Raw genomic sequence first — 72,089 nt, forward strand, 5'->3', positions numbered from 1 at the left:
TTTTTCTTTTTTTTTTTTTTTTTTTTTTTTTGGAGTTGATACCACACCTTGGAGCTTTTGGGTACGTATGTAAAACCTTGTTAATATCTTCTTGTTGAAGTCAAAATATTTCTAGCTCCTCAGGATTATCTTCGTCCCCTTCTTGCCTAATTGTATTAGTGATTATTTTTTCAATTAAGGCGTGCTCAACTTTTTGCACAACTTAACACAAATGTTTTCACTTAGGTGGCTTTGCATATGACCTTGGGTGACATGACAAATTTGATAGAAGAAAAGAAAAAGTATACGCTTGAACTGGTCGAAGGTTGGATTGTACGTATTTGTCAAATCATCATTAGTGAGTTCTAATGACGAGTTTATGCACAATAATGACATTAGGAATTAATTGTTCGAGAGCGGTCTCCTTGTATAGTTGATGAGGGTCTTCGGCTCCCATCCACGATTGATGTGGGTCTCTAGGAGTTTTATTTTTAGGTTGATGCTTGTCGTGTTGTGATTGGTCTCTTGATTGGAGAAAAACACATGTGCTTCGGCAAGGGTGCCTCCACATGAAGTCTTCAGTGGGTTCTTGAAGGTATAAGGTTGACCAGTGCTTAGTAGTTTCGAGGGTGGTGAACTACGGAACAAACAGTGGTCCCCCAAGTTCACGAGTGAGGAAAGCTTCTCGGTTGGAGACTTGCAAAACCCAAATTGGTGAGTACTCATGAAACTTTCGAGTACTAAAGTGTATTAGCATATATTAGGAGTCCACCAAATCTCCTATGGATGACGATTACTGAAGGAGGTGTCTTATATTTCCCGAGCCAATGAAGAAAATAGACTTTAAAAATTCTTTCCTCTTTTTTTGGATGTAGCCCAAGTACATATATTTTCTTTTCTTAAGCCCAATTCCTTCTTTCTTTTTTTGTTGAGAAAAGAAAATCTTATTGAAGTTTTTTCATTTGCGTATATAACTTGAGTGGTTGAAGCTTTTTCCTTTGGACAAATGGCTTGAAGGGTTGATGTTTTTTCCTTTGGGCACATAGCTTGAGTGGCTGAAACTTTTTCCTTTAGACACATAGCTTTAGTGGCTAAAGATTTTTCTTTTGGGCGCATAGCTTGGCTGAAGTTTTTTCCTTTGGCCACGTTGTTTGAGTGGTTGAAGCTTTTTCCTTTGGGTGCATAGCTTGAGTGGCTGAAGCTTTTTCCTTTGGATACATACCTTGAGTGGTTGACACTTTCCTCCTTTGGACACTTAGCTTGAGTGGTTGAAGCTTTTTCCCTTAAGCACATAGCTTCAGTGGTTGAAGCTTTTTTCTGTGGACACTTAGGTTGAAAGATAGAAGTTTCCATTTACCATTGTTGGCAAGTAATGTTAAGATATAATACTTGCATGTTGTCATGGTGGCTATATAGGTTATTGAAGTTTGCGACTTCGAAGTTCTTGTAAATGTTGGAGTAGAAAATGCCTGAGGTTTTTAGAAAGCCTATAAATGAGTTTCCTTCAAACCATATCCATGGCAACCCAACTAATTTATTGAAGCTACAATGTTTGACCTCCTTGTCTAGTTGAAGGAGATGTTAATAATGCTTCATACTGCATGGTGCAAATTAAGCCACTGAAGAGTTGAAGCCTATGTGTTGCTTGAAGCCTTCTGGAAGCTATACAAATTGATTGACCTCCTAAATGTGTTATTACCCCTACGCAGTGCCTTTATATATAATAAGAAGGTTGGAAAGAAATCATTCTCCTCCAAGGAATATAAGTCACAATAGGAAAGAATAACTAGAATAAAATCTAATTTAAGATTTACACAATCACACTTAAATAACAAGTTTATAACACTCCACCTCGAGTGTGTAAATCCTCAAGTAGATTCGGCATCATGTGTTGTTGAGGAAGTCGACTCGTCGTCACTGATTCTAGGAACACGGTAGTCTCAATATGGTAGGAACTTGCATAGGGAAATAAGTCTCAAAAAAAATCCTAAGCCTATGGTAAAAATCCGAGTAAGGACAAAATAGTTAAAGAAAAATTTGTGAGCAATGCAAAGTCAAATGAAATGTCTACAGGACGTCATTAGGGATATAACCAACCCAAGATGAGAGCCTCGTCAAAACCTTGTCAGGTAGCAAAACTCCAGTGAGAAAAATGCTTCTAATCGTAGGGAAAAATAGTACATTAAGATCAAGCAAGTATACTTCAGGATACTCCCCTGAGTTTGACATAATTCCAAAGGGAACTAACAATGTTACAACTCAGAAAGTTTACGCATACCAATCCTTGAACAAGCTTCTGAAACGTCGCCTTCGGTTGTGATTTGGTGAAGAGGTCAACCAAATGGTCTTATGAACGAATTTGCGTGACTTCAACCTTCTGATGCTCTTGTTGGTGATGTGAGAAGAAAGACTTCGATGCAATGTGCTTTGTGTTGTCTCCTTTGTTGTAACCCTTCTTGAGCATTCGATGCATGCTGCGTTGTCTTCATAGATCATCGTCGGGAAGTCAACGATGGGGAAAAGATCGCAGGGGCTTCAAATATCACCCACAGCCGCTACCATCCAGAAATATTCTTGAGTTGTTCAATGCATGCTGCGTTGTCTTCATAGATCGTGTACGGCGAGAATTTCAGCATTGTTGGGCGAAGTGGCAACTAAGGTCTGTTTAGTTGACCTCTAAGAGATTGCGGTGCCTCTAATGATAAAGACATAACAATTCCAATCAAAGTTTCAACTCCAAATAGATATCCACCATGGCTGACCAGACTTCTTCTGCAATGGAACAGATTGTGCAACCTAATATCCCAAATTTATGCTTTTGGCAAAGACCCATGAATTTAAAATTGCTTTGTGTATGTGATTCACCATATTTCTGTCCAATTTCACTTCACTAAGGTCTCTCTTATTCTGGTTTCGTATGGAGGCTAACCCTGAAAAATGCAAAAGGAAATATGCAGCTTTCTTTTGTTTTTTTTTTCGTTTTTTTCTTTTACTTGTCGGTTCAGTATTGCATAGACTTGTGATCTATGAAATAAACACATGCTGAAGGCTTCTCCAATTCCAACAAGTGACAAGCACTGCACATAAATCAAAAGAAAATGAATGTAGGCCACAAGTATATTATACAGCCAAATACGTAGACACTTAAATCATAACAGACCATTAGGTTTATTTAAAAATAAGGAATTATAACATCATATTTTCCTCCACCTCATTAATATAACTGTAAAAGCACAACACTATGTAATTCCTTTCGTCTAAGTCCAAAATATCACAAGAAAATGTGGCTATCGCGAGAAAATAAATAGTAAAATATGCGTTCATCATTATGCTATTTCTTAATGCTTCCATCCCTCCTTGGTCGTGATTTCGATCTTCCTCTTCATCATCATCAATATCGCTCTCTTCACTATAGTCTTCGGGGTCATCAAAATGCCTATCACGTTCAGAATGCCTCCTTTTGTAGTTATGAAGAGCCATTGTAGCAATGACAATATTCACTTGCTTATTGAACACACAATCAAGCATATCCCTCAAAATTGCCCACCTTTTTTTTCATACTCTAAACGTACGCTCAATTACGCTTCTAAGAGAAAAATGTCTATGGTTGAATACCTCTTTATGCCCCGTTGGTTGGCCACTCCTATAAAAATATGAGAGATGATGTCTTTTACCTTTATGCCCCATGAGGTGGTATTAAATTCCAAATCCATAAGTTTGATAATATATATTGCCATCTAACATACAATATCCAACATAACACCAAAATATCTACTAACGATCTCCGAAGAGTGTTAAAATTGCTCTTAGCTATTCTTTTTTTTTTTTTTTTTTTTCTTCTATACTATGTCCTAACATATGCAAGAACATTCCTAATATCACTTTCTCCTTGAACCTTTCAAACTATAGTTAGCTTGCAATACTTTTATTAACCAAATGTTACCTGTTTGAAAAAAATTCATACATGGAGTTTTATGCACATATTTTAGATAATATGCTTCAATAGCTCGAGTACAAGCACATGCTAATATGTCAAACTCTTCCTCATCATTATCTAGAATGTCCATATTCAAGCGCACCTGCAAGTTAACAAATAATCCTTAACAAAATTCAAGCACCTTGCCAATTAACAGTTGTACCAATATTGAAAACAAAGTATCTAAAAATTAACTCATAATGCAAAATAAGAATCAAGGAAGGTGTCAAACAAATTCTAAGACATAATCCTAAAATCTGACTAAGAGTGTACAAATCCAGAATGTTTTGTAAAACTACAACTCCCTCATTGGTTGATGAACTCATAATTCAGCCAAGTAAGTTGCACACTAGGATCTTTCATGATAGAGAACATCTCTCTCTTCTCTTGATTAAAAAACGAACGAGTTGCAAACAGCCACAACGGGCTAGTACGCTCACAACTGGTAACGGTTCAACAATCTGCACAACTTCAGGAATACTAGTGCCTATGACCAATTGCCTCATAGTGCTCTTACCCTCTACTGCACCAATAAGGCGGTCAATTTGACCATACAATTTTGCAGCACCGCCAACCTTTTTCCTTTTCCTATCAAACTTACTTGTTCTCAATTCACCTTGGTCAGCTCTTTTCTTTTTCCTTTCTTAGCACATTTTCTCATAGATTCGGTAGTGCACTCTCCTCATCATCTGATCCAATAGATTCATTTTGTATATGAAGATTTCTTGTTGAGTCATCCCTACTATTTGGTAGTAGTGCACCAAATGAAGGTGCCCAAGCATTTGCACCAGTAGCAACGCTGTTTGAGAGCATCCTATCCAACTTTTCCTCGAACTCAGGAGTGATGCCTTTCTGCAATCTTCCATATTCAGGATTTATCTACAAATAAAAAAGAATGTTGTTATTATGTAGTTTATGATTACTATAACTAGAATAACATCATAACTGATACAAAGTGAACATACTTGAATCTTATTATTCCACCGTTCATCAAAGGCATCCACTGTTCCCTTGCTTGGATTCCACTCTAGGCCAGTTTCTTTCCCAATTAGTTTTTTGCACAACTACCAATCCTTTTTTAGTCTATCTCACTTATTTTTCAATTGCGCTTTACTATAAGAATTTCCTGTTTCTTTTCTCAAGTTTTCTATCAAATTTGCCGATCTTTCTTTGTTAAGTGAGGGCCAAGACGACGTCCAACCTCAACATCCTTGATGCACAACTCACTGAATACAGATATATTATGATCATTGCAGGTACCATGTGGAGCTCTTGCTGAAGTTCCCACCTTTTTTGCCATCCTTATATATATAATATTCAAGGAAAACTAACGAAACGGGTTTGAAAACTTTGAATTTTAATGATAGAGCAAAACAAGACACAAAGTTCAGTGGAGACCACAACAACATCAGAAGCTATATGGTGTATATAGATCTGCAATGGAGACCACAAAAAGTCACGTAATAAAGCAAAAAAAACCACAACATCTTCAAGACTTACATAGCATAATTGTAATTATGAGCTAGAGATAAGGCTCTGAAATGTTCATTGCCTGCTCAAAATCATATGCTTACTATGATTCTGCAATCTTCCATTTCATGCGACTCATACTATTCTTTTATCTTTTGGTCCAAATAAAAAAACTACTTTTGAAAAGCTCACTATCCACATGCCGGTGTAAATTTATGTTGCAGACATGTTTTGGCTGATACCACGTGAAACAGAGTATCCATGTCTGTGTAAATTTAATTTAACAGCAATCAAATCTTCCAGTATCATCCAAAAACTAATCACCGAACTAAATTACAACTAATCAACTAATTATACGGGAAAAAACGATTCTAACCAAATTAACCAAAGAAATTAATCCACCTCAAGTCCCAGAAATTAATTAAAAATAGAATTTAACCAAATTAATCAGCAAATTTCAATCATTTTGGAACAAAAATCAATTGCAGAAAAATGAAGAAAATGACTTATAGTCGAATCAGTTCAATATTTCAATATTCCAACAATAAATTGTCAAAATAAGCAAATTAGAAATTGAAACGAAAGAAAACTCACCTGTTGTTGGTGAAGAGTGCTTGAACCAGAGGAGATGAAGAGGATAGATGGGTCTGTGCCCGAACCAGATGAGAGGGAGAGGAGAGAGCGCGAGAGAAATAGGGAAAGGTGGAAATTGAACGAAGCATAGGAGAAAAGGATAGTATTGTCAGCATAAATGTTCTTTTAGGTTAATCAAACAAGCAAATTCACAATTTCTAGATAATAAAATTTTGTCATTTCAATTTCCATCATTTTAAAATTCTTTAGTAATATAAATTATTTTCATCCAAACAGATTGTTAGGTTTTATTCTTATGCTATGTGTGTACATCATTTTGTAGTATAACATAAAGAAGATGAATTAATAATCAATAAGAGCATTGTCTCCATTTTTCTAATAATATATGAACACAACTACAAGTTATTTTAACTTAAGATAGTACAATTCAAAAAGAAAATGGTGCAACCTCCACTTCAAAATTCTAGAGTGCACAAAATTTGCCACAAAAACAAAACAAAAAAATCCTTCCAATTTTTTCCTCGTGTTGCACAACGCCAAAATATCATGTGCATTCTCCGCACCTCCAATTTTCCATTTGCGAAAAATCCACAAAAAGAAAGTCTTGCTCAATTTTCATATTGTTTGCCTCATTCGTCTTGTTAAAAGACATTAAAATTTGTTATTGATTCCTGCAAACAGAAAGTTAAGCGGGTAAATATATAATATAATTAGCATTTATGACATCAAGTACACATCTATATTTGTTTTTATGTATTTGTAGTTGTCATATATGACATGTCATCTCGACCAAACTTTTTTCCTTTATTATCAGACTTATTTCTTCTCAATTCGCCCTAGTTAGCTACTCTCTTTTTTCCCTTCTTATCATATTTTCTTCTGTATGGAATAGTCTCATTCTTCTCCTCATCATTTGGTCCAACAGTTTTAGATTGTAAACCATCTTCCGTGGATTCCTCCATAATATCTGGTGGTAGTACACTAGACAAAGGTAAGATCCACTTGTCATATAACTATTGTATTGAAAGATATATCTTTCGATGAAGTGGAAGAAATAGATAAAAGGAAATCTATAAATTAGAGCTGAGGATGCTTAAAGGAAGAATATCTTATATTATAAAAAAAAATACAAATATGTTATATTATGTTATGCCTAAAAAAAAAAAAAAAACGAATGACTTAAAAAAAAAAAAAAAAAAAATATATATATAAACAGATGACATGTTTCACGATATATATAGTAGTGGGGGATTATGGGACAAAAAATAAATCCATTTGGCATGGAGCTAGAACCTTGTTTCGAGATGTTTTTGCTGGTATTGATCCAGATTTAGATGCTCAACTACAATTTGGCGCATTCCAAAAACTTGGAGATCCAACTACAAGAAGACAAGTAGTCTGATACAATATGCATTGTTACTTGTTACTTTTCATTTTTATTTTCTTTTTGTGATTTTTAGATGGGGTACCAGATAAATCTTGATTTGAATCACTGCCTTTTCTTTGACTCTTGTTCTTTATTTATCCGGGAGACGATCCCAAACAAACAGGTATGGAAGCTATAATTGTAAACCACGATCGAATCTATGGAAGCATTGGTTTATACATTCCTTTTAGTCTCAACTCTAGGAATAATATTTTTCGCTATCTTTTTTCGAGAACTGCCTAATGTTACAACTAAAAAGGTGAAATGATTTGTTATCATCTCAATTGAAGTACGAATCCTCCCAATATTGGGAGGATCCATACTTCAACTAGTCCCTTTGTTCCTCGAATGGATCTCTTAGTTGTTGAGAGGGTTGCCCAAAAGCAGTATATAAGGTGTACAATTATTTGGTTGATAAAGGGATCAATTGGTATAATTCTTTTGTTGGTAGATTGGAGGATTACGAACATGAATATTGCTTCCCTATTGGCTGTTTTTGCATTAATTGCTACTTCTTTAATCATACTGATTAGTGTACATGCTGCATTTGCTTCTCCTGAGGGTTGGTCGGGTAACAAAAATGTTCTATTTTCCGGCTCATCATTATGGTTTGGATTAGTCTTTCTGGTGGGTATCCTTAATTCTCTCATATCCTGAACCTATTTGTTCTATATCCAAAAATGAAATGACCCTCCCTCCCAATTCCATCAGGTTGTGAGACACACAAAAATTCAATATAAGTCCCAAAAATTCAAATAAAGAAAAAAATTAGAAAAATTAGAGAGGTGTCAAACTTTTGTGTTTTTGAATTGTAAAAATATATATAAATGAAAAATATTAAATCAAAATAAATAGATGTAAGCTAATAAAAACCAGTCTCTTGAAACACTAATCAATTTCTTGTACTACCAAGAAGAAGCCACCCCAATGGTATCCTTTCACAATCTTTAGGAGCGAAATAGCCAATTTGAGAACCTAGCTATTTCGATGCCTTCTTAATTAGCGTGGAAATACAATTTCACAAAACCATTGGGTTTACTGATTCAATATTAAAACTCTAACAAGCAGAAAAAGATCAAGATTAATTAATTCTTCATCCTTATCGATTCTGTACTTACGTAAAGAATTCTGGTCATAAATTTCTACTTTTTTGTTGGGTCAAATAATTTTCTACTGTTTGAATAAGTCTCTGTAGTTAATCGCCCATATTCAACTTCAAAAGTTTTGCCCATCAACAGTTGGACAGGCATAATATAAACATGCAGATAAATGACTCTTTGTTTCCGAATCCAGAAAACATTTTCTTTCGCTGGAAAACTCAAGAGTATTCAAGGATTGATCATTTCAAATTAAGATGAGATCGATCGAACTGTTGTGTACATTATCTTACTTTTCAACTCAAGGAATAATTTTTTTATAAATAATGTATTTTTGTAGCATAAGTTATTAATTTCTTAATCTTAATTTGAATATCATATATACAAAAAACTATTCCAATTGAAGACCGTTTAGTCATCCAAATGTATCAATAAAATGAATAGTTCGTTATAAATCTTTTATTCAAATAATTCTTTTTGTTTAGATGATGTTCAAATAAAAATTAAGAAACTAAACGATCACAATATAAAATTTGTAGAATGTGTGCATTCCTCATAGGCGGAACGCAAGGATTATCCATTCTTTTACGTACGTAGACAACTATTGGGTACATGAAACGTGCTTTCTTTTAAATTACAGAACATGACTTGGACTTTAAACTAGGACTTTCAAAGCCAATTTTGTTTACAAATTTTAACCCTTTACTATTCTCATTCTTGTACCAGCAAGAAGAATGTATAACTACTATACTTTGAAGGGTGTCCAAACCTTCGAAAAAACCACCCCAATGGCATCCTTTCACAATCTTTCGGAGCAAAATAGCCAACTTGAGAACCTAGCTATTTCGATGCCTTCTTAATTAGAGTGGAAAGACAATTTCAAAAAGCCACTGGGTTTACCAATTCAATACTAAAACTCTAACAAGAAGAAAAAGATCAAGATTAAATTCTTCATCTTTATCGCTTACTACTTACCTAAAGAATTGTGGTCATAAATTTCTGTTTTTTTGTTGGCTCAAGTAATTTTCTACTGTTTGAACAAGTCTCTATTGCTAATCTTCCATATTCAACTTCAAAAGTTATGCCTTCAACATTTGGACATACATCATATAAACATGCAGATAAATGGCTCTTTGTTTCCTAATGCAGTTAACATTTTCTTTTGCCGGAAAACTCAAGGGTAACTCAAGGATTGATCATTGCAAATTAAAATGAGATTGATCGTATAGTTGTCTACATTATCTTACTTTTCAACTCAAGGAATAATTTGTTTTTATAAATAATGTATTTTCATATATATAGTATAAGTTATTGATTTTTTAATCTTAATTTGAATATCATATATGCAAAAAACTGTTCAAATTGAAGACTGTGTAGTTATCCAAATATGTCAATAAAATGAATAGTTCATTATAAATCTTTTACTTAGTATCAACACTATCGATTGGGTTCATATATTTAAATGACTAAAGGATCTCAAATTCAAATAATTATTTTTGTTTAGATGATCTTCAAATAAAGATTAAGGAACTGAAGGATCACAATATAAAATTTGAAGAGTGTGTGCATTCCTCATAGGCGGAACGCAAGGATTGTCCATTCTTTTACGTACGTACGCAACTTTTGGGTACATGAAACGTGCTTTCTTTTAAACGACAGACCATGACTTGGTCTTTAAACTAGGGCTTTCAAAGTCAATTTTGTTTACAATTTTTAACCCTTTACTATTCTCATGAGCTAGTACGTAGACACCATATCCCTTCCTCCCTTTCTCTATATAAACCCCATGCAATATTCCAGGAGGAGATAACTTAATTATCTCGATCGATATCAAAACTCCCAAGTTATGGCAATGAAATATTCACGATCTTTGCTCTTTGGTGTGCTGCTACTCATTGGCTTTGCATTGACAAATAGCAAAGCAACTCATACAGATCCACCTGTTCATTGCGAATTTCTCAATCGCAGCAGTTTTGAACCAGGGTTTATATTTGGCACAGGTTCCGCAGCTTACCAGGTCTGTATATATATGTATTTTACACACACACACATTTATATATTTCTTTCGGGATTATTTACCATATTTTTGGTGTATTTTATACATGCAGTTAGCATCCATGCATGAATTATAATGTTGACATCTTCCTTGCGTGTGTAGTAGTACTCTTACGTATATGCATGTGTGTATATTTCAGTATGAAGGTGCAGTAAAAGAAGATGGAAGAGGCCCGAGCATATGGGATACCTTCACCCACAAACATCCAGGTCTGTGATTTAATCAATTGGTAATATGAAAACTTTAGCTACTTCATTTCAAAAGGAGTATAAATAGCACCTCATTCTTTTCTTCGTGAGGACAAGTAAACTCCAACCTCTCTAATAACCATGCACTTTGTTGGGAGACGAATAGTACGTGGTCATGTGATATGTACAATATATGTATATACTTCATCAGTGCGCACGCATATAAAGTACTTTGCACATGATATGGATTTCACCATTATGTTTTTGAATAACTACAGAAAAAATCGCTGATGGCAGTAACGGAGACGTCGCTATAGATCAATATCACCGCTATAAGGTCTAAAACCTCATAACTTTGTCTCTTGACCCTTTATACTTGAAGGGCACATGTTAACATATTAAATTGGAGCCTTTATAAAAATAAAATAAAAAGGACAATATATAATGAGATCCTCAATATTTAATTTTAAACTTTTGTCATTTTAGGAAGATGTGGGGATTATGAAGGATATGGAGTTGGATGCTTACAGATTATCTATTTCATGGTCCAGATTATTACCAAGTAAGTTGCTCCACATCCTCATATTTGGTTGGGACCAATGTCAATATTGTGCATAAGAATTATTTTTCCTACAAGAAAATTATTCTCTTTATATACTTTTAACTAAAGTAAAGTGATCGAGTTATCTACTGGTTAACCCTTTTTTTTTCTTGTTTTTTTTTTTCAAATTAGATGGAACATTAAGTGGTGGCGTTAACAGAAAAGGAATTGATTATTACAACAATCTCATCAATGAACTCCTACGCAATGGTTAATCATCCTACCTTAAACAATTATTACATGAATTTTTAGAACATCATTCAATTAGACTTTTAATTTGATTTTACTGATCATGTACTGCAGGTTTAAAGCCGTTTGTAACAATCTTTCATTGGGATGTTCCCCAAGCTTTAGAAGATGAATATGGTGGTTTCTTAAGCCCTCGTATTGTGTAAGTGAACAAAATTTATTTTCTCATTGATAATTTGATAAAATACATACTGATATACGTAACATAAATTTGCATCTACAGCGATCATTTTAAAGACTATGCAGAACTTTGTTATAAGGAATTTGGTGATCGAGTCAAGCACTGGTTCACGGTAAATGAGCCATATACTTTTAGTAGCATGGGTTATGCTGTTGGGACTCTAGCACCGGGACGCTGCTCTTCTTGGCAAAATCTAAACTGCACCGGTGGAGATTCAGCCATTGAACCATACTTGGTGACACACCACATTCTTCTTGCTCATGGAGCAGCTGTAGAATTGTACAAGAATAGATATCAGGTTCAATAACAGTTTCTTTTTTTTTATTTTTTTGGGTCAGCATATTGGCTCCTAATTGAGAATTCTATAAGAATCATTATTATTGAGTTGTAATACAAGAGGGAATACTCTCAGTAGTAAGATAATCTAAAGGTTGTATCTTTTTCTATAACTCCTATTTATTCAACCAAAATTCATATTTTTGGGCAGGCATCTCAGAAAGGCTTGATAGGAATAACATTGGTGACATACTGGTTTGAGCCTGCTTCGAAGTCAAAGCAAGATAAAGATGCTGCCTTACGATCTTTGGATTTTATGTTTGGATGGCAAGTGTCTTAATAAATTATATATAAACTCAATTACACGTTTACTTATGACTTGTAACATTGATGCAACCTAGCTAGCATTACTATTTATATATAATGCTATAATTAGGCTAATATTTGGAATTTTCATGTTTTGTAGGTTTTTGGACCCGTTAACAAGTGGTGACTATCCACACACCATGCGATCAATTGTTGGAAAAAGATTGCCAAAATTCACAAAAGAACAATCCAAGTTGCTAAACGGATCGTTTGATTTTCTTGGAATAAATTATTATACTGCTAGATACGCAACTAGTACACCGAAGAACAATTCACTACAGGCAAGCTTCGTAACAGACCCTCAAGCTGATCTTACAAGTGAGTGCGAAAGGAAACTTACTTTCAATAGCTTAAGTTCTTTGTTCTTCTTGACCTAGTTTGACTTCTTAATTACATTAATTATATTCTAATATTTACACCAATTGTATTCTAATGTTTGTAAATATTGTGGCAGCTGAGCTTAATGGAGTACTTATTGGTCCACAGGTATACATCAAATTTATCATTTTGAGCTATTTGCATTTGGAGGATTAGTTTTTTACCCCAACATTAACGTATTATCTTGAAATGGTGTTGCAGACTGCTTCAGATTGGTTATATGTATATCCAAAAGGAATTCACGATCTTGTGCTCTACACAAAGGAAAAATATAATGATCCACTCATTTATATTACTGAGAATGGTATGTCATACATACTTTTAAGCTTTGATTAAATGCAAAAGTTTCACATATTTATAATGGTGTAAAATGAAACTACCCGTTTTTTTGTTTTGTTTTTTTTTTTTTGGAGGAAAAAACTAAATTTAATTTTTTGTGCAATATTATGTACATAGGTGTATCAGAGTTGAATAATCCAGAACTATCAATTGACGAGGCTCTTCATGATACCAATAGAATTGACTACCACTACCGTCACCTGTGTTACCTTCAAGCGGCGATCAAGTAAGTAGTTATTAACAAATTAATTAAGGCTATATACTGCCTAGCCTTCTTAAGTTATTGTTATTTAATCATTATATTGACCTAATCCATTTGAACATTGGTGTATTTGTGTGCAGAAATGGTGCGAAAGTGAAGGGATACTTTCCATGGACATTGTTGGATGACTTTGAATGGGATTCTGGATACACTGTCCGATTTGGTTTAAACTACGTGGATTATAATGACGGGCTAAAAAGACACCCAAAACTCTCAGCACATTGGTTCAAAAATTTGCTTAAGAAGAATTGAAGGAATTAAAAGAAATTTATTGTTGATTATAAACATTTAAGTGGATAATTGTCCTTTTTATGTATTTGTATTTCAATTCCTTCCGCATTTGTATTTCCTTTCAATAATGTAAGTATTCTTTGAGATTCAATAATTCAATAAAAAGCTAAAAGAGCTGTGAATGCTACAATAAGACCTCTCTATACAAAGGAATAACGTATTTATAGCCGTAAACAGTTTTGGCCCTGGTTTGGGTTGAGGAATAAATAGCACATTCTAATAAGTTATTATTTTTCTTGGTCCTATTGTAAAGAAACTCGCCTCGACATGGTAGTAATTGTTAATAAGTACAATAATAAACAAGGCCACAAAAAAAATAAAAAATAAAAAAATAATAAGAAAAGGTTTTAGATGGACTAAAACATTTCTATACTATTGTTTAGGATGGTTTTCTTTTCTTTTTTTTCTTTTTTTTTTTTTTTTTTTTTGGAGTTGATACCACACCTTGGAGCTTTTGGGTACGTATGTAAAACCTTGTTAATATCTTCTTGTTGAAGTCAAAATATTTCTAGCTCCTCAGGATTATCTTCGTCCCCTTCTTGCCTAATTGTATTAGTGATTATTTTTTCAATTAAAGCGTGCTCAACTTTTTGCACAACTTAACACAAATGTTTTCAGTTAGCTGGCTTTGCATATGACCTTGGGTGACATGACAAATTTGATAGAAGAAAAGAAAAAGTATACGCTTGAACTGGTCTAAGGTTGGATTGTACGTATTTGTCAAATTTACTTAGAAGAATTAAAGAGTTTTAAAACTTTTGCAATATATTACAAACATCTGTTTTTTATTCTTTGTTGAACATAAGGATGCTAATAGATATTAATATATTCCGCCTGTTTAACAAAGTTTTAAAATTCACGGCATCGCGCGGGCTTAATTGCTTGTAAGAAACTATTTACAAACGTTGATGCACAAAATCAGTGAGACTTTGGAACGACGTAAAGTGTCGAGTTTGTAACCATCGCAATGTTGCTCCATCACCTAGTGAGGATCATATGTAAAGAGATGGAGGTAGGGAAGCAACAAAGATGTACGTGGTTCACCTTCAATGGGGCTACATCCACGAGAGTGGAGGAGTCCTCATTAATAGTGAAGATTTTACACAAGACATAAGTTTAAGCATAATCATCATTAGTGAGTTCTAATGACGAGTTTATGCACAATAATGACATTAGGAATTAATTGTTCGGGAACGGTCTCCTTGTATAGTTGATGAGGGTCTTCGGCTCCCGTCCACGATTGATGTGGGACTCTAGGAGTTTTATTTTTAGGTTGACGCTTGTCGTGTTGTGATTGGTCTCTTGATTGGAGAAAAACACATGTGCTTCGGCAAGGGTGCCTCCACATGAAGTCTTCAGTGGGTTCTTGAAGGTATAAGGTTGACCGGTGCTTAGTAGTTTCGAGGGTGGTGAACTACGGAACAAACAGTGGTCCCCCAAGTTCACGAGTGAGGAAAGCTTCTCGGTTGGAAACTTGCAAAACCCAAATTGGTGAGTACTCATGAAACTTTCGAGTACTAAAGTGTATTAGCATATATTAGGAGTCCACCAAATCTCCTATCGATGAGGATTACCAAAGGAGGTGTCTTATATTTCCCGAGCCAATGAAGAAAATAGACTTTAAAAATTCTTTCCTCTTTTTTTGGATGTAGCCCAAGTACATTTTTTTTTTCTTAAGCCGAATTCCTTCTTTTTTTTTTTGTTGAGAAAAGAAAATCTTATTGAAGTTTTTTCATTTGTGTATATAACTTGAGTGGTTGAAGCTTTTTCCTTTGGACAAATGGCTTGAAGGGTTGATGTTTTTTCCTTTGGGCACATAGCTTGAGTGGCTGAAACTTTTTCCCTTAGACACGTAGCTTCAGTGGCTAAAGATTTTTCTTCTGGGCGCATAGCTTGGCTGAAGTTTTTTCCTTTGGCCACGTTGTTTGAGTGGTTGAAGCTTTTTCCTTTGGGTGCATAGCTTGAGTGGATGAAGCTTTTTCCTTTGGGTGCATAGCTTGAGTGGTTGAAACTTTTCTCCTTTGGACACTTAGCTTGAGTGGTTGAAGCTTTTTCCCTTAAGCACATAGCTTCAGTGGTTGAAGCTTTTTTCTGTGGACACTTAGGTTGAAAGATAGAAGTTTCCATTTACCATTGTTGGCAAGTAAAGTTAAGATATAATACTTGCAAGTTGTCATGGTGGCTACATAGGTTATTGAAGTTTGCGACTTCGAAGTTCTTGTAAATGTTGGAGTAGAAAATGCCTGAGGTTTTTAGAAAGCCTATAAATGAGTTTCCTTCAAACCATATCCATGGCAACCCAACTAATTTATTGAAGCTACAATGTTTGACCTCCATGTCTAGTTGAAGGAGATGTTAATAATGCTTCATACTGCATGGTGCAAATTAAGCCACTGAAGAGTTGAAGCATATGTGTTGCTTGAAGCCTTCTGGAAGCTATACAAATTGATTGACCTCCTAAATGTGTTATTCCCCCTACGCAGTGCCTTTATATATAATAAGAAGGTTGGAAAGAAATCATTCTCCTCCAAGGAATATAAGTCCCAATAGGAAAGAATAACTAGAATAAAATCTAATTTAAGATTTACACAATCACACTTAAATAACAAGTTTATAACACTCCACCTCGAGTGTGTAAATCCTCAAGTAGATTCGGCATCATGTGTTGTTGAGGAAGTCGACTCGTCGTCACTGATTCTAGGAACACGGTAGTCTCAATATGGTAGGAACTTGCATAAGGAAATAAGTCTCACAAAAAATCCTAAGCCTATGGTAAAAATCCGAGTAAGGACAAAATAGTTAAAGAAAAATTTGTGAGCAATGCAAAGTCAAATGAAATGTCTACAGGACGTCATTAGGGATATAACCAACCCAAGATGAGAGCCTCGTCAAAACCTTGTCAGGTAGCAAAACCCCAGTGGGAAAAATGCTTCTAATCGTAGGGAAAAATAGTACATTAAGATCAAGCAAGTATACTTCAGGATACTCCCCTGAGTTTGACATAATTCCAAAGGGAACTAACAATGTTACAACTCAGAAAGTTTACGCATACCAATCCTTGAACAAGCTTCTGAAACGTCGCCTTTGGTTGTGATTTGGTGAAGAGGTCAACCACAGCTTGGAGCTGATACCACAGCTTGGAGCTTGCAGGTACGTATGTAAAACCTTGTCAATAACTTCTTGTTGAAATCAAAATTTTTCTAGATCCTCGGGATTATCTCCTTCCCCTTCTTGCCTAATTGTATTAGTGATTATTTTTTCAATTAAAGCGTACTCAACTTTTGTACAATTTAATACAAATGTTTTCAGTTAGCTGGCTTTGCATATGACCTTGGGTGACATGATAAATTTGATACAAGAAAAGAAAAAGTATACGCTTGAATTGGTCGAAGATTGGATTGTACGTATTTATCAAATTTACCTAGAAGAATTAAAGAGTTTTAAAACTTTTGCTATATATTACAAACATCTATTTTTTATTCTTTGTTGAACATAAGGATGCTAATAGATTTTAATATATTCCGCCTGTTTCACACAGTTTTAAAACTCACAGCATCACGCAGGCTCACTTGCTTGTAAGAAACTATTTGCAAATGTTGATGCACAAAATCAGTGAGACTTTGGGACGATGTAAAGTGTGAAGTTTGTAACTGTGATATCCCGTCCCTAAAATTATGATTTTATTTTATTCTTGACGTATTTCAAAGATTTGATTGGGACTAGTTCTTTATTTCTCCAAATTTGAGAAAAACAAAGTGAGGGTTACTTTAGTCATTTCCAATTTTCTTGACCTTTTCAGTCAACTCTTGAATTGGTTAGGTAGAGTTCGATTCCATGAGCGCGTAGGCGTAAACAGATCTTATTTCCAAGTCCGAACGGAGAAGTTAGAGTCGTTTAAAGTTGGTGGCATTTTGGTAATATTACCAAAATGCTATAAATGGGAGGAAAACCTCCAGAAAAGGAGGGGTTTTCAGAAAATGGGAGATGGAAACTGCACTAACCCGTTTTAGGGGGAAATTTGACCCATAAACCCACCAAACTTGACCCGCTTGTATCTTTTTCATCCGAGCTCCGTTTTGGATGATTTTGGTGTCCATGGAAAGCTCTTGACGAGCCCTACATCTCTGTGATGTTAGATTTTCCCATTTCTTTTCCATATTTGCAGTTCAAGGTCGCAAAGTCCACGACTTTTCCGGCGGTTTTATCATTTTTCCGGCGATTCCGGCAACGATTTTCTTCGAGTGAGGTATGAAACTTCATCTACTCTTCATAATCTTCAAGTGGGTATGCTTAGTTTGTGCTTTCGTATTTCATTTTAAAGTTGGGTGTTTAGAACCCTAGAAATCCGGTTTTCTCCGGTGAAATTGGACGGTTTCCGATTAGAATTTAGCGTCGGCCTAGTTGTGAAAAGTGTTTCCCTTGTTGAGCTCTAGCTACCACGTAAATTTGAGCTAATCTAGTTAATGTTGAAATTCGGGGTTTGTAAACCCTCCATCTTGACTTCCACAGCGTGTGGCGGTGCGTGGGATCGTTCACAAGTGTTATCTAGGTTTCAAATACCTTCTAGTGACCATGTGAACCTATGTCTAGCTTGGTTTCCAAAGATTCAATTGTTTGGTGTGGTGATCAATTTGGACCGCCACTTGTTTGTGTGATTGTCGACAATTCGACCATTGGATCAAAATGAAACTTTAGTATGTTATCCTCGAAGCATAATGTGGACTTTGGGAAGTTATGGATCGTAAATCTGATTTGCGGATTGTTGTGGACCCCATCGTTGACCGAGAATTGATTTATGGTCAACATGTCTCGGAATGTTCTAAATAATAAAATTAGTACTATGGGAGACTTAAGTGAAGTCTAATGGGCCTACATTGGTTAGAGAGTGACTTGAACATATGTGATATGGTTATTACCTTGATTTCTTATATTGGTATCATCGGTGAATTTGACTTGGTCTTATAATGTGATTCTATTGAAATGTGATTATATATATATTTGTATATATTTAGCCATAGACCTATGTTTATCATGTTGTGTATTGATGATGATCCTGGTATATGAATTGACGTGCATATTCGAAAGGTGTTTGATGTACATAGATGGTATGTTATGATGAAATGTGAGTGACTTTAATATATGTGAACATGAAATGGTTTTATAATCATTTTTCCTATAAATTGTTAATTTTCATATTTAGCCAATGATGTTGTTATATGAAGTGGGATTTGACGTGTATATTGGAAATATGGTTTGTTTTGTTTGATTGGCTTGATTTGATGAAGGTGAGGGCTAGTGGTGGACCGTTAACCCATTGTCATGGGGTTTGTTGCTTTGAAACATGTGTCAATGCTCGTTTCATTATTTCTTTTCTTGTTTCGTGGAGCCTTTATAACTTGAGCAACTTGATTCATGTGTTGTTTCATTAATTGGTGGTTATGCAATGTACTCCACGATTCCGTTGAGTGATGGTCCGGAATCGTATCCTGGTTTGGATTCCGTTGAGTGATGGTCCGGAATCCTTCCTACTCCACTCTGCAATTCCGTTGAGTGATGGTCAGGAATCGTATCTTGGTTTGGGTTCCGTTGAGTGATGGTCCGGAATCCCTCTTACTCCGCGATCCCGTTGAGTGATGGTCCGGGATTGTATCCACATTAGTTCATTGAGTTTAGTTTGAGATGGTTGCAAAGGTGTAGGCTTTGGATGAACAGTGTCACCCTAATTTTACTTTCATTGTGTGTATGTGAATATGGGTGTGAGATGTTATGGTTGTTTGAAATGAACTTTTGGATGTCTGGGTGACTCCCTCAGAGTTTTCAAAAGTAGGGTATTGATTTCTTATGAAAGATTTATATTCAAGGTTTATAAATTATGATTGATGGCTAGTTTTATTATTGTATCACATGCTTATTTTATTGTCCCTCACTCGAGCCTCTCAGCTTGTTTGGGTGCCTAATTTGCCAATGCACCAATTCCATAATATTTGGCATTGACTTTACATATGACAGGTCTGGGTAGATTATGAGAAACCGCTTGATATTTTGGTTCCGTTGAGTGGTCCGGAACCCAATGTTGTTGGATTCCGTTGAGTGGTCCGGAATCCTTGCTCTTGTTCATTCCGTAAGGTGATCTTAGAATCCTAAATTCGAGTAGATGGGAATTACCCACAATAGATATTGTGAAAATAAATTATAATTACCATGTTATTATTCTTAACCCAAATTGGGAATTATGTAGAGTTCTTTAATTAAATTCGTGAAATGATATGTTATCTCACTGATTGATTAACGTAATTAAATATTAATATTGTGCTTCGTAATTCCTTGATATGTTACAAGCTATGGATCGGAATATAATGTTGGAAGCATAGTGATTGGTATGATGAAGTGAAATGTGATTTAACTTGGGTATTGGAAATGGTTATGACACATGATTATAATGCATATTGAATTGCTTGCGAGATGTGAGGTCTAGTAATGGACTGATAAGCCATTGTGATATGGAATTGTTGCTCAAGATTGTTTCATTGATTTTTTTGGGAATTGAGTAACTTGAATCATGTTTTGTTCCTTCGAGCCGTTGTTATGTTTCTTGGACTTCTGTTCAGTTCTGTGTGTGGTCTGGAACTGAGTTCGGCTTGGATTCCGTTGAGTGATGGTCCGAAATCATATCTCGATTTGGATCCCGTTGAGTGATGGTCCGGAATCCCCTTTGATGCCTTGATTTCGTTGGGTGGTTCAAAATTTCCCTTTTTCAAAGATGTAGTCTTTGGTCGAACTGTGTCACTCTAGCCCACGTGTTTCGACGTGTTGTATGTGTTATTGATGATGTGATGGTTGGCATTATTAATTGACGGGATTGTGGAATGACGTTGGATATGAGTGTGGTTATCATGAGGATTTTAGTTGATTAATATTTCTAGAGAATCATGTGTACTTTGTTAATTCTTAACTATGTTACACACTATGAAATGCGATTTTATGTGGAAAACGTGATGAATTACGTGATGGATGAAGTGGAAAGGTTAATCGTCATGTGGGATTGTTATGTTGGATATCATGGTTATTGTTATGATTAGACTTGTTGATAAATGTGGCTAGAGAATGATATTGTGCTTCGTTGGTTCTTTGAAGTGATATATGTTGTGAATTGCGGTATCATGTTGCGACATAATGATTTATATATAGTTGGAAGGGAAATCATGTTTTTCAGATGGGTTTGTTATGTAACCCTGAGTCTAGTATTTTCATGCTTGTCAAGTTCTATTGATTGATTGAGAAATGTTATACCTTTCGACTTAATCGGACTGTGTTATATGTCAATTATTGTGCGTGACGAACTACGAATGGCTTGATCCCTGTTTAGGGTACGTAGGCAGTCTAACAGGGAGGTTAGATGCAGCCATAAAACATATGAAAAATAACTATGCGATTCGATTTTTGGGTTGTGCTTGCCCATATCCCGGAGGTGGGATATGATAGATACGGATTTTTGGTGACGTCACGTGTCAATTCTGGACGTATGTCAGGATTGGGGCGTGAAAGTAACCATCGCAAGGTTGCTCCATCACCTAGTGAGGATAATATGCAAAGAGATGGAGGTAGGTAAGCAACACAAGATGTACATGGTTCACCTTAAATTGGGCTACACCAACGAGGGTGGAGGAGTCCTCATTAATAATGAAGATTTTACACAAGACATAAGTTTAAGCATAATCATCATTACTAAGTTCTAATGATGAGTTTATGCACAATAATGATATTAGGAATTAATTGTTCGAGAACGGTCTCCTTGTATAGTTGATGAGGGTATTCGGCTCCCATCCACGATTGATGTGAGACTCTAGGAGTTTTATTTTTAGGTTGACGCTTGTCGTGTTGTAATTGGTTTCTTGATTGGAGAAAAACTCATGTGCTTCAGCAAGGGTGCCTCCACATCAACTCTTCGGTGGATCCTTGAAGGTATAAGGTTGACCGATTCTTTGTAGTTTCGAGGGTGGTGAACTACAGAACAAACAGTGGTCCCCCAAGTTCACGAGTGAGGAAAGCTTCTGGGTTGGAGACTTGCAAAACCCAAATTGGTGAGTACTCATGAAACTGTCGAGTACTAAAGTGTATTATAATATATTAGGTGTCCCCCAAATCTCCTATTGATGAGGATTACTGAAGAAGGTGTCTTATGTTTCCCGAGCCAATGAAGAAAAAAGACTTTAAAAATTCTTTCCTCTTTTTTTTTTGGATGTAGCCCAAGTACATATTTTTTTTTTTCTTAAGCCCAATTCCTTCTTTCTTTCTTTTTTTGAGAAAAGAAAATCTGATTGAAGTTTTTTCATTTGTGTATATAACTTGAGTGGTTGAAGCTTTTTCCTTTGGACAAATGGCTTGAATGGTTGAAGTTTTTTCCTTTAGGCACATAGCTTGAGTGGCTGAAATTAATTAAAAATAGAATTTAACCAAATTAATCAGCAAATCATTTTGGAACAAAAATCAATTGCAGAAAAATGAAGAAAATGACTTATAGTTGAATCAGTTCAATATTTCAATATTCCAACAAAAAATTGTCAAAATAAGCAAATTAGAAATTGAAACGAAAGAAAACTCACCTTTTGTTGGTGAAGAGTGCTTGAACCAGAGGAGATGAAGAGGATAGATGGGTCTGTGCTCGAACCAGATGAGAGCGAGAGGAGAGAGCGCAAGAGAAATAGGGAAAGGTGGAAATTGAATGAAGCATAGGAGAAAGGATAATATTGTCAGCTTGGGGTGGGCAAAGGGGTAGAGGAACCACAGGTTGGGACGGGTAATGTAGGTTTGGGGCGGGTACGGACCGGTTCCAAATATTGTAGAAACTAAACGGGTCGGGAAGGTACGGGGCGTTGTCAAATACGGGGCAGGCCGGGTCTTAATCCTTAGAAAAATGGGGTCCCAGACCGACCCATTTCTAATAATAATGAACGGTGTAGATTAAATGATACTCTATCATCTAATCTCAAGCGTTAATTCCTACCCTAGTGGATGTCCCGTGTGTCCAGGTTTCCACTTCGAGATTCAGTCACTCACTCTAATCTCCATCGTCTTCTCGAACTCCATCTCTCTCCTCTCCTACTTGAGTGCCAACACTTGCTTATGAACCTGCTAGGTAGCCGATTTGGGTCACTAGAGCTTTGGCAAGGTTGAAGATGTTCTGCTGGACGGCTTCCACTTAGGCCATGAGGTCGTGGATGAGTCAAACTCCGTTTTCCTGCGAGTCAACAATAAGGGCTGGGCGGGTTGATGATGACTCGGCAGTGGCGAGGAGGGCGATTGGTTATTGTGGTTATGGAATGGAGAAGGCGGCTGGGTGGTTGAAGAATAGTTCAGAGGGAGAAGGCCCGAATGAGGATTTGAGACACTTTGGCTTTCGCGACGTAGAATCGAGGCAGGTTTGGGTGAACACGGCGTTTCCGGGGATAGATTTGAAGTCGTAGTAGCTGGAAGAAGAGTGTAGAGGGCGAAGAGGTTGGTAGTGATGACAGAGAAAACCCATAAAGTATGGTGTTTAATCAGAGCTTCTGCTTCTGCTTTTCCATTGTTTTCTTCTTCCTTTTTCTAGGTCTTCATGCTTCTTCTTCCTCTCCAACTTTCATTTCAAGTACTGCCAAATTTAACATCTAAAATTCTATATATGTATTTATATGTTGTATATTGCTGGGTTTTGATTCAAATAAGCTTAGATTCAACAAAGCTGTGAACTTTTTTATTTCTGTTTGTGTGGCTGCAGATGGTGCCTTTGAATCTCAAGCTTTTATCAGCCGGCACTTGTTGCAAACCAAGAAAGGTTATTTCATTCACACCCTTTTCTGGAGGGTTTTGATTTAATTTGGTGAAGGAATAGAGCTGATTCTAACCCTAGACAATTTCTAGATCTTCTTTGCAGAATCCGGTGAAGCTCCAGCGATGTCAAAGATATGGAGGATAAGCGAGCAAGTTCGGGAGGCGATCTAAACCAGCAAAAAAAGGGCAAAAAAAAAAAAAAAAAAAAAAAAAAAAAAAAAAGAAGAGGACCCGTGGACCCGTCCCGAACCGGCCCATTTCCTTTTTTTTCCTCGTGTTGCACAACACCAAAATATCATGTGCATTCTCCACACCTCCAATTCTCCATTTGCAAAAAATCTACAAAAAGAAAGTCTTGATCAATTTTTATGTTGTTTGCCTCATTCGTCTTGTGAAAAGACATTAAAATTTGTTATTGATTCCTGCAAACAGAAAGTTAAGCGAGTAAATATATAATATAATTAGCATTTATGACATCAATTACACATCTATATTTGTTTTTATGTATTTGTAGTTGTCATATATGACATGTCATCTCGTCCAAAATTTCAGAAGTTGAAAATGAAAATTTGGTTCCATTTACTATATCCTATGAGAGGCATAAGGAAAAATGAGAATTGAAATTAATATGTTAGAAAAGGAATAGGAGATAAATAAAGTTGACAAACTAAGAATTCTTTCAAAGTAAGGCAATATATTGGTGTACTAAATCTCTTATATAGCTTGAAAATGTTGTTTTGAATCAATACAAACATTGACATATCTCTACATTTATGTTTAAAAAGTAATTTTGAATTTTCAAGCTCAACTTTAATGAAGTAGACAAGTCATATGTTGTGAAAACCCTCATTTAAATTACTGTTAAATAGTATGATTATTTTTTTTAGTATGTGTAACTTGTTTTAATTGTTAATTCCCCTTACAATCTATTTGTGCATGTTATTATTGAGTTTTATAAGATTATTAATATTAGCTAAAGGCCATTAAAAGCAATAAAACAAAACAAACGGGGAAGCTAAAATGGACAATTAGTTGTCCCATGCCCAACAACCTCAAACCTCAACCATTCCTATATTATATTTTAATATGTTTCCAGCTTACTTTCCCTCTCTCTCAACTATTCTCTATTCCTCTCATCTCTTGTGGACACGAAGGACAAATATAAAAACTAACCTTTTAAGGTATTCTTAAATTCCCATCATTATCAAAACTTTATTTCAGAGCGAGTTAAGCGTGCCATTGGAATTAGAGATATAAAGCAAGAGGTGGTAGTCTATAGCTAGATGTCTTCCAATTTGGATTTTAGCCTAGGATCAGATCCTCTCCTGATCTTAAAAAAACTAAGCTTGCTGAGCACGAAATCGTGATCGTTGAAATTTAATCTAACTGCTACAAACAAGGAAATCTTATAAAGTTATAATAATTATGACCGTTGGATCAAATTTCAACGATCACGATTACCTACTCAGCATGATCAATTTTTAAGAATCAGGAGAGGATCCTGATCCGCCTAGCCTGCTCATTCATCCTCTCTGATTAGTTGAGTAATCTAGCTTATTAGGTATAGCTGGAAGGTCTAGGCTTAGGTGATAATGATTTCTTTCCTTCCTATAAACAGCCACCTTAAAAGCCCCAATTTTAGTTTTCCCTAATTTGAGTTCCTAGGTATTTTGAGAAGAAAGTCTTAGCTCTGTTTTTGTAAGTCTAAAAGCTTTAAGCGTAGATTTTATTACAGCTTTTTGGGTACTTACAAACTGTAAGCTTGCATTCTAATTCTAGTTTTGTTTATTTGTTTGATGGAGTTCGAAATAGGATTCAGCAAAGCTTTCAGAGAAGTTAGTTTGAGTGAACTAGTAAGGGGGTTCTAGAAAACCTTCTATCTATATTGTGAAGCTAAAAATAATCACAATGTGACACGTGGATTTTTGGGTAAAAGAGGATAAAAATATCCTTGAGGCATATCGGGATTCGTACGTGCGAACAGTGAACAATCATCTGTCAATCAAGTCAAAAGTGTCCAAAATAGGTAACCAATTCAAAGATATTCTCATCCATTCTCATCTTAGGTAATTATTTTATAACCTACATAACATTCCATTTAAGTGGAGGTTAATTGGCTAATTAATGGATTAATTCCTAATTAATCCATTAATCACCAATTAAATCACTCATTACACCCCCAAAAATACCCGAGGGTCGGCCACCCTTTCTTCCAAAGAAGATCGGCCATGCCCTATATATTGGCTCCCATTTTCACCAAAATGGAGGACTCTTGCTAAAATTCTCCAAAACTCTCAAACATTTTTCTCTCTATATTCTAACTTTGGCATCTGAAGTTCTTCGGCCAAATCCCCCTCATTCATCGTGAGCATGTGAGGCTCTTGGCCTTGACCTAAGGTGTTATTTGTTTTGTAGGTGCAATTTTGTTCAAGATCAAGGAGGAAGAAATTTGCATCCCCAAATTGGTGCTTTCATTGAGAGCTAAGATCCATACTCGTAGAAGACTCTCGCATAAAAAGGTTTTTCTCTATTTTCTAGTCCATTTGAATATTTTTCATACGTTCTTATTATTAGAATTTTTTATTTGCGAAGGTTCTTTGATAAAACGTATAAGAAAAATATAATGGCTAGAAATTTAGAAAATTCCACAAGAGAAAATTCCAATACTCAAGAAATGGGACCGCGGAGATCCACGAGGTAAAATGCGGTCATAAGCGGGGTGGCACCACCACTACGAGGTTCCACCATGGCCCAAGCCGTGTCATCCAAGCTTACACAGGCCCAAGCCCAAGCCTCGCATTTGCATGCATCACGCATTGAACAGTCTGCGCCCGTGATCCAGCCTGCTCCTGTAGCCCAGCCTGCTCTCGTGATCGAGCCTGCTCCCGCAACATAACCTGCTCCCACCGAGCAGCCACTCCCGTGGCCCAGCTTGTTCCCACCGAGCAGCCCACTCTCATGGCACAGCCTGCTCCCGCTGAGCAACCCACTTCCGTGGCCCAGCTTGCTCGCGTGGCCTTCCTAGCAGCCCAAATCGGTCTAAGATTAGTTCAGCCGTCCCTGCTCCAAATTTTCGAACCGATGATTGAAACCGGGAGCATTTTCACCACATTTTTCTACGGATTTGACATTTCCCAACTCAAATCTCATGCCCAGAATCAACCACACTTCCACTGCTCAAGGAGATACATTCCTTCCAAACTCTTCCAACCCAAATAGAAAACAACACTTGTCTTAACAAGTCATAGAGTTGACGAGCGCCCTCGCATAACAGACGACCTTGGTGAACCAGCTCTTGCAACACACCGAGATACAACGTGCCCCAGACGAGGTGTCCCAAAGTAGGACAAGGGCAGACGAAGAACCTCTCCAGCAGCATCCCGGTAAGCAGCCACTCGACCAGCCATGAATCGAGCGTTCGGGCAATGTACACTCCCGATTGGGCCCCTGAGATAGCATATACTCCCGTCCTAGCACGCGGAGGAGCGTGCACTCTCGACTAGGCCCACGAACGAGCATACATTCACGGTTAGGGTCACATTCCGATAGTCAACATGAGCAACCTTCCAGACGAAGTGTTCATTCATGACTAAGCCCGCAAGAAGCATCCTCCACCTCACATCGGAGTAAGTAGAATGACGGACGAAGAGAAACAATCACTCAATCCGGCTCAAGTTCAACCGGTAGCCTGCAAAGAACTCAATCGCCTACTAGGAATGTACCACACTCACCGCATCTGCGGCATAAACAAGCCAAACACATGAGAGAACAGCCTAGACTAGCAAGTCACGGCTGGGGGCAGCCGAGAGCTCCATTACCCCAATAAAGACAAATCCAGGAAGAAGTAGAGAGACTCTTGACTAAGCGATTGTGTGATTTCCAACGCAAAAAGGTCACTGACGAGGCACTACAACGGAACATGACCAACATAAGCAGGTCACCCTTCACGGATGAGATCGAGCAGGCAGAGCCTCCACGCGAGTTCAGCATGTCATATTTCACATCGTTCAAAGGGGATGAAGACCCTGAGAGACATTTAAAGAATTACCGAAGCGCAATGATCCTCTATCAAAACAACGACGATCTCATGTGCAAGATATTCGCCACCACTCTACAAGGCGAGGCGCAAGATTGGTTCTACACCCTGCCACCATAATCCATTCGGAGTTTCTACGAACTTTCTTTGGTTTTCACCAAAGAATATTCATCATATCGTTCGATCAAAAAGAAGTCCGACCATTTGTTTAACGTCAAGAAGAACACAAAAGAGTCGTTTCGTGACCATGTGAAGAGGTTCAAAGTAGAGAAGGCAAGGATAGTTGGATGCAACAACTTAATAGCTAGAGCAGCCTTACAAAAAGAACTTCTGGCAGACCATCCGCTATTTGAAAAATTAATCATGAAAGAAGATTTAACTCTGGCAGACTTTTTCGCTCTAGCAGAGAAGTATGCACTTTGGGACGAAGCTCGCCAATGCACATTCAAGGACTTGAAGAAGTACACGACATCACCTCCCTACTATCCAAACCGGAAACAGAGGAAGACTGATTCACATGTTTGATGGTATCTGAAGTAGCAATAAGCACTACCATCATACAAGAAGAGCTGGGGGCCCTACTACCTGTATTTCATTGTTCAAAAGCTCCCTTTGATGCTATCAGAAATTCAAAAGCTAACTTTGGTGAAACTTGTTGCAACCCGAAAGCTTAAGTTTTACCTTCAAACGCACTCAGTCATCCTCATGACGCATTATTCCGCCCAATCCAAACACGCGACGATAAAGGCGTAGACCCTGGTGGATGCAAAGTTTTCTGACGAATGCAACAACTCGGCCCAAAAGACACGCCAAGGGTAGACGAACACTGAAAGGACACACTCGGAAGCAAGTTTTGTCCTCGTTGTCCCAAAAGATTCTACATAGGAGCAACATATACCGGCAGTTGAGCACTACCTCCTCCTGCGCGTCACACGGCCCTAGCCGACCCTTGCTCCATAAATTAGCTCTAGAATGGTCCAATACCGACAGTTGAGCATCTCCTGCTACATGTAACATGGCCCCAACTCCACGACCCCTTACCATGCACCAAGACGCTAAGAAGTTAATACAAAAGTACGACCGCTGCCAGCGCTACATGCCGATACCAGCACTGCCTGTCAGCAAGCTACACCCGCATACAAGTCCTTGGCCATTCATACAATAGGCAATCGACCTGGTAGGACTTATGTCGCCTGCTACTGGGGGCAGAGGCATGATCATGGCAACCGACTACTTCACCAAATGGGTAGAAGTAAAGTCCAAGACGACCACGACTCAAACGGACATAGAGCACTTCATATGGAGGAACATCATTTGCCGATTTGGCATCCTATAGTCCATCGTCACTGACAATGGCGCGCAATTCGTGGGCAAAGGTATGACGAAGTTCTTCCAAAAGTATGGCATTAAGCAGCACATGTCCACGCTAAGATATCCTCAAGGCAATAGGCAGGCCGAAGCATCCAACAAGATAATCCTCGACTGCCTCAAGAAATCCCTCACCAACAAGAAGGGAAAATGGCCAGACGAACTCCCCGGATATCTACAGGCATAATGCACTGCCAAAAGACGGGCAACCGGTGAGACTCCTCTCTTTGGTATTTGGCTCAAAAGCAATCATTCATCCCAATATCATCAAGTCAAGTATCACCGTTTTGCTACCAAGCATTGAGCAAAACAATAAGGAGATGGCCACAAGCTTAGATCTGGCAGAGGAGAAGCGCGAGCAAACCATCACCCGCATCACAGCCTACCAGTAGCAGCTCCTCTCCAGCTACAACAAAAGGGCCAAGATTCGGCAGTTCCAACCCGAAGATATAATCCTAAGAAAAGCCTTCATCATTGCCCACAAAGAAGGCTCCAAAAAGATGGATCCCATCTGGGAAGGTCCGTACAAGATCAGCAGAATAGGTGGCAAGAGTAATTACACCCTCGCCACCATGAAACGACAAAAAGATCGAAAAGCAGTGGGGCGCCTACAATCTGAGGAAGTACCATGTGTGACCTCCCACTACATCAAAGCTCGAAGACTCAAGCAGCTCGACGAGGACTACCTCACAAACTGAGAACTATCTAGTTGTTATGCAGTTCCTAACTTACAGCTAAGCTCTTGTTCGTTTCACTCATTTTTCAATGAGGAATTAAGAAGTAATCATAACTTGGCTCGGCTGCATGTTTACAACAACTGATCACTCCTGCACTTCAAAAGAAGACTGCGCCCTTCTTAGGGACTCATCGCAAGAATTGCTCCCCCTGAGGGACCAACCATGCTCTCCAGTGCGAAAAGGTAAACCAATTCCCCAACACCCACATAGGTCAACTCTCCAAGACAGGAGAATAAACTCTACACTCCGAATATCCAAACGTGGATAAGCCTAGCTGCCCTAGTATAACTAGATGCACAATGGCTTGAGCCGGGATTCCTAGAAGTAGCCATAATGGTCTTTTTCAAGGCTTAGCTAACTAAGGGATTTTGGGTCTCTTAGCCTAATCCGTAGGGAACCGGGCCCTAGAGACGGAGGGGGCACATTACACAGTAAATCCGATGGACGGCTGCCCTAGAACCCTAAAGTTGCTACTGAGTGCACTAAGGTAACCTACGGTTTCCAAAAAATTGCCTAGGGCTTGCCCTTCGAGCAGTAAAGCCATGCTAGACTTATACAACCGCACATTCTTGTGAAAGGTTAAACAAGCTAGCATGCATATACGAAGCTTTATCCACTGCCGACATGCTACGTAGTAGATAAGCTTCACCTCTGCCAAGTGCGGAACAACTTACACCAAGTCCTAAAGTGTTGTGATACTTGCTATGCAACTTACAAAATTAGAGAAAGCCAAGGTTAACAGCCTAGTGGTTACGCGAATTTGTCTGCTTCTGTAAGTAAGGCATCCGACTACCAACCCTATGGCTAACAACTTTGCAAAGTTCTATACCAACACCTAAGGCTGCATAGACTACGTGGGCCTGTCTGCTTATAGAAAAGTAGCACGTCTGCCATTGGTCTATAAAGTCTAAAGGTTAGGGCATGAACAAAAGAAGCGAAGATGAAGAAAGCGAAGGAAGAATGTTTATAAACAACTTGAAAAGGCCAAATGAGTTCAAGAAAAACAAGAACTGCAAGGAAAAACAAAGAAAATCCTAAAGGCTACCTAGAAGACTACACTCCAGCAACTTGGACATCCTACGACTACTTGGTCACCACACCTTCAACAGCAGTGACGCTCTTAGCAGCGGCATCATCCAGCGCTTCACCCCCGGCTGCCCTAGCCTGGACACCAACTTCTTCAACTACTTCACCAATGGAAGCCTCAAAAGTAAAAACAAGCAAGTTTTCCGTTGAAATAGAGAAGGTCTCCAAACCTCGAACCCACCATTCTCACCATTCAATTGCTCATTCTCCTCGAGCAGACCAACACGGACGCGCTGCAGCTCATCCACTTCTTTCTTCAAACTTTCGTTAATCTTCAGTACACTTCGAAGTTCCAACACATGGGGTTCAAGCCTATCGACGATTCTCTTGAAGTGGATCACTTGATTATAAGCAGCAATCAACTCTTTATCCTTTGCATAAGCAGCGAAATGAAGCTCAAAAACTACAAACTCAAGATCTTGAATCTGAGATCTGGTTTCAAGAGCACACATATCTCAGCAGCGTCCCTAGAAGCAGGCTTAGTGGATTTCTCACAGCCACTCACACGAGCAGTCTCCTCCTTCCCAGTAGGCGAATCAGTCTCAGCAACAGAGGGAGTGGGCCTTAGCGCCACCTTAGCAGCAGAGTCCACCTTATCGCTCTTCATAATAGCAAGCATTTCCGAATGAGAACTGGACTTAGCTCCCAACGGACGTCTTGCCATAGACCTCAGTACTAGGGGCATGACAAAACCTCTACATTAAGCAATACTATCAACAATTGAATTAGCCATTCTCGACATAGCATGCACCATAGGCTCAAATCTAGCAGCCTCATTTTTCTTCCCATTAGAAGAAGTCATGTCAATCACAAGCCTCTTGACAGCAGGTGGACCCTCACGAATAGCGAATGAAGTCTTCAATTCTTTCTTAACCAGCATTTCTTGAGCAGATGGGGAAGATCTCCTCCGCCTTTATCTTCTTTACATTCTCTCTCGAGAGCAACCTACATTTCTCCAGGCAAAGAGAACTAAGTATCATTTTTTCTCTCAGACCAGTAGGCAGGAGGCCTGCATGCCCAATATTCCAGCAGCCCATGACGCCCTCGACCTCCTCATCTTTCTCAATCACCAGCTTGGCTCGTGTCAGGTCCAAGAGCCCAAAGGACATGAGCCATGCGACTTGCCTAGCACTGCACCCTAGCACCACAATCCGCGACCACAGCTGCACAAACTACCATTTGCTCTAGCCAAGTCGAGCAGCCTAAAGTAGTGGTCCTTGCCACAACACCTCCTCGGCCCATGCCGAGCCGATTCCTGGCTCCTGCCAGCCGACGTGCCGCACCATCCCGACAGTTACCCCACGACAGCACTATCCAAGAAAAAGATAAGAAGAAATTAAGTTTTTATCACACTGGTGCGGCACGGAGAAGATGAAGAAAACAATGAAAAACGGTCCTTTGCATGGGCAAGATGTAGAAGATTGCTAAATGAAGGGGGGAAATATCCTCTAAGCGCTGTCTCTCTTGTAGGGTAGAATAAATCACCATCCAAAGTTGATTTACTAACCCACGTAAGGTGGACTTAAATAGGCTTTGAGAGAAATTTATTTCCTTTCCTAGAAAGATCTAATTTCATATTAAAAAGGGAATCTACATCAAAACGGGAAGCAATCCTATGTTTCCTAGAGCAAGAAGATCTCTACATCTACTGCCCTTTCCTACGAGCAGCCCAGCAGGTGTGGGGGCATTTGTGGAGCCAAAAATAATCACAAGGCGACACGTGGATTTTTGGGTAAAAGATGACAAAAAAACCCTTGAGGCATACCGGGATTCCTACGTGCGAGCAGTGGACAATCATCCATCAATCAAATCAAAAGTGTCCAAAATAGGTAACCAATTCAAAGATATTCTCATCCATCCTCATCTTAGGTAATTATTTTATAACCTACATAACATTCCATTTAAGTGAAGGTTAATTGGCTAATTACTGGATTAATTCCTAATTAATCTATTAATCACCAATTAAATCACTCATTACACCCCAAAAAATACCCAAGGACCGGCCACTCTTTCTTCCAAAGAGGACCGGCCATGCCCTATATATTGGCTCCCATTTTCACCAAAATGGAGGTATTCACTCTTGCTAAAATTCTCCAAAACTCTCAAACACTTTTCTCTCTAAATTCTAACTTTGGCATCGGAGGTTCTTCGGCCAAAGCCCCCCTATTTATCGTGGGCGCGTGAGGCTCTTGCCCTTGACCGAAGGTGTTATTTGTTTTGTAGGTGCAATTTTGTTCAAGATCAAGGAGGAAGAAATTTGCATCCACATATATATTTGTATATAATTTATGAATTTGTTCTGTTGGATTATCTATTATGTATGTTTATCATGCTATTTTATATTGGTATTTGTGATAAAATAACGTGAATTCAAGAATAAGGAATGAGGAATAAATCGTCCTAATTTTCAAACCCAATATTGCTGGACCTATACTCTGTTACATTTTATATTAAATTTACACATTAGTCCATAATGAATAAACTTGATGACACAAATAGTGATAATTTAGGTTTTGGTTTCTTCATTTGTGATTTTCATTCTTTATAGACTATTACAAATATTTTTGTGATTGAGAGATATAATTAAGCAGTGTTAGTAAAATCATATCATCTTCCATGCTTGTTTCTAGTCATTATTCCATACCAATATCTAACATCCTTAACCTACATAATTGACTTAGATTATTACATGTAAGAATCATATATATATATATATATATATATATATATATTGGAAATCAGTTGAGGTTTGTTGTGAACTAGAAGGTCTGTTATTGTTATGCTCCTTATGAATTAGTAGTAAAATTTCAATTTCATGAGATTATTTAATTGCCGAACTGCTTTGTATTATCCAGTAGAATTATTTATTCTCTCTCTGTCATATGAAAAATGAAATCGAAAATCTGTTTGTCGTTGAGAAGAAAATTTGGAGTTTTGGGTAGTGGTTAGCTTTTTGTGGAGTTGGGCCAACTCCTGGCAGGTACCAGGTTCTCATGTTAGTCATAGTGCACAAGTTCTTTAAGGTATCGTTTGATATGCAAACAGGACGGGACGGAACGGAATGGGACGGGACGGGACGGGACAGGACGGAACGGAACGGAGCGGGAGCAAAGATGCCTTCGGATGGAAACAAGGAGGAAGAAGAAGGAGACGGAGAGATTATAATTTTGTGTTCCACGGATGTGGAACGAGTCGTTCTAGGAGGGTGAGGTGTAACGAAAATTCACTCAAAACTCATCCCGTGGAACAGCTCGTTCCACCTATTTTAGGCGCACCAAACGTGGGACGGAACGCCTTGTCCCACTCTGTTCGGTCCCGTCCCACGTACCAAACGGTACCTAAGGCAATCAGGACTAGCGAAAAGGAGCTTTAGCAAGATGACTAGCAAAAAGGAAAATTTAGTAACGGTTTGGGTTTGGGTGATTTCAAATAATTTCCACTTGGACTAGCATGGTATTGGACATGCTAACTCTTAAGTGTTTAATTGCTTGAACTAATGAGAATAAATGGAGTATCTTGCATTGCATCCATACATCTTAATATTTTGGTGCTTCTGTTTTTTATTTGTTTGGATTCGAACTATAATAATTTACTTTTATATTACATAAAGGTATAGGTCCCTGAGCTTGTAGGGTCACCCTAACTAAATTTTGCAGGTAATGAACTGGGGAACTAGATGTTTACTTTGTTGAGATGTGAAGTTTGTTCATATCAAATAATGAGGGAGTTTTGACTTGTTTTAAAACTTTTTTCTTTTATTTGTTTTTGGTTGAATAAAGGACAACTGATATTCTGCTTTGAGTAGTTTCGTCGTTAATGTAGAATACTCAAGTACAATTATGTTTCTAATAACTTTGTGTATAAATAAGTTCAGTTTTTATTTATTTATTTATTTATGTTTTAGCTTTCACATTTTAATTATATTATTTTAGACTTTATAATTAAGTTGTGAATCATGTCCTAATGCCAAATTAGAACTTAATCTAGAATCAGGGTGTGACATGTGCTTGGCAACCAACCCTTGAACTGGTTGTGAGTAAGTTACAACTTTACGCCATTTGTCTTTTTATTGGTAACTTTATTTTGAACAACAATAAGTTACTCATGAAAATTTAGCCCGGAAAATTTAGCTTTTAGTCCAGAAACAGCTTTTCTGCTCCAACCGTTGTAGCCTAAAATTTTAGCCCAGGATAATTAAAGAATGAACTTAGGCTATTTTTTTTGTTAAATTAAATTTAAAAAAAAATTAATATGTAGACTATCGTAAATTAATTTTATGAACATTTTAATCTAAAAAAATTTAAATTCTGATAAATATTGGGTGGAGTCCACTTCGATTTCTGGGCTAAATTTTGGGAGGAATTTGGCATTGGTTTAGCATTTAGCATTTAGCCCAAAATTTCCCCCTTGGGTTGGGGAAATTTTGGGGGGGAATTTGGCTTTTAGCCCACCATTGGAGTTGGTCTTAGGGGCTGGTTTGGTATTGCTGTGCTTTGAAAAAAAACTGCTTCTGCTGTGCTGTGAGAATAAGCAGCTGTGAAATAAAGCAGCAGAGTGTTTAGTAAATTTTTTTGTAAAAGTACTTTTGGAAAAAAAAAAAAAAAAGCAGCATGATAATGTTTGGAAAACTTTTATGCAAAACAGCTGTAACAATGTGAAATGACCAAAACCAAGCTTATCTATCATATTTCTTTTGCTTCGTTTCCTCCACTGCTTCTCTATCATATTTCTTTTTCTCCGTTCCCCAAAACCAGGCTTAATTCTATCTTTTACATTTTTTTTCCTTTTCTCTTTTTTTTTTTACTTTTCTAGAACACTCTCTCTTTCTAGAATCATCTCCATTTTTTTTCTCCTTCTTGTCCAATTGCCTCTCTGTCTCTCTCTCTTCACTTTTTCTCTCATCACCAAATTCCATTCTTTTCGCCACTTTCTCCCTCATCATCAAATTCCATTTTTTCTCATTCATTCTCAAAAAAAGCTTATGGATTTGTCATATGGGTTTTTTTTTTTTCTTTAGGATTTTTCACAAGTTGAATTTCATATGGGTTTCGGCAAATCGATATTTTTTGTCTTATGGGTTTTGGCTGGCGTCGTGGAGTTTGTCGATGATGTCACAGTGAATGAAGGCAATGGTCGAGCGAAGAGCGAGATTGGGAGTCGAGGAAGCCGAGGATTTGAGTAGAGGAGAAGTGCTGCCTTTCGACAGCGAGCTCGGCGATAAAGCTAGGGGTGACACAAATCTTCAAAGATCTTTGGTAGAGATGACGTTGGGAGGAGCAGAAAGGGGATGATAGAGATGAAGGGAGGGTAGGATTGCCAGAAACTTTCATTAAAGGGTCACTGTTCACATGTGTTTTAGAGGTTTGCGCAGAAGCTGAAAAGCCAGTTTTTCAAAGATGCCTTTTGCTGCTTCTGTTTTTTGACTTTTTTCACTCAAAATTGTGAAAAAAAGCTGAAGTTGGAAGTTTACCAAACACCAAAAACACTCCAAGCTTTTTTTCATACCAGCTTTTTTTAAAATCACCTCAACTCCAAACCATAACTTAATCCATCATAATTTACATAAAACTTATATGCACTCTCACACGAACTAAATTCTCTTCCAAGTATACCCACATGAATTTTCGATCTATATAAATTATATGCATGAGGATTATCAAATTGGAACTCACCTTGTAAATCAACTCCGCAATCACATGACCCATTGGTTAGACCTGACTATCTATCTAGTAACCTGAAAAATGAAAGTAGTGTGAAAAAAAGTGAGTTTTTAAAATTAGACAATCGCCACATGAGTAATTTTTTTTCAAATATATTGCTTGCACTATATATATTGCCGAAATTGATGAATCGAAAAAGACAAAAAGTTTGGATGAACCACACAACCCAATGAGCAAAATAGATGAAAAATAAAATTAGCCACTTTTCAAAATAATAGATTATGCATTTATATATCCACACTTTATTAGGAGCGAGTGTTGGTTGAATAGGAAAATAGTTGCTATGAAAAAAGGTGAAAGGACAGTAATTCCTAAATACTAAGAACCCATTAAATAATTTTCTAAAAATTAAAACTAAAACAGGTGCAGACCGAATGATGGTGAGATAGGAAGATTAAAGAGCATCCATGACCCTAGGGCTTAGTTTGGGATTGCTTTGTTTTTTTTTTTTTAAACTACTTCCATTGTGCTATGAGAATAAATAGCTGTGAAAAAAAAAAAAGGTAAGTGTTTGGTAAACTACAGTGGTGAAAATGCTTTTAGCAAAAAAACACTGTTAAGAGTGTTTGTGAAACTTTTGTGTAAAATTGTTGTAACTGTGTAAAATGACAACAAAAAAAAAAATTGGTTGATATATTATTAATTTAATTAGGTTGTTAAATTATTGATCATGAGAAGAATGTCTATAATTGAATACCTCTTTATGCCCCATTGGTTGGCCAGCGCTACGAAAATTCGAGAGATGATATATCTCGCTCTTATGTTGTCCCATATACCCTCTCCTTTGTGGGTACCAAGCATCTACCAAATAATACTTCCTTATCAAATGTTAAATTTGTTTGAACATATTATTATTTGTAAAGGTGAAAGGATTTACAAAATTCAAATTAATAATTAAGAATAAGGAACTACCACTTGGAGGCTTAAAAAAATTTAAATGCAAACTCTATAAAACTGATAGAAAAACCTTTGTATCATGTGTAGTGCCTTCCCATCCAACCCAAGCAAATGTTAATTTCATGTCAAAATTACACGCAACCATGATGTCTTGAGTTAGTCTCCCTTTCCTACCAATATATGGTACTTGATCGGGACGAAGCATTGAAGCATCAACATGTACCCTATCTATGGCTCCAACACAGTCCTAAAAATAAGAGATTAGGTTAATAAAGACCGTCAACTTGTACAAGAACATTTCAAAACAATTTCTAAAAATTAATAAATACATAATTGCCTTAAAATGAGAATATCCAGTATCTTTCCTTATCTCTTGTGGGGTACCATTAAACTTTGGATCCGTAGGTTTGATAATATCTATTGTCATCTAACATACAACATCCAACATAGCACCAAAATGTCTATTAACGACCTCTACGGAACGTTGAATTCACTCTTGAACTAATCTATTTTTTACACCATGTTCTAACATATGCAAGAACATTCTTAATATCTCAGTTACACTGAACCTCTCAAACCATAGTTAACTAGAAAATCTTTGGATAACTTATAAATTACTTCTTTGTTCTTTCTAAACATCAAATAACGTCGTTGCTCATTTCTTGTACTTCCATTAACCACATGTTCATGTTTGAGAAGAATTCATACATGAAGTTTTATGCATATATTTTAGATAATATGTTTCAATAACTCGAGCAAGCGCATACTATTAGGTCAAACTCTTCATCTTCATATTTGGAATGTCCATATTCAATGAAACCCTGCAAGTTAACAAATAATCCTTAACATCAATTGTACCAATATTGTAAACAAAGTAACTAAAGAATTAACTCATAATCTAAATAACATTCAAATACGATAGTTAAACCATGATGCTCATAATCCAAAATAACAAAGTAGCTACGCAATTAACTTAGAATCCAAAATAACATTCAAGGAAGGTGTCAAACCAATTCTAACATTCATAATCCTAAAACCTAATGTAGATGTATAAATCCTTATTGGTTGATGGACTCATAATTCAACCAAGTAAGCTAAACACTAAGATCTTTCATGATAGAGAACATCTCTCTTCTCTTGATTAAAAACAAACGAGTTGCAAACAACTATAAAGGGCTAGTAGGGTCACAACTAGGTAATGATTCAACAACCTTCATAACTTCAGGAATTTTCTTGGACTATCGACTAGTCCGAGCCCAATCCTTCCTTTTGCTTTTTGTGTTCTTAGGCCTCCATTATTACTAAGCCCAGCTTAAATATCCACTCAAACACCAAGAACCCAGAACAACACCACCCAAATTTGTTACATTTTCTCACTCTACTCCAACCTTTCTCTCTTCCCCGATTTTCTGGTAATTCCAATCCCTCTACTTTCCCAATTTTCCTCCATGAATTTCTTCAAATCCATATTCTTCGACGACCCAGATCTTCCACACCCTGAATTTGAAACTGAATCTCATAACAGAACATCCAAAAGACTTCCCTTCATCACACATCCCCAGGATCTTAGATAGCCCGACCTCTTTTGAGAAGTGTAAACATGAAAATTCTATAACGAATGAAACGAGAACAACAAAGTAGATTTTTATTGATGAATTTGTAAGGTTACAATCTCTATTTACAATTTTCCTCTAATTTAGTCTTCAAATTTGATGTAGATGCGTAGATTATTGAACCATGGGTCGCAATGACTTGATCTCAGACAAACGATTGAACAGTTGCTTTAAGTTTTGAGCTTAAAACGATGCTTGGATGGTCTTCACCTCAAAGTTGTGGCAAAGGTAGTGTTGATGTAGGATTTCGTTGATTCAAGGGTCTTGGTGACTTGATCTTGAAACAAACGTCATTACAAGTTTTGATCTTGCAACAAGGTCTTGAAGAAATCGACACAAGTGATTGTTGATTCTTTAAGGGAATGATTTGGCTTTGGTCGAAAGAAAACTTCAATTTTGATCGAAAGAAAGCTTAAGCTTTGGTTGTGCGTTCTTTGAAGAGAGCTTTGGTAGCATATTAGTCTTCAAAGATTTGTGCAGAGGTTATTCTGAATGTAGAATTTTTGGCCCTTCAATGTAGAAATTGTCGACCTTATGCTTGTCTTGGGACATTGTATTTATAAACTTCCAAAGCCATGCCTTTGGGTGAATTTGGCTTTGATTTGTGTCTTGATTCGTCCATGGGAGAATTTAGGCATGCTTTGTGTCTCAATTTCAGCCACTTTCCCTTACCTTGGCCGAATTGTAAGGCTTGTTACCTATTTTGTGAGCAATCTTCAATTCTTACTTGTTTTGTGAAAATGCTTTAGCTTTCTTTCTGATTTTGGGAGCAATTTGGACCCCTTGCTGATTTTAAGAGGGATTTTATCCCTTTTGCCGACTTTTGGGGAATGTCTTTTAGCTTCCTTTGCTTGATTTGTGCCATATGTCATTGATGACTTGTCCATTTGTGATGAGTCATATGCCACGTGGAGCTTTGTGATGCATCATTTGCATGCAACGAAATTTACATGTCTACAAGAAGTCAGGTATGAAGGTCAATAATAAAGATTCGTAAGCCACCATGATGCAAGTATTAAGGAGCATGGAAAATATTTCTCTGGGAACCAGATGAGAAGTCAGCAGGCTGTGTTCCTTAACATGAACGCTACAAAGAAAGTTAGAGTTAGAGTACTCCGCACCAAAAGATGGTTATGCCAATGAAGAAACCATGGAGGTAAACCCAGAAAAAAGACCAACAATTCCCTTGTTTTCCTTACTTGAGGAAAAAAATAACAAAGGGAAAAAGAATAAAGAGGCTGAAAGCAGTCGACAAGACGCAGAAAAGTTTCAAGAGACAGGCTTACCCAATCCTCTGCCACCTCTACCAGATGTTACGAGGTAAATCGGGCATGAAGGAATAAAGATTGGTGCGTATAACTCGGCAGGATAAATAAATGAAAATGGCTTATCCACAGCTGGGGGCAAGGCTCTTTCATACAGGCCATCACCATTGGCTAATAAAGGAAGAGGAAAAGCTAGATGAAGACAACCAGACACACAGAAGGAAGCTTTTTCGGGCATCGATCGTAACCTGAAGTAGGGGACTTCTTATACCCTACACAATAATATGGCTAACCTACAACTCAGGAATGAATTGGCAAAATTGAGGAAGATGGTGGTACAGAATGCTCAACTGCAGGCCCGCTGATGTTTAGGATAACATATCAAAAGCCTTATCTTGAGTACATTGATGAGTAGAACCCTTTCCCTCTCAATTTTAAGATGTTCTTGTTCCCAACTTTCAGTGGGGAAGACTGTAATGTGTCTTCCAGAGATTACATTTTCAAGTTCTCAACGAGGACAACCCCAACTACAAACTAAGACTGTTTGGAAACTCACTGGTAGGCTTGGCCTCCTAATGGTACTCTATGTTACCCCCTAATTCCATTGCCAACTAAGGATAAATGAAGATGGCCTTTCATGAGCAGTTTTATAGGGTGGAACCTGAAATGACCATTAATGATCTGGTAGAAGTGAAGCAATATGAACATGAATCTACATAGGATTTTATGATGAGGTTTAGAAAGACCAGGATGAGATGCCAATTCCCATTCAACCATGCTCAACTCATAGCCATTGCCTAGAAGGCTCTGAAACTACATTTGAGGAAGAAGTTCTATGATGTGCAGTTTAACGAGCTTCAGAAGTTGGTGATTGCAGCCACTAAGTATAAGAAGTTGTTGATAAAATGACAACAAGTGAAGCATTCATCTATAGTGCCCTTTTTTTATAAAAATAAAGCACCAATACATCAACTGGAATTTGAAGGCCTAGAGGCAGAAGAGAATGATAACAGCATAGGATAAGGGATAGAGTTATGTGTTACAGAGATGACTACTCCTTTCAAACCTTTGATGGTGAAGGGATTGGTTCAACCCATCAAAGACCAGAAGATCGTGATGAACGATAGAGGCTTTGTACCTATAAAGCCTCCAAAGCATCAGTTATATTCCTTTGATTTAACCAAGGCTGCATACATCTATGAGGAACTGGTGAGGGCTCGAGTAATCTTGCCTGACAGCACCAAGAAGATGCCGTCCAAACCTCAGAGGGAAGAAGTATTGCAATCTCCACTAGACCTTCAACCACTCCATTGCTAATTGTGTGCAATTCAAAGATTGGATCCAAAACTTTCTAGTCAACAGGAAATTATTATTGGAGAAACCCTAGGCCAATATGATGGTTAACACAGATCCATTCCCTAAAGGTCCAATCAACTTAATAAACCTTAATTGGGTTAAGAAGGGAAAAGGAAAAGCTACCTTGGATGAAAGGGGAGAAAAAAGGCAAGTTGGTAGGCCAACATAATGCGTCAAAAGGTTGCCCGACATACCCCAAGCATATGTGGTCAAATGAGTAGTTTTTTGGTAACAGATGTCAATGTGGGTATGAGCTCAAGGTACTAACATCAGGTGCCATCATTGATCGAGAATTGGTCAAAATGAGAGAAATAGAAGAACAGGACGCCCACATAAGTATTCTTGGGGATATTGAAGCCAATAAGGAGATTACTAAGAATGTGTTTCAAAGGTTGGGAAAAGATCCAGAGCCTAAAAGTGCTTAGAAATTTTGAGGCTTCTAAAGAAGTAGAAGATAATGAGACGAAGTTATCACGCTGCGTGGATGTTAAGGCTTCCCAACCAAGTGATTGAGGATTTGGATGTTGCCCGAATTGAAGCTCTAAACAAGATCCAAGAAGGGGAAAAAGTTGTTGCCCGAGCCTATAACAAGATAGTAAGATTGAAGACTTTTAAAGAATAAGAATTCGTATGGAAAACAATTCTGCCCTTGAGAGCTCAAGTTAGAGGTTTTGGGAAGTGGAGTCCTACTTGGGAAGGCCCTTTTACAATTACCAAAGTATTAGATAGAGGGGGTTATTACTTGGCACATTTAGAGGGGAACTTACAGAAACATCTAGTCTATGCTAAATTTCTAAAGAAGTACCACCCAACTCTTTGGGATGTTATAGATTGTTATACTTTGTGAAGTCTAATACTTAGAAAAGTGGTAAGGGTCCTTTTTGTGTGTTTAAAGCAGTTGTTGTTAGAAAAATGTAAATAAGCAAGTAAAATAGTGAAGTAATCAAAGATCTTTTCACTTAATATTGGGGAGAAGTACAAAGGCCCTAGCCTAACAAGTTCACATACCTAGCGAAGGCAGCTATCCTAGAATGATAAGTCTACATAATGGTGAAAATGCGACTAGGTTCTTCTAAGGCGATATTATTGTTGGCTAACTGAGCTTTAGACTCCTCTATTTCATGATTGGCCCTCTTCACTTCCTCAATTTTCTTGTAGAGCTTGCTTGAGAGGGTCATCTGCTCAGCCTTCAAAGTAGAAAGTTGTTCTTCCAGCTTCTGGATCTCAGCAGCTACCACCATTATTCGGCCCTCCATGGCCAAGCCCTCTTCCACCAGCTACTGTAGAGTAGTGGATGTCATAGTGTGCTTCTCCTTGTAGCACCTCACTCTATTTGCTTGCCTCTCAGCCTTGAGATGATGGTCCCTCAAAGTCCTCAAATTTTCAAAGAATGAGATGAAAAACTCATTCTACACCTTAGTCATCTGTTGAGCTTGGTACAAGTCACTAAGAGCTCTCTCAGCCTCTTGAAAAGCATTGAGGCTGAAGGAGGTAGAAAAGTCCTTCTGCATCTATTTTCTGAATACCTTACACTAATCTTGAAAATGCTGAGGCTCAAAGGGGCACTTGGAGATCTCAGCTTTGTCCTAATTTTCCCGAACTTTCTAACTAGTTTTGGCAAAGAGGCCGCGGTAGGAAGAGAAGTTAGAGGAAAAGGTATCACACCAGCACTACCGGAAGCGGCAGCAGCAGTGGCAGCATCAATAGAGATGGAAGAGGAAGACTTAGAAGCAGAACCATTTCTAGGCTGAGGGATTGGGATCCCTGAAACACCAAAAGCTCGTGAAGGTTGAGTAAGAACTATTCTACTCTCTGCGGGCTGAGGAGACTTGCCAGAACCTTTACTAGAAGCCTGTCAAAATCAAAGAAGACAAGTTAATAAGGCAACCTAAACCCGAATGAGGAAAATACAAGATTGCAAACATGTTTATACTTGATAGAAGCCTTGTGCTTTGGGAGGATGACGTGTTGCTACAGCTACCTTGGAGAGAGTTAGTTGCTTACTTGAAGAGGAACATAAGAAGCCTTGGGACTAGTCACCTTTGAGACAACTAGTATCTTAAGGACTATAGGCTCCCCAATGTCTGATGTTGGTTGAATGGTAGTCTCTGGCAAGGGGGAAGACAGGCAAAGACAAAGTGCAGAGGATAAATTCAAAATGAAAAGACAGTAAGAAAATGTAAAAAATGGCTTAAGGAAAGAAGACTTACTGAGGCACTGTAATCTTTTACAAAGTGGAACATCTCTCCAGTTGTTAGATTGAGTTGTGATGTGGGAATCACTACCATTGCTAGAGGAATAGAGAATGAAAGAATAACTGGTTCTTGTCTAACTTGAGGTGATGAGTTCCTCCCCTTACCTGGAAAATAGTAGAAGTAAAATCAACACCTAAAGCTTAAAGATACAAAGTTGACAAGTTTGGAGAATGAGAATTTTACCTCTGAAGGCTTAGCCCGAGGAGGAGAAAGGTGCACAGGTCGGGCCAAAGATGAAAAAGGCTAAGTTTGAATAGTCCCTTCTGCTTTGGAAGCCTGTATTAGAAAATAACAAAAAGTCAGCTAAATATAAGAAGAGCGAACTTTAGAATTAATTAAATAATCAAAGTTGAAGAATACTACCTTCAACTCCTCCAGAATTTTGGCAATAACCTCCTTGTCACTTTGTTGCCCTTCCACGCCCGCTTGCATCTCCTGAGGGGAAAGATCGGGTTTCTTGCTGATAACATAGCCTAATCATAAAGAAGGGCAGAGTCAGTTCAAAACTTAAGAAGATCAAGTTAAGTAAAAGAAAATCAGGTTTAAATCACTTACTGGCAGACTTGTGTTTTTTTCCTGCCCACTTCAGTTGGGAGGGCAGAAAAAGATCTAGAGGCTTGGGAGTTCTGAGACCTGATTCTCTTCTTGGTTAGGGTGGTTTTTGGAGTAGGTAGGGTAAGTTTAGCCTGAGGCCTCTCCTCACACTCAGATTCAGATGATTCCACGACGGAAAACCTTGCCCAACAAGGAGCCCTGGTCTCTACTTCAAGCCCAGCTTTTGTCTTTGACTTTCTGCACATTGCAAAGATGTCTCCAACATCCTCAGGGACATGGCTAGAGCCCGCTTCTTACCTAGCTGCCTTTGCATCAGCCTCTTGGAGAACCAAGGCATCAGCAGCCTCTTTTTCTAGCCCGACATCGACTTCTTTAGTGTTACCTTAGGCTGGAAGATCAGGAAAAGAGTTAGCAATCACAAAAATATAAAAATATAAAGTGAAGGAAAGAGGCAGCAGTGTAGGTTATCTATGAGCAGAAGTTGGTTTTTCTGATTAATCGCCTTCTTCCAGCTTTTAAACTCTTCTTTCTTGGGGAGGGACTTCAAGAAAACCTGCCTGAAGATCTTATCATAGGCTTCCCTGAGATCTCCATCATACTTCCTATACCACTTAGCCTACCACCAAGTAGTGGGCAAAGAGGTACACTCAAAATTGAGGGCTGCAAGTTTGTGAGCTATCTTGCTCATTATTTCCAAGTTATGCCTGCTTGCCCGAAATGTAGCCTCTGAAGGAGAACAGAGGTGGTAAAAGGTCCCACAGTGGAATGAATCAAAGAAAGGGACTAGGATGGCCTGTCTAAAACCCAGTTGTTTACCACAGAAGTTGGGGTGATAGACTTCCAACTTACGTTCGTAGCCTACTTGGTCACTCCGAACTCCTCAAGCCAAGTCCCTCTGTTGAATGCAGCTAATAAATTTTTCCTTGCAGAAGCTGCTGGCATCCTCCTTGAATGAATCTTGGAATAGGTGGTCTGAGAACCAAGAGTACCTCCTGAGCACTGAGGCACCCCACTCCAAATTAGCCCGAGTCTGATAGATTCTGAAGAAGTAAAGGCATGCTAGAATGGAGTGGTTGGTAGTAGGAGCCTTTACCAGAATTTGGGCAAGAGTTATTCCCTCTGGGAACTCCAAGTTGGCAACCCGAAACTCTGAGAAGTACCATTGAAGCCAGAGCTGCACCATCTAGGTAGTTCCATTGATATTTGTCTCAAATGGCTGGTCCCTTGTCATCTTATAAAGAAGATGATATCGATATGCCAGAATGAAGAGACCGTTGGCGAAATCATCAAAGGAATACAGCGCCTCTACCAAAAAAATCCATTCTAGCTTCACTCATTTGGATTTGTTAGGGAACACATGCTTATTTAACCAATAGAGGAGAAAGTACATGTGTTTCTAAGCATGATCAATTGTAGGGGAAGGCGAGCTGAACATTTTCTTGGCAAATGGGATGAAGCTCGTGAATGAGGTCTCATAGCTTTTTAAGGTAGTGGAGTTGTATTCAAAACTAGTGATGGACTGGGAGGCCTCTGAACCTTCAACAGTTAGGCAATAAGAGGATGACCGGTCGTGTATAATGTCTACACATCTGCCCGATGGTTTCAAACCAAATACTTGAGCCATGTCCAGAATGGTGAGAGTCATTGGGCCCATTCTAAAGTAAAAAATGTTGGTCCTAGTGTTCCAGAAGAAAATAACGGTCGAGAGAAGCCCATGCTTGATGAGGATGGTGGTCTTAGACATCATAATGAGCTCATAAATGCCATTTGCCATCCATTTTTGCCTTCAAATGGGCTCTAATTCATCCACCCACTTAGACCATGCTTTATCCTTCATTAAGGAGAAACCCCTCTTGAAATTGGACCACTTGGAGGTGAAGATTCCAACCTCGGCAATGTAGGGATTTGGAATGAACCAGTTGGCAACGGGCATGTTGTTTTCCACTGCAACAGGAACTCCAGCAATCCAGGTAGGCCCCAGAAAGTGTACTCCCTTTGCCTTGAAGAAAATGGATAAATTAAGGCCAGCCCGAGGGCGATGAATGTCGTTGAGCCGACGACGCAGAGTGACAATCCCTTCTCCAGACTCGCATGCATAGCACGATTTGGGAGCCATTGTCAAAATCGAGAGAATAATGAAAAAGTGATTGAAGATTGAGGCAAGAGAAGGATGAGAATGCAAGAAATTTGGGAGTTCATAAAGTCAAGATGGTTGAAGAAGATGGCCGAGAAATGTGAAATGGAAAGTATTTAATGGGCAAGTAGTTAAACTTTGGAAGTCGTGGGTTAGTGCAAAGGTTTATTAGAAACGGCTAATTAAGTGGCCCTAATACCCAGTTTCAGCATGCAATTAATTTTAATCATTATCAATATCTTGGTTAGCAGACTTGACAATGATTAAAGGGGCACTGTTTAAGTGAATATTTAACACTAGGCTTGGTAAGAATGGAGGCCCAAGAATACAAAAAACAAAGGGAAAATTAGGCTCGGACTAGTCGATAACCCAGGAAAAAATAAAAGTCATTTTGGCAAGGAATAGGCAACAAGCCTATGTGAGAAGTGATGGGCAACAGAGGGCAACTCATCCCCAACAAAAAGTACTTTTCAAGGGCATGGATAGGTAAATAAATGGTGACTCACCATCCTCCGAAGGCCATCACCAAAGGGCAAGGCTTGGACAGTCAGGTTAAAAGGTCTATAAAATCAACAAGGGACACCAGAGACAAGGACACTCAACCAATCAATCAAAAGACGTCCAACTTTTCTCTCAAACCAGCAAGGAACCAGAAAGCTTCATTTTGTCCAGACTCTACCCTTTTAGTCATAGATCCACCATAGAAAGTCATCTTTTGTCAATTTTATAAGCTCTGCTACCTTCCCCTAATATTTTAGTATCGAATCCCTTTAGTAAGCCCTATTTACATCCCATTATCTAGAGATTACAACCCTTATAAAACACAAAGAGAAGTGGTTGCAAGAAGACGAACCTTGCCTGACAAGGTTATAATCTTACCCAAGTCTCTTTTGTTTGTACTTACATAAAGTAGAACTGGTGTTTAATACATCTTCCATTGTGTTTTAAATTCAACTGCTTTTCGTTCAAAGTTTCATCTACAACTAATCTGGCTGAACTAATTAATCTTGTTTCTTTAAGTATTAACTATAATCAAAGAAATGATTTGAAGGGCACTGGACTCCCTTTATCTGGACATACAATATTATGAGTAAAAGTCCTTGTTTACAAGGCAAGAAAAAGAACTTTATATAGACTTAACCCATCTGTAACAATCCAATAGAATCAGGAAGTCTAAGTAACTTGTGGCGCAAGTAATCAACCCAGTTCATAACCAAAAAAGAACAATTTATTATACAAAGATAACAGTGGCACGCTGAGATCCATATTAGCTTTGATTGTGAGCCTCAAGGCCTAACAAAGGTCCCGCAAAGGCACAATTCAAATTGATAACAAACTCATATTGCAGCACACCAAGCAGCAAACCTTGCCGGATAGACGAGACCCCAGGTGAGCTGTTCAAGGGACAGATCTATCCCCAACACTTGGCTTTGGAGAATAGAAGGTGGGAGATGAATTTTGGAAGCCGAGGAGACGTAGAGGGGAGGATGATATTGAGGAGATAACAAGTAGTTAACGATGTTAAGGTGTTTAAGTGGGTGGACAGTTAGTCATGTTTTTAGAGAGGCCACAGCTTTTTTTGGGTGCAGAAGATGTGCACTCCAAAGCTTACATCTTATGTCGGGCCTGTATTTCGGGCTTGAGAAAATGAGCCCAAGCTTTTGTGATGGAGCAAAAAGTCATCCCCTCGTTTGAATTTGGAAACCTTTGGATCAGAACCACCACCGTTTTTCTGTAGATTTTCAAACCGGCCTTCCCTCTCTTTTTCTCTCATCACTCCACTCTCCATCTCAACTCTCTCAAAATTCAAAAACCCTAAAACACTCTCTCTCTCCCCTCATCACATCACTCCCACACCCTCCGACTAATCGCGCCATGACAGCTGTCCCTCCGCCGGCGCCAGGCCGAGAGCTCTCCAACCCCCCCACGGACGGCATCTCCAACCTCCGCTTCTCCAACCATAGCGACCACCTGCTCGTCTCCTCTTGGGACAAGGTACGCCCTCGCCTTCCTAACTCTCGCTGCGCGTCCTGCTCCCCCATCTGTTTCCAACCCCTCTCTCTCTCATTGCGCAGACCGTCCGATTGTACGACGCCAGCGCCAATGTGCTGCGAGGAGAGTTCATGCACGGAGGTCCCGTTCTCGATTGCTGCTTCCACGATGATTCCTCCGGGTTCAGCGCCGGTGCCGACAACACTGTCAGGCGGTAATCAAAATCCCTAATTTTCTGTTTGGTTGCTCGGAAAATGCTGTAAAAACCCCATTTCTTAACTCTGATGCTTTGTGTATACTTTTATGTCAATACCCCAGGTTCGTATTCAGCTCCAGTAAGGAAGACATTTTAGGAAGGCACGACGCGCCAGTGCGTTGCATTGAATACTCTTATGCAGCAGGTATGTTCTCCAAAGTATCAATTTTTACATTTGAAATTAGTTTTAATCGAAGCCTTAAACTTCTTTTCTGCAGATTTTTTGCCCCAAATCTATTGATTGATCTGATTTTGTAGTGTGCTTAGTTGTGTTTGTTGCTTTATTATTGTCAAAGGAATTCTCACATTTAATGACTATATAAACGACCTTAAATCATGATCTCTGATGTATTTGGTATTTCTGGTAATCACATTTAATTATTGTAAGTTTGAAAGTAGAAAAATTGTTTCCTTAGACTGTAAAATTCCGAGTTTGTAACCAACTCTCTTATGTGCTAATAATACCAGGGCAGTTGATTACTGGTAGTTGGGATAAAACTGTTAAGTGTTGGGACCCTAGAGGCGCAAGTGGACAGGAGAGAACTCTTGTTGGGTCATACCCACAACCCGAGCGTGTTTATTCTCTTTCACTTGTGGGGAACCGATTAGTGGTTGCAACCGCCGGAAGACATGTCAATATCTATGATTTGAGAAATATGTCCCAGCCTGAGCAACGGAGGGAGTCTTCCTTAAAGTATCAAACTCGATGTGTGCGCTGTTATCCCAATGGAACAGGTAATTTTAGTAGCTTTTCAGTGTCAGGACACTAATCTCACAAACTTTTTCTTTCGTGCACTTGGTTTTTTGGGTATTTTAGGACGCCTTTAAGAAAAATAAGGGTTACAAAATAGAGTTATTTGGTGAATGGAATTGGTCGATACTGTTGGTTGTTTCATGTTTGATTCTATATTCACATTTTGCAGGTTATGCTCTCAGTTCTGTTGAAGGACGGGTTGCAATGGAGTTTTTTGATCTCTCCGAGGCTAGTCAAACTAAAAAGTATGTATTAAGCTTTCAGTGAGAAATTTTGCTTTACAATGAGTGATATTTTCAGTTTCATTGTGTCATATCTTTAGGGTTTCTTTAAAATGTATTCGAAATCTTTGATGCCACCACCACTAAATAAGTTGTTCTTGATATATGTATGATTCTCTCTTTATATATGAGGGTGTGGCATCATCGTAAAGTGTGCTTCTGTTAGTTCACCATTGCACACTTGTAGATTTTTCTTGGTAGAATATCCGTAGCATTTCTTGTATGGTCACTGATTTGTGGGCGGTCAACTGGTTTGGAGATTGGGGCCCTCTCAAGGAAACTATTTTCCAAAATGCAGGCATGCATAATTGTATCATGCACCTGTGTCTTCAACCTTAATTTGTTAATGGTATTAACCTTTGTGCAGATATGCATTTAAGTGTCATAGAAAATCAGAGGCTGGAAGGGACATTGTGTATCCAGTAAATGCAATTGCATTCCACCCCGTGTAAGTTACATTTTTCTATTAAATTATTGCGTACTAAACTTGTGAACTTTTGTGCTTTGATTTATTGAAGTCATGAAAACGGTAGGCCATGTCTGGTTTCCCGTTGAAGGCATCTTGTGACTACGATAATTACATCTGGGAATTTCATAGTAGTTGACTTAGTTCATGGTTTATTCTTTGGTTGAATGGTTCAAAAAATAAGGATCAGAATTGTTCCTTGTTTATGCGATAGATTATGGCTTGGATTATACTTGATCCGTGAGTTGGGAGTGTTTAAAACCTAAATTAAGCTCGAGGGGAGCTTATTAATTTCAGATATACGTAGCTCATGCTTTAATAAAGTTTATCAAGAGAGTTTGAGAATGAGATTCTTGTACATTATTGACTGTCATGTTTACAAGCTATTTTGCCCTCTCAGGACAAATTGAAAAGGGGTATACGTACTTTCGCTTGATGAGAGTTGCAATCATACTGTTTGGTGTATGAGAGTAGTGATGCTAGCAGTTTCTTTTTAGTCCACGTGCATTTTTTTTATTAGTTCTTTTCTGAAATTCAATTGCAGCTATGGTACTTTTGCTACTGGAGGTTGTGATGGTTATGTGAACGTATGGGACGGGAACAACAAGAAGAGGCTCTATCAGGTAATTTTTTGCCTTAGGTGACATTGATGAATAATTCTCCCATGGAGAAATTACAATTATATTAAATTTTCAATGTGCTCTTCTTTGCCAGTACTCGAAGTACCCAACAAGCATTGCGGCACTTTCTTTTAGCAGAGATGGCCGCCTTTTGGCTGTGGCATCAAGTTACACATATGAAGAGGGAGATAAACCGTAAGCACCTATCTCCCGCGTCCTCTCTCCTTATTGATTTTTACCCAACTGGCTATTCTCTCTCTCTCTCTCTCTCTCTCTCTCTCTCTCTCACATCCATCTTCTTTCTCTCTCCATCTAATGTGTCATCTGTTCGTTCACCTTGCAGCCATGAGCCAGATGCCATCTTTGTTCGAAGTGTAAATGAGATAGAGGTCAAGCCAAAGCCAAAAGTGTACCCTAATCCGCCAGCGTAACTGGAGTCGAAGAATTTCGCATTTCGTATTAGTTACTCTGAATATGTTTATTATTCAATTTGACGAAGTAAGGTCCCGAAATATGTAAAGAGACTTAAGTGTATGCGACTTTGGCCATCTGCATTCTAAAACTTCGTCCGCTGTTAGAAACGGTGACGCTTTGTAACGCAAATTGTTATGATTTCATCTCGCAGACAAAATGCCTCCAGTCGAAGCAGTTTTTGACTTTTGTTATCTCGTTTTGTAAATTTTCCTTCTGAAAGTCCTTGGTGCCAAATATCCTTGACCACAGCACCTCTTCCAAGTTTTTGCTTTTGTTTTGGCCTAATTGGATTATAGTCCCTATGATGATAGGATAGTTAGAAGATAGTTCCTATGGTAAAAAAATTAGGATTTAAGTTATTGTGGTGAAGTCTTTTAGGATTTGTGTCTAAAATTAAAAATTCGGTCAACTCTTTGTAAATTATTAGAACTAGAGGCATACATTAAGATTAAACGGAACTCTCCGTTAATTGTTAGCATGTGGGGCTTACATGTGAGGCTAACTTTATCTTTTTAGTCTCACATGTAAGCTTAATGCGCTAATAATTAATGAAGAGTTGACAAAATTTTCAATTTTGGGTCTATATCCTATCAGACTTCAACACAGGAGTTTAAACATGAGCTATCTTCCAATCACCCTATCAGCATAGGGACTACTCCTTTTGTTTTATTGCTTAGGAGGAAATAGAAATATCGGAACCAAATTCTTCAAAAACATGGGAAGTCGTACTATTCAAAAGTATCGACTGAAATACAAGGTGTACGATCCCCTGAAGAAAAAGATAAAAAGGAGCTTTCTATGTAATTGTGGTTCTACAAGCTGTTTTTCTTTTCCGGACGATATTCCATAGGATATTTGACATAACACTTACCGAAAACTACCCACACATACAGGATCAGAAGTATCACAGAAGGGGTGGTGGTAATCAGTCTTCAGCCAAAACCCTGCTCCTCCAACGTACTAGATACCGAAAAGTAGCGAGGGCTAGCTCAAATCTTTCCTTTGTATATGCAATGCCATTTCTTCGCAATCACCTGAATCCAGATGGAGCTGCTTGTGGACCGCCCACTGCTCCTCTCCTCATAGCTCGTGATTGCGAAAGCATCTCATCGTAATTCTGATCAAAGAATTCTCTTTCAGAAATTGCAATACAGGCATTTAGCAGCAGAGAGATTAATGGAAAAAATTGCAATGAGAAAAGTACCCGTTTCTCAAATGCTGCATCACGTGAATCGATTATCTTGTCAACGATTCCATACTCTATGGCTTCTTGTGCTTGAAAATATTTAGGCCGCCGGACATCTTTAGATAGTTCTTCCTTGGACTTCCCTGTTCCCTTTGCAAGTAAATCAATGTAATACTCTGTGTTTGCATCCAGTTCCTTGGCCTGATAAGTTTTAACAGAAAATGTGTGAGAGAGGGGAGGGAGAGAAAAATGGAGGGCGGAGGAGGCGTGACAAGTACCTTAATCCACATGTCAATGACTGACCCACTTGACCTGCTGACCTTTGGTAAATATAATTTCGCTGCGATTCAATATAAAACAGTGATCAAAATGTACACAACAAAGGGGTGAAAACAATAGCACCCTCTTTACAGCTTCCCACATTGTATGAAAATGGGTCAAAAGGTCTGCTAGATTTGAAGATGGAATCATACTGGAGGAATTTGGCTGTACGGCACGATAACCCTTTGCTCCAAGTGACAGAAGCAGTGCGGCTTGACCATATGCCATGCCACAATTCACGGTATACACATCTGATTTGACATACTGCATGCAGAAAAAATCAATAGCAGGTTAGATTGTTCAAATTGGTAGAAAAAGAAACGGCTAGGGCTTTTCGATGGATATTGTCAATGACATGACAGACCATATATTGGGATGGCACTGACGTTTGCACATTTTTTAAAAATATATCATCCCATATAACAGACCTATATGGTACATGATGAAAATTACCATTCTACTTAACTGATTTCCATTATAAATAGATATAAACAGAATACCTCCTGGAGTTGATAATAATACTTACACTCATCATGTCAGCTATGGCATATGCTTCGGTTTCAGATCCAACACTCTCCATCTTCTCATTCTAAAATGCACCAAAAAAATTAATACAGATAGGTAATACTTCAAGATAGGGAAAATGATGGGGGAAACCTTTGATGTTATATTGCACTCATAATTGCTTCTAACACTAACCTGTGTCCCCGATGAATTTATGTACAAGTATATAGGCTTAGAAGGGTTATCATAATCCAACCACATAAACTGAGCGACAAGAAGCTCAGTTACTGCTGGTACAATCTACAGAAGTCAGATAAAATATAAAATGCTGAGTCAGAACAAAATGAATGAATGGTTCGTGAAGAAAGAAACTTGTTGCCAGAAATATAATTAAAAATATATATAATCTCTTACCGGCATGCCCAAATAGCATATCCGAGCATCTAAAAGTAAGGAAGGCAGATCAGGAGGAGCAGTTCGGGGTCTTCCATTTCCTCTTGCACCTCCCCGATACATGCTCACACTCATACTGTATTGTGAAGGGCCCTTGCCATCCATGCCTGACATACCATACATCCCTCCATGATTCAAGTAGTTGTTGGCAGATGAGATGCTTTGCTGTTAAATTTTGAATAAGAACAACATGTCTAGTTAGTTGATTTGCCGCATTTAGTTTAGTTTAATTGAAATCCACTTAGCCCTTCTATTAATATGGAGCCGCTTAAAAATTGTTAGAGTGTATAGTGAGTGAACCTCTGTAACATTTTCTGACTGACGTCTGGCAGGATTATCTTCTGTCATGAACATGTCCATTTGGGTAGGAGAAAGGCCATACAGATAATGTGGCACATTCTTAAAATTATCCATCACTACAAATGAGAACAATGAAGAAGGTAAGGAGGAAATTTAACTTATTTCACTTGGATTATAATTGGCATTCCAAATTTCCATATTTTTGGGAAATTAAAGCATCAGAAGACTAAAGTTTCAAATAAATTGCAAAAGGCTGAAAATGAGCATAAAAAGGACTGAATCAAATTGCAATATTGATAAATCAGATAAATCGGAAATGTTAAGATCCATAATAATGGCAACCTTAAAAACCTTGATATTTTTTTTTTTTTTGAACAAACAATATTATATACACTAAAGAGGTGGGGAAGTGGGCTAAGCCTCACAATGGGCCAGCAATAATGTGGTTCAAGTTCGCCTTTGGCGAGAATCGAACCTAAGACCTCTCACTTACAAGTGAAGAGGAATACCACTAGACCGAAGTACCAAGTGGCTAAAAACTTTGATATTAATGGTCAAGGTACAAGCATTCCCCTCCGTAAAAAATAGAACCATCCTGTTCTAGCATATGAGCTATTGATTTTGTTTCCCACACAAACACATTTTCAAGGGCAAGTTCAACCCGTGAGTTCTAAACCTTGGTATCAGAGCATGAAAAGAGGGACTTAAGGTGCTAAGTCGCTGAATACTGGTAAGTGAGGAAGATACCAAAAGGTGAAGAAGGCAAAAATTGGATCAGTGTTGATACAGTAAGTTGACGAGGCAATAGGGCTTTGAAACCCATGTCCCACATTGAAAATACAGACCATTCCGACTTAGGAAACGATTGCAAACCAGTTTTACATGAACAAGTTGTTAACATCAATGGTTAGTGGCTATTACCTTTATCGACATAGCTCATAAATAATGCTGAAGTATAATAAGCACTGAACTTTTAGTGCTTTTAGGGAACACTTAACCACTACATGTAGATATACACTAATCCAAATTATACAATCGCCAACTACGCACTTCTCTTGACTTCTCCAATCAAATTATGGTCAGTCTCATTCACTTTCAACATATCAATAGAGCATGACCACTCTAGCTCACCCCAACAGTACCTCTTCCTGTATAGAATGATGCCTGGTAATAATATGGCAACATGAAATTGCCCTCAATTTTGTCTAAATTTACTACCTTCTTCAACCAAATAAAACCTATTGTCCCCTCAAATATCATAAGATTAACAACTAAATGTTCAAATTTCAACTTTCCCTATATTCCCTACCTCTTTACGCAGCAACCCAATTGAAACTTTGAAACCTCCCATCCCAAAACCAAAAAAAAAAAAAAAAAAAAAAAAAAAAAATCAAAATCAGAAAGGAAACAATACCCACATAGCAAATTTTGATTAAAATACAGAAACGAATCACAAATTCCCACTTAAAACAAAATTAGAAGAGATGGCAATCTACAAAAATCAATAAACAAAAAATTGAGGAAAAGGGTAGTGAAAACTCACCTCCATCTTTGAGATTTTCCTGCCGGAACTGCTTGGGAATGTGGTCCGAAGCTTTAGCATAAGCAGACTTGAAGCGTCTCTGAGCTTTCAATCTTAAGGGAAAGAGAGGTGGTGCAGCGACGACCTTGGCGCCGTGAAGGAAGGTGTTTGGGATCCCAGCATTAAAGGCGCCTGTTTGGCGACCTTGGCTGCTGTCTAAGGCGGCTGACGGCGGAGCTGAGAGCGGAGAAAGCAGAGAAGTCGCCATGGATAAAGAGAGAGATTTCTCGAAGCTGAGGACAGTGTCGAGCTCTTCTGTATGAATGCTAATTTTGGGAAGCACACAGGGCCAAGAGAAGTTTGAGGCTTTTGTGCATACGTGTGAGATAGGGGATGCTCCATAGAGTCCATAAGCCACGGGCTCATGTGTAGTTGGGTCGGATCTATTTATGTTGTTGGGCTTGAACAGATGGATCCAGCCCATTAGAGTGTTAATCGGTTGTTTCCACTTGGGATGGTTCCAATTGGGCCTCAAAATATATATGAGTGTAAGAGTGTTCAGTGGTTTGCTTCCTCACTCTCTTTTTTTTCTCAATACGCAGCGGTATTTGGGAAGAAGGAATCGAACATAAGATTTGAGTGCAATGTCTTAATTACTTGAATTAAAAGCTCCTTATATTTGTAGTAGTTTGTGGTTAGTAACTTGTAACTCAAAGTTCATGCAACTCACAACCTAAAGCTTCTAAGGCTTCTCCAATGTTTTTGCGTGAATTTGATTCCCATACATAAGAATCAAGCTACCTAAGTTTGATTCCTATAACATTGTTTCAATAGTAGTGTGAGTTAAATAGTTGTGAGAGGTATATTCTATCTAAATCAAATTCAAAATACCCATATGAGACTTAAAATTTTCAACTTAAGATATGAGTAGCTCAAAATTTTCGGCTCACCATGGAAGACAATACTATTGTCATGCCCCGATCCCGATATACGTCCAATATTGACACGTGATGTTACCATGTACCCTATATCTAACATACCCCGCCTCCAGAATATGGACAAAGCACAACTCAAGATTCGGGTTGCGTAGTAATTTTCTTATACTTTGTGGCTGCATCTAACCTCTTCGTTAGACTGCCTACATACCCTAAATAGAGATCAAGCCATTTGTAGTTCACCTTCACTACATCAAAAAATCATCACATAAATCACTATGTCTCAACATAATACCACACAACAGGCATGTAGAATCACGAGGAACATTTGACGACGTGCAACATAAAACTCTAGCCATATTGATCAATGAGTCTAATCATAATGACAACAATCACAACCAACATCATTCCACAATCACAACAATTAATAACACATACCATACACTGATATGCAGGGCTAGAGCGGCACAGTTCGGCCAAAGCCTACATCTCTGAAGCTAAATCAAATCTAAGGAACCAACAAGTCAAATGATGTGATTTTGGACCACTCAACGAAATTCATCAACATCAGGTTCAAGACCACTCAACGGAATCCAAATCAGGATACGATTCCAGACCACTCAATGGAATCAATGAGTAGAAGGGATTTCGGATCTTTCAACGATATCCGAGTAGATACGATTCCGGACCACTTAACGAAATCGTAGAGTACAATGCATATTAGACCATTCAATGAAATAAAAGCTGGATACGATTTTGGACCACTCAACGAAATCGTGGATCACGAGGGATACCGGACCACTCAATGGAATCTAGGCAAAGCAGGGAATCGGACCACTCAACGAAACCCCAGCAGAAACCTAGTTCTAGATTACTCAACGGAACCGAGCGGAAGTCCAAGAAATATAGCAACACTCGAAGCAAAAGACATGAAACAAGTACTCAAAATACAAAATCTCAACGAAACAAGAAATGGAACAAAGAACAAGGTACACAATTAGAATGGCTCAACAAAATGAGAAATTAAATAATGATACGATATGTGAAAAAGTCTTGAAGCAACAAACCCCATGACAATGGGTTCATGGTCCACTCCTAGCCCTCACATTTCATCACATCAGGCCAAACATATAAATCAACCACACTCCACAACAAGTTCAATACACATGTCAAATCACATAAAATAAACAAGCATATCACAAGGTGATGTCATCAGTACGTAAATTGAGGTGCACGTAAATTAAGGAAGACACGTCATCATGCTGAGCCTAATAAGCTCCATGGAATCTCAACAACACTCTAAGCTCAGTGATATGCTAGAAGAACTCGGGCTAGTTGACTAAAAAGTCAACCGTCGATCAAGATGAAAGGTAGGGTCCACAACCCTAGTAATCTAATATGGAAGATCCACCTATCGGATTTCAGATTCGTAACTTCCCAAAGTCCACATCATGCTTCTAGAACAACATACTAAAACTTCATTACAATCCAACAGTTGGATCTTCACCAATCGCAAATTCAATTGGCGGTTAACGTTTGATTTTACAAACTTAGAAATTCAATTTGGAAAGATCCACTCATCAGATTCCTTATCCATAAGTTTTTATGGTCTTCAAATATTACGTACTATAGCGTATTAAAATTGGGTGACGATCCAATGGTCGGATCGTCAAATCATAAATTGATAAAGTGGCGTAATATTAATACTAGGTTCAAACTCTCGAAACACATCAAACGGATATCAAATATGAAATTAGGACATCGAATTTAACTTAAAAATGCAACGTCGGCCCACTGGCTACGCATCGCCGCGAGTGACGGTTTCTGGTGAACGAAAATCTCAAATTTTGACAACTCTAAAATTCACCAAATTATGCAGAAATGTACAACTCAATAAGGCAAACATTTTTCATACATGAGCTGAAGTCCAATTCGGCCAGGAAGTGGCCGAAAAAGCCCTCGAACCGTTGGAAACCTAAAAAAAAGTGAACCTCGATCCGTCCACTTCGGTGATCCACCGCCCCCAAACTTGTTTGGTGTTTGTTCCTGGCCTCCAGAGGTTTCGATTAGTGTTGGTAATTGGAGGTAATTGTTTCAGGAAATGGTGGATTGATGGCTAGGGTTTCACGGCACCCGTACGGGTGTCATTCGTGAAATCAAAACGAAAACTCGTCGATTTTGGCTCTAATTGGATGCTAGGATGTTGTGGTGAGGTTTAGTGGTGATGGGAGGTTGAAGAAGCCAGAAAAATCTACAGAAAACCCATCATAACAGTTGCCGGGAGTCGGGTCAAGGTCCGAGTTGTCAGGTTTGAAAATGGGCCAAAGGGATTTGGTGCTTCTCACCTCTCTCTTTTCTCTCCCTTATGTTCTTTCTGATTGGCCAATTCCCCATCCCAATCTCTCATTTCTTTTCTCTCATTTCCATCCCAACCACACACGTGGCTTCTTCCTAGCCATTGCTGCTCCAACTAATCTAGAGCCTTCCAGATTAATAACCAAAATACCATTTTACTTCTAACTTCATTTGGTAATAACTCCTTCATTATAACTCCAAATTACAATCCATTTGCACTCACGTGTTTGTATCAACACATACTATCCAAATATATAAAGAAATCTGGAAAATTATGAAAGGATCAAATACGTCTTCGAAAATTCCGTTTAGTTCATTAAGGGTGTTTTCGTCATTTCACTTATCGAAAGATTTATACGCCGTAAATAAATACGCATTGAACTACGAATAAGAATACGAAATACGAAATACGTAATTTTAAACAATGAAACCTGGGGACAGGATTTCACAACTATGTTAAGCATGGACATTAAAAGTTTGTCCAATTCATCTTTAATGTTAAATTCTTGTGTGAGAAATAAAATCAAGCTAGATCCAATTAAAGCCAAATCAATTTTTCCAAGTTAAAACTCTCAATTAAGCATTCATAAGTTGGAAAGATGCCTAAGTTTGACTAATGGTTTCGAACTTTTGTGTTTTTATTTCCTTCTAACAAAAAAGAAAAAAGAAAAAAGAAAAAAAAAAAAAAAGAAGACAAAATTACAAAGATAAGAGAGTCAAATATGGTCTACTTTCCTCCACGGTTTCTTGAAGTTTCTAATTCATCTGTACACCAAAGAAAAGAAAAGGGCAAAAATATAATAATGATTATGCAGATTAATACAAGTAATTAAAATAAAACTTAATTAGGCAGCCAAAACCCTAGGACGGAAGTGATTATGTGAGGCATGACTTCAGCTGCTTTACTTGTACCTTCTTTCACTCATTACATATATGCTAATCATGTAATGCGTATGGCAATTTCTTTTTCAATTTTTTTTTAAATATACTTTATAATTTATTTAAAATACTAACTAACTTTACAGTTACTTTAAAAATTCAAAGAAATAAACAAAAAAAAACTGCCCACTATGTGGGGGATTCTTTTATTTTTCAGAATTTTTAATTAATTTCTTTTAATAATTCAAATATTATCATTTTAACATTTTAATTAGAGAGGAACATTTTTAATATAGTGAAAGTTTCAAAGAGAAAAATAACTAAAAAATAATACAATCATATACACTTCTCCAGACTTTGTAGGGTAGCATTTACGGAGTGTGCCAAAGTTTGACGCCACCACACTCGCCTTGACTTGGACAACAAGCTTACGTACCTCCCCACGTCAACAAGATTTAAACTACAAGAAAGCAAATATAGTCACGTATAAAGTAGTTTCGATCATTAAAATGTGTTGAAGAATTCAACTTCGTTAAATTAAGGAAATATAATGCATTAAATTAGATACATCTAAAAATTACCGAAAGAAAGCCTTAACAAGCTTTGAAATATGTTGAAGAATTCAACCCCGTTGAAATATAATGCATCAAATTAGATACACTTAAAATTAATTGGAAAAAAGCCCTAACAAGCTTTGAATTTCAACTATTCGTGTTATTTGAATGAATTAAATTCATCGAAACAATTATAAACAAAGAGAAGAGCGACAACGAGGACTCTACTCCTGTCGTACACCAAACAAAATACATACGAGTTTAGAGTTACAATTCCAAAAGTGTGGAAGGGCATTAAACTACACGTGGCAGGGGGATGCATCAGCGACTTCCACCTGCGCTTTATGGCTGCTCCAAATCGATGGACGGCTTGATATGGAAATATTTTTCAGTGTGATCGGTACACGAGATTGTATATCACGTGTCATTATACAAATTATAGGATATGTGTACTAAAAAGTTAATAATTTAAAAAATAAAATTTTCCACCACTTCTATTAAAACACGTGATGTACTACTTATGTTCTCATTGCAATTAAAATTTTTTCCTTAATATGGTCCCCCATGCAATTGCTAACTGATAACTTGTCGGTTTTCTAAATATGTGAACTCAAGACTTCGCAAGCTGCCACGTGGTCAATTCGTGAAGAGAGGAGCGCGTACGTAGCGTGTCGTACGCTCGACGGTTGGTTGCGCGTCGTTGAAGCCACTCTTTAGTCCACTTTGCCTCCTCAGTCCTCACTGTGCTTAGCTCACTGGATAATGTTTTTACACAAATACCCCTGACACCATTAGCTTGCTAGATAAAACATCTTAAATCTAAGCTTACCTAGATAAAACTACATCCGAATGAGAAGATTATTAACCAAAGAATGATAAAATATTTATATTTGCGTTATAATCCTAGGAGACTAAAATTGTAATTTAAATTTTAAAAATCAAAGAACATGTAAGTTGACGATTTGTTTATTACTTAAACGTTAATGAATGTGTTCATCTCAATTGGTGACACATAATTTAATTTGCAAATTTTGTCTGCAAACTTGTTGAGTATGAGAATTGCATTCTCAAAAAAAACTTATCACATAAACAAGTCATGTGTGATTTGTTAAATATGTCTTATTTTCGATGCTTAAAGTTTTTAGTCAAATTAGGAAGAGTAATATGCTCTTTTCTCTGCACTCATGTTTGAATTTTATTTTTCATAGTTTAAATGAATTTAGTGTAAAATATCACATGCATACAAAAATATCTTATCTTCATTTCAGATTCAAGTATTGGTAGCTTATACTTTTTCATAGTGAGTAATGAAGACTACAATTTTTTTTATTTTTTTATTTTTACATCCCAACTTTCTCTAGTAGAAAAATCGATAAAAACAAAAAGGACTTGGGCATAACAAGTGAACCATCACTTCTTACACATGACCTTGCATTACTGGTCCGAAACATCATGGTATCAGTGAATCCATTTTATAAAAATGTCTATCAATGAACACATTCATAGCATTGGTCAACCAAGGAAGTGCTCGAGACCCATCTCTCATCAACTCCTAATAACCAGATCAAATCTACTCATCACAATAAATAGATAGAAAATCAACAAAGGCCCATGAGAGAGGAAAGTGGCTTGAAGCATCAGGCGATGATCAAATAGTGAAGGTGTTTACTTGCTAAACATTGAATTCAAAGTTCATACTCAATGTCTTAAGTCGTTATAAAATCGATGCGTCTCTAGCTGGTCTTGAAAGTTAAATATTTTGGAAGGGCAGTTTGGTAAAAGCAAGCATTGTAGGGCAAAAGAAGCCGTGGTTTTTTTCTAGAAAACAACGAGAATAATCATGGGAATGACAATTAAGCACACGTGGCTAACAATGCATGTTCCTCGCGAAATTTAGCAGTCTTTCCAGAAGCCCCAAACCCAACAATAAACTACGGAAAATTGCAAGCACTGATGAGTGATGAGAAATCGGATCCTCAGATATGGAGAGTTAAAAGGTGGCCGGGTGGGACCCGCATTGACATATACATGTGTGTGTATATATTAGTTAATAAAGCACTTATTATTAATTAAAATCATATAAAATTATCAATTTAATATTCTAATTAAAACAAACCATGAATAAAAAAAATATGGGGTAGAAATGTAATTTCACACAATCAAATTTTTGGTTTTATTTTCAAAACCCCATCTACATGTAATCCTAACATATCTCTAATTAAAAAAAAAATTAAAAAAAACTTTATACTCCCACATTCTCTATTACTCTCTTCCTCTCTCCTTCTATTTCAAAAAATAAAAATAAATAAATAAAGGATAAATTACACTTTCATACCTCATATTTGGGGTCTATTTCAATTCCTTACAACATCTTCAAAACATTTCACTTTCATACCTTAAGTACCATTTTATTTCAAAATAATATCTCTGTTACATTTTTCATCCATTGATCCGTTAAGCAATAATGTGGCTGCCACATTTGTGCCATGTGGTTGCCAAATGTGTGCCACGTGGCAAAAAAAAAATTAATTTTTTTTTTAAAAACCTGAATCTTCTAAAAGAAAAGAAGAAGAAGAAGAAGAAGAAAAAAAAAAAAAAAAAGCCCAAAACAAACGCAACCCCCACTTCATCTTCCCTCCCTATCCCTCACCCAACCTGCAACCCAGAAGAAGAACAAGTAGGAGAAATATAAAAAAAATAAAATAAAATAAAATAAAACCCATCTTCATCTTCCCCAACCCCCCTTCCTTGCAACCCACCGCTTTCTTCCCCCTCCCGTCTTCCCCAAACCCACTGCACCCATCCTCCACGTCCTCCTCCGCACCCACCCTCGCACCTCACCCTCTTCCCTCCTCTATACACTCCACTCCTTAAATCCACACCCATTGGGGAAGACGGGATCTAGGTTGCAGGGAAAGGGAGATGGTGTTTTTTTTTTTTTTTTTTTTTTGTTCCCCTTCTTTTCTAGATTGTAGATGGGAAGATGAATTTTTGGGATGGGTTTTTTTTTTTTGTTCCCCTTCTTTTCTGGATCGCAGATGGGAAGATGAATTTTTGGGATGTTTTTTTTTTTTTTTTTGTTCCCCTCCTTTTTTTGGGTTGCAGATGGGAAACATGAATTTTTTTTGTTTTTTGGGGGGGGGGGGGGGGGGGGGGGTGGTTGTGTGTGATTGGTGGTGATGGGATCTGTAAGTTTTTTTTTTTCCTTAAAGATTCAAATGGGTTTCGCCTGGGGGGTGATGGGATCTGGGTTTCCTAGGTTTTTTGTTTTTTATTTTATTTTTTTGTGATGAAGATTCAGGTTTTTAAAAAATTAATTATTAATTTTTTGCCACATGGCACACATTTGGCAGTCACGTGGCACAAATGTGGCAGTGACGTCATTGCTTAACAGATCAATGGATGAAAAATGTAATGGAGGTATTATTTTTAAATAAAATAGTACTTAATGTATGAAAGTGAAATGTTTTGAAGATGTCGTAAAGAATTGAAATAGACCCCAAACCTGAGGTATGAAAGTGTAATTTACTTATAAATAAATTTTCTCACACATTTCATGTGTAGTATATATTATACGTGGGAAGAGCATTACCAATCAACTTGTCAGCAAACGTGGAATTAGAAATTTGGAGAACTAAGCATTCATCCTTTCTCACCTCACCGTCACGTAAGCTAAGACGTAAAGACTCGGGTGGATTTCAACTGTACAAGGTTGGGGGTTTTCCCTTTGTCACACGAAGGACAATTAACAGTAAACCCACAATAAGTAAAGCCTTATTCAAATATTAAAAAGAAAAATATCGTTAAATCGAGAACTCATTAATTTAATTCAATTTAATTTGTCAATTAAATTAGCATGCTTGTTTGTTAGCTCAGATGCAATTTGTGGGCTTGGTAACCCGAAAAGGTCCATATTGAAGCAATAGTTTTAATGAATTATAAAATAAATGACGCAATAAAAATCTTCTATAATCATTAAAACAAAGAAGATATGGCGAGAATGAAAAATCATTTAATTCGTATCTAACGGATCGGATCAAGAAAGATCTTTCAAATTTATTAATACCAAATACAAGGGACTTTCATTTATACGTATCTGGCTCACATACCTCCATGTTTGAATGGTGCTCACGCGCTCTTGGGCGCCTGAACACAACCTTCTAATAATTACAAGGTTGCATTTACTGTGATATTTTTCTTTTTTTCTTTGTATCTACTAATCTAAAAAACAAAGTTTATCATCTTCTATATTTTATTAGAATAATGTTAGGGAAATTAAAATTTTAAACCAAATGATGTGTCACTAATAAGAAATAAACATGCTAATCGACACTTAAGTAATAATTCAATAGGCAACATCCATATCATTTGATTTACAAAATTTGATCTCCTTGCAATCTCAATATTTTGGAACGTGATTTGTTGTCTATAGATAGCAACAATGATGCCATAATATCTGTCACTAACCTCACTAAAAGTGCAACCTTTTTCTTATATGATAAGTGCCCATGATGTAGAATATGATAAAAATTGTTTAAAGTGTGCTAAAAGTATTGATCAAAAAGTAGTAATTAGTTCCTTTCCCGTTAAACGCAATGACAAGGATCACCAAGACAACATTGAGGATTCCTCTCCCACTATTCCTATCCATCTTTTCAAAAATGACAAAGTTGTGAGCCTTGTGATTTCTCCTTTCCATTAGTAATTAGTAAATATTTAGTAATAATCAACAAGTATAACAAGTAATTAGACAAAAATAGTTGGAATCCGCTCGAAGAAATCCGATAAAATTCAAACGATACATGCAGAGTGAAGAATTTGAAGTGGGTGGCGTGATGTGCACGCACTAGGACCCAAGTAGTGAGATTTGTTTTGGTTTAGCAGACGGAAATAGAAAGCAAAGCAGGTTAAAGTAAGCAGGCGGACAAACGTTTTGACCCGGAAGAAGTCCCAACAAAAAGCTCAGCCCACCGCCTCCCTTCCCTCCCACTCCACCTTCTCTCTTTCTACCCTTTTCCTTGGTTGACCGACTTCACTCCTTTCACCAACCCTTACCCAAATCCCACATATAAATACACCATCTCTCCACCACAACCACAACCACAACCACAACCCAAATCCCACCAAAAGCAATAAACTCAATCCTCCTCGCACCATAATCTCCAAGGGCAGTGAAACCAGTCTCCGTCTTTGTATCTCGACAACCATATCTATCACATATTTTTCGCGTTTTGGCGCACGTGAAAATTGGAAAAAAAAATGGCCTTAGAGGCTTTGAAATCCGCGAGTACCATCACTAATACTTCTCCACCCTTCTCATCGTTTGAAGAGGCGGAGGATCGTCGTCAAGCCAATCACCAAATCCACTCCAAAGAGCCATGGGCAAAGAGGAAGCGCTCTAAGCGGCCTCGCAGCGAAGACCCACCAACCGAAGAGGAGTACCTCGCTCTCTGCCTCATCATGCTCGCCCGCGGCACCACTGCCGCCGCCACCACTAGCAGCTCTGAATCGCCTGCGCAGCCGCCGTCCCGGGAACTTTCTTACAAGTGCTCTGTTTGTAACAAGGGGTTCTCCTCTTACCAAGCTCTTGGCGGACACAAGGCCAGCCACCGGAAATCCGACTCTTCCGCCGCCGCCGCTGCCACGGTGGATCATCCAATTGCCGCTGCTTCCGCCGGGCCAACAACAAGCGCTAGGACCCACGAGTGCTCTATCTGCCACAAGACCTTCCCCACCGGCCAGGCCTTGGGTGGACACAAGCGCTGCCACTACGACGGCGGTATCGCCGTCACTACTTCCGAAGGCGGCGGTGCTGGGGCCTCGAGCCACAGTCAGAGTCAGAGTCATCAGAGTCAACGCTGCTTTGACCTGAACCTGCCAGCGTTGCCGGAGTTCTGGCCTGGGTTCGGCGCTGACAAGAAGAGTCAACTCTCCGGCGAGCAGGAGGTGCAGAGCCCGATGGTGGCCAAGAAGCCGCGGTGGTTGTTGGGTCGAGATTGATTTGGATTTACGTGAATTACAAAGCCCAGTATAGCTAGCTAGCTCATAGCTGCATGTTTTTTAATTTTAATTTTATTTTCTCTTTTTTATTTGAGTTGTTGAATGGTGTACAGAAAATTCAATTCGTTCATTGTTTGTAGACAATGTTCTCGTGTCTCCAATTGGTTATTTAATTACTATTTTATCTTCTATTCGATTTGGGTTTTAATTAATTCAATTTTGTTACTTAATTATATATTATTTTCTTTTCGTTATTGCTCTGTATTTACCACGGGTGTTCAGCGTTAACCATATAGAACACCCAAAACAAATTTTATGACCAATAATCGAGTAAGCAACCTCAACTTTGTGCAACAAATATTTCAGAAATGAGAGAGATTTAATGTAAGGCTGCGTTCTGTCTTGCCATCAAGTGTATAAATTTATATAGTAACTAAATTGTTACTTTTGTCTATACATCTGATGCCACTTGAGATGTTTAACGCAATTTTATGCAATGACTCAATATTCATGTTTATCTATTCTGATGGCACCCAAGATCTTTATAGGCATATGTAAATTTGATTGGAATATTTTCATTTGATTGTCGAATCAAGTTTTAGTTTTTTATTTTTTTATATTTTTTTATATTTTTATATATCTACAAACGATAATGTTAATAGGTTAAATTGTTAAAAGTTAAGGAGAGAAAAGATTGTAAGTATCGAATCGGCATTAAAATGCATAAACATTATTTTACTCCGTGACTACGATAAAGGTCATATGCCAAAATTAGGTTCTAATTGCTTTGGTCTTCCTTTTTATTGTTCTCTAATATCTTAATTAAGGGGGTGGGGCATGCGTATTATTAGAAATCCAGCGTGAACAACGGAGGTACAGCAGGCAGGCATGCCTGCCTCACTGGTGGTGTAGTGGTGGCGGTGATAGTGGTGAGCCAAGTATGTATGTATTAACAAACATGCACGAAGCAGACAAAGTGTGTAGCCATTGAAGCCAAAGGCCGACACCATGTGGATTCATGCCCTTAATGCACATGTTGAGAGGGCATCATGATAAATTGCCTCCAGACTACATCCAATATTTAATATTTTGTTAAGAGCATCTTCAACCGTTTTAATTTTTTTTTTTTTTTTTTGGTAAACACTCTCTGAATCTAAAGAGTGTAGGACATTTCCTAATTTTAAAGAATTATTTGACAACTTTACCGAAGTAGTATGCTCGATTTTGTATTTGAATTTGAATTCTTGATTAATAAATTAGAGTAACTTATAATATTGTCTTATAAGAAAATAATCGGAATCCTCTAGCTATCTTGTTACCATTTTGAAACGATGAAAAAACGCAAGTGGCATTTTATCACAGTGGTAGAGAGGAGTGTTGTCCTTGCATCATGACATGGGTTTGAACGAATCAAACTCCATCTTTTTCCTAATTTAACATCTAATTTAACAAAAGGGTGTGCTATCCACACACCTCATTTTACTTCTCACACACCCCTTGATAATTTCTATCTGTTGGTTTTCTTCAATTCATCCGATCCGATGGCCAAAAATTAAAAAGATGTGTGAGAAGTAAAATGAGGTGTGTGGATATCACACCCCATTTAACAAATCTATCGTTTGACAAAAAAAAAAAACGATGAAAAAACATTATAAAGAGGATCCGTAGAGACTATTGCCAGAGAGAAATTACAGAACTATGTACAAGATTAGCTGTAATTTCGAAAAATCGTTTATTAGTGAGAGTAATTACGAATTCTATTTTTTAATTAATTAAACTACAAACACACTTAATAAAATTGATAAACAATGGTCAATTTAATTGGTTTTTCTCCGTTCACGACTGTTTAAGACCGACCTAAAGATAGAAAGAGAGGTATATATGGAGACACTTGCCATTCTGTTAAAAAGAAATTTTAGTGACGTACGTGATTGGTAACTTAATCGAGCAAATTCGATAATTAAACATATAAATATATATGTGATAAATGTCCAGATGAAGGGTTTATAGCTACATGCATATCCGTAACATGTTGCCTTTTTCTTTTACTTTTTCTTTTTGTTTTGGTAGTTTAGCAATTAAGCTTGAAGCATGTTATTCTCTAACAAACACTCATCACACTTGTCGTGTTGACGCACTCCACTCTTACTACTCTCCCGCTTTGCACGCCTGAGAATTAGAAGCTGATTAATCAGTAGTTAATGGCTTATTATTATTGCTAATTAAGCTTTGATTTCAAGTGTGAATGCGAGGTTTAATTGCCGTGTGGCCAAAGCTGCTTCCTCTAAACGCGGCCTTGACAATTATACTTGCCTAATATCTTAGTTTTGTCTTTACAATCATTGCTATACTCTTGTTTAAATGGACTCTTAAACGTGAAATGTAGGTTTACAGGTAATAAGAATTTGATATATGCAAGCTTAAAATGTACGCAGCAACAAGAATTTTGTTAGGTTATAGAGAGTGTAATTATTGACAACAAAAAGCAAATTAAATAGTGGTTTTGTTAGCGATCCACGGCTAATCACACCAATATTTATACATTATAAGACATGTAAGTTGGGTTTTATTCTAAAACTTCTCTGCGTCATTACGAGTGGAACCCTTAATTGTATAAACTAGTTTGTCATCAATTATCCAATGTGGGAATCTTATACCATTCAACAATTTTTGGCCGTATATCCTCACTTTACATTGAGTAAAGTTTTTTGTTTAGCTGAATCAAAGCAATACAAAGCTGAATGTGGTCGTATCTGAGCCGTACACTAATTCAGTATAGTTGATCTCTTTTTATGCCTTTTAGCTCATGCATATACTAATTTAGATAGAGAAGAACTTCCTTGATCATTGGGTTTTGTATTGAGACACCTACTAACATAACTCTTTGACAATAGAAAGTTTCTAATCTTTTCCATAAAAAGTAATTAGTTATGAACACACGCTTCTTCATCATGGTTTTTATACTTATTTTGGTTAAAGTATACCTAATAAAACGGCTTTGGATATTTCATTTTATCAAGTTTAATAAAAGGAACTCTTTCACACGCAACAGAAGCTGCAGAATAATTCAGCCTCGATGGGGTTGCTTCCTTGAACATGTTTGAAGATTTTGGGGGCATACTGTGAAGAAAAAGAGAAGTTCAGAAGGATGTTTCGGTTTGATTGCGTGCAGGAAGTGTATAGAAAACCCCAGGTGGCAATGGCATAGTAAAAATAGGATAAGCAAATTCAATTCGTTAATTGTTACTTAGTGTTCCAAACCTATGGACCAACTAAATAGATATTAGAAAAATGTAGTTTTATGTCTTCTTGAAGATGCCCTAGTTAAGTAATTGGACTAGAAATTTGTGCTAGACAAGTGTTACAACCCATCCCTAAATTTACGTTTTTATTTATTTTAATCGAGGGAATTGACGGAAATGCCCTAGGGGCAAAACATAATTTTATGAGGATGTATTTGATCCTCGTATATTCTATCATGTTTCTTGACATATTTGGATAGAGCTCGACCTCACGAACGCGTAGGTGCAAACCGTTTGTGAAATGGAGTTATAACGAATGAGTTATTAATAAGTGAAGTGGAGGGCAAACTGGATAATTTACCATTTAATTGGAAGGCTCCAGAAAATCTGGAGTAATGGGATGAGCCACATGTGTGGCTAAGATTGAGAAGGGAAGTGAGATGGACGGAGGAGATGTAGGAAGCAAGGAGATTAAGGAGGGAAAGAAGGGAGGGAGATGGCCAATTGGGGGAGAGAACAAGGAGGGGAAATGAGAGAAAGGGGAAATGGGGGATTCTTGACCCGCGCCCTTTTGACCCTACCTGCTCGGCTCTTTGCTCTTCCGACGGATTTCCGCCCATTTTTCAGGTGAATTAAATCAAACCATCACTTGGAAAACCCTCAATGATCTTCCCTCTTCCTATTACACCCCAAAAATAAAGTGATTTGGCCTTGAAATTAGGAGAACCCGCACGGTGGGATGCGGCGGCTTTGTGTTCGAATCACCTAAATCTGAATCTAACTACATACATCTCCACCACCATTAGACTTCCATAGGGATAGCGGAGCACCGGAAGTGACGGATCGAAGCCACCCATTTTTAAGGTTCCCGCGGGTTTGAGATGAATTGGAGCTTTTTCCCGACCAAATTAGATTTGGCCATAGGTATAAAACTTGCTCTACTCATTGAGATTTTAATTCCTGTAAATTTTGGTAATTTTTGGAAATAGTTGGATTTTCCGGTGAGTTGAGGCGGCTGACTGCCACATGTGGAGGTGCGTCGGCCGAGGTATCCCCTGACCTTATTAGGCTAAATTTGATACCCCCAATTCCATATGTGAAGTCCGATTAATGAAATTTCATCGTTTGAACATAGTTATGATAGAGATCATCACTTGATCCTTATATGAATTGATGATCCAACCGTTGGATCGTCACCAAATTTTAGTACATTATAATACATAATATTTGAGGACAATAGGAACTGACGGATCGGGAGTCCAAGATACGGATATTCCCGAACTTAATTTGTAAGCTAGTTAAATAAAACGTCGGCAGCCACTTAATTCTAGCAATTGGTGGAGATCCGGCTGTTGGATCATAATGAAATTTTAGTATGGTGTTCTAGAAGCATAATGTGTATCTTTGGAAGTTACGGATTGGAAATCCGATGTGTGGATCTTCTGGATTGAGTTACGTAGGATTGTGGACCCTATCGTCGACTTTTGACCGACGGTTGATTTTTGGTCAATGGGTTTCAAATCATTCTAGAACGTCCTTGGGGATGTATTTTATGTATGTTACATGTTCTATCGATAAGAATTCTGAGACGCTATTTGATAATTGTTTTTGGCGACGATGGTTCATGATGCCTCGATATTCGTGCTAGGGAATTGTAGTGCAGACTTCAAATGAGTGGGTCTTATCCTTTTTTTAGTTTATATATGATTGATAGTTCCACAAATGCTTTTAAATTGATTTATGCATTTTATGCCATGTCATATATATATATATATATATATATATTTTTTTTAAATACTATGATATGGTTGAGTTTTAGATTGCATCATGGCATATATCCGTATATAATTGTTGTGAATTCTTGGAAGTGCTAAGGTGAACGCGGGAGGTGCAGGTAAGTTCAGGTGAGTTTATGGTGTTATTTGAAATGATCGAGTTGTGGCATGACTATATTTATGTTTTATGCAACTTCGACACTTTCGTACAAGTTGAAATAATAGGCAACTTCGACACTGTCGTACATGTTGCAATAATGGGCAACTCTGACACTGTCGTACAGGTTGCAATAATAGGCAACTCCAACTTGTGTGTTATCATAGATTGATTTATGAGTTGGACATGTTGCCTTAGGAAACTCTGACTCATGTGACAGTATAGATTGATGAGGACCTGATTTTATTATACTGTTGCTAATATGTAGTGATTTGGAATATTTTTGGATTTACTGTTGATTCGCATTTGATTTCATACTTATACGTAGTATGATTTTCTGGAAACTATACAGGTTTTACAGCGAGGGGTTACAACATTTTCAAAAGGTTCTTGGTTTTAATAGTTGAGCTTTCTTATCAACGAGGATTCGTGGCAAATCTTGGTATTGGAGATTACCTTCGATGGTACGATTCTCAATCCACTCTACTGTACTCTACTTATG

The 72,089-nt window shown here is 37.9% G+C and overlaps 5 protein-coding genes across 5 annotated transcripts; 4 read left to right on the forward strand and 1 right to left on the reverse strand.

Annotated features, from left to right (window-relative positions):
* The first annotated feature begins 10,752 nt into the window (after positions 1-10,752).
* LOC137726082 (beta-glucosidase 12-like) lies at positions 10,753-13,833 on the forward strand. Its single transcript, XM_068464946.1, has 12 exons — positions 10,753-10,807; positions 11,065-11,123; positions 11,273-11,348; positions 11,520-11,597; positions 11,691-11,778; positions 11,860-12,115; positions 12,305-12,420; positions 12,560-12,777; positions 12,914-12,945; positions 13,039-13,141; positions 13,294-13,402; positions 13,519-13,833. The coding sequence occupies exons 3-12, from the start codon at positions 11,288-11,290 to the stop codon at positions 13,688-13,690; spliced, it is 1,233 nt and encodes a 410-aa protein (XP_068321047.1). The 5' UTR covers positions 10,753-10,807; positions 11,065-11,123; positions 11,273-11,287; the 3' UTR covers positions 13,691-13,833.
* Positions 13,834-27,458: 13,625 nt separating this feature from the next.
* On the forward strand, positions 27,459-28,100 carry LOC137724920 (uncharacterized). The gene is made up of 2 exons (XM_068463563.1): positions 27,459-27,657; positions 27,739-28,100. The coding sequence occupies exons 1-2, from the start codon at positions 27,459-27,461 to the stop codon at positions 28,098-28,100; spliced, it is 561 nt and encodes a 186-aa protein (XP_068319664.1).
* Positions 28,101-48,292: 20,192 nt separating this feature from the next.
* On the forward strand, positions 48,293-51,595 carry LOC137726087 (mitotic checkpoint protein BUB3.2). The gene is made up of 9 exons (XM_068464955.1): positions 48,293-48,556; positions 48,637-48,767; positions 48,872-48,954; positions 49,278-49,544; positions 49,733-49,808; positions 50,212-50,292; positions 50,855-50,933; positions 51,025-51,125; positions 51,274-51,595. The coding sequence occupies exons 1-9, from the start codon at positions 48,437-48,439 to the stop codon at positions 51,359-51,361; spliced, it is 1,026 nt and encodes a 341-aa protein (XP_068321056.1). The 5' UTR covers positions 48,293-48,436; the 3' UTR covers positions 51,362-51,595.
* A 431-nt stretch (positions 51,596-52,026) lies between these two features.
* LOC137725721 (ATP-dependent Clp protease proteolytic subunit-related protein 1, chloroplastic-like) lies at positions 52,027-56,040 on the reverse strand. The gene is made up of 9 exons (XM_068464489.1): positions 55,712-56,040; positions 54,169-54,284; positions 53,830-54,033; positions 53,611-53,715; positions 53,438-53,500; positions 53,064-53,175; positions 52,869-52,930; positions 52,609-52,791; positions 52,027-52,521 (listed from the first exon to the last, which is right to left on the reverse strand). Exons 1-9 carry the CDS (start codon positions 55,956-55,958, stop codon positions 52,435-52,437), a joined length of 1,179 nt encoding a protein of 392 aa, XP_068320590.1. The 5' UTR covers positions 55,959-56,040; the 3' UTR covers positions 52,027-52,434.
* Positions 56,041-65,512: 9,472 nt separating this feature from the next.
* LOC137726639 (zinc finger protein ZAT10-like) lies at positions 65,513-66,606 on the forward strand. The gene has a single exon (XM_068465578.1). It carries the CDS (start codon positions 65,673-65,675, stop codon positions 66,411-66,413), a length of 741 nt encoding a protein of 246 aa, XP_068321679.1. The 5' UTR covers positions 65,513-65,672; the 3' UTR covers positions 66,414-66,606.
* The last annotated feature ends 5,483 nt before the right edge of the window (positions 66,607-72,089 follow it).

This window comes from Pyrus communis, chromosome 2 (assembly GCF_963583255.1).
Source record: "Pyrus communis chromosome 2, drPyrComm1.1, whole genome shotgun sequence".
NCBI lineage: Eukaryota > Viridiplantae > Streptophyta > Magnoliopsida > Rosales > Rosaceae > Pyrus > Pyrus communis.

Coding starts and splice junctions, on each gene's coding strand:
- LOC137726639 (XM_068465578.1), top strand. CDS start 65,673: ATGGCCTTAGAGGCTTTGAAATCCGCGAGTACCATCACTAATACTTCT.
- LOC137725721 (XM_068464489.1), bottom strand. CDS start 55,958: ATGGCGACTTCTCTGCTTTCTCCGCTCTCAGCTCCGCCGTCAGCCGCC. Junction 54,285..55,711: donor GGAAAATCTCAAAGATGGAG/GTGAGTTTTCAC, acceptor TCTCATTTGTAG/TGATGGATAATTTTAAGAAT. Junction 52,792..52,868: donor TCATTGACATGTGGATTAAG/GTACTTGTCACG, acceptor AAAACTTATCAG/GCCAAGGAACTGGATGCAAA.
- LOC137724920 (XM_068463563.1), top strand. CDS start 27,459: ATGACCAACATAAGCAGGTCACCCTTCACGGATGAGATCGAGCAGGCA. Junction 27,658..27,738: donor ATTCGCCACCACTCTACAAG/GCGAGGCGCAAG, acceptor TTTTCACCAAAG/AATATTCATCATATCGTTCG.
- LOC137726087 (XM_068464955.1), top strand. CDS start 48,437: ATGACAGCTGTCCCTCCGCCGGCGCCAGGCCGAGAGCTCTCCAACCCC. Junction 48,557..48,636: donor TCGTCTCCTCTTGGGACAAG/GTACGCCCTCGC, acceptor CTCATTGCGCAG/ACCGTCCGATTGTACGACGC. Junction 50,293..50,854: donor GCAATTGCATTCCACCCCGT/GTAAGTTACATT, acceptor ATTCAATTGCAG/CTATGGTACTTTTGCTACTG.
- LOC137726082 (XM_068464946.1), top strand. CDS start 11,288: ATGAAGGATATGGAGTTGGATGCTTACAGATTATCTATTTCATGGTCC. Junction 11,349..11,519: donor ATGGTCCAGATTATTACCAA/GTAAGTTGCTCC, acceptor TTTTCAAATTAG/ATGGAACATTAAGTGGTGGC. Junction 13,403..13,518: donor TACCTTCAAGCGGCGATCAA/GTAAGTAGTTAT, acceptor ATTTGTGTGCAG/AAATGGTGCGAAAGTGAAGG.